The following is a 72,089-nucleotide window of genomic DNA, read 5'->3' as shown; positions in this document are numbered from 1 at the left end:
TAAAAGAATCTCATTTTAGAGGATATTTGAATTTGGGCAAAGTTATGTCCTTACTTAAAAGTTATGGACAACCATATATGTTTATGTTTATGGTTTGTCATCCCTCTTATGCAAAGGAACGAATGCACAATTGGATAAGCAGTAATTGAAATCTGACAGTTAGACCATAATGGGTGTCTCTAATAGAAAGATGGTATTAATTGTCAATGCATTTAATAGTTTTGGTGCACAAGAAAGTATATGCAAATGACATGTTTTAATATATTATAGGTGTGACCGTCTAAGTTCAAGCATCACACAAATGTGTGTCACCATCATTCCTCGAGCACTAAAAAATGTGCAAGTGTATATGTATAAGAGATTTTAATTTTCTAACATATGTCACAATCTATTCCATCCATGATCCAAGGTGTTTGACAAATAGCAAATGCATATTGATGACCAGCTAGCCTTGACAACATGCCATGAATTATCACAACAAACTCTTTGCAAATGCAAACGGGCCCTTAAGGATTTACTAAGTCTTAAGTTTCTTTTGAAATTTAGATTTTATCCAACTCCACAATTTACAAAGACAGATTTTAAAAAATTACAAATTTGGTAAATCCCCAATTAAAAACTAATGGAGGAGATTTGAAATTAATATGTGAATTTCACAAATCCCTACCCCAATTCCATCACCCCAAACAGCCCCAAAAATTAAAAGGGATCTATGGAATTGGGCGGAGATAGAGGGGGCTCGTGAGCGGGCCATTTGAGCATTGCATAAAGTGCCTTCCACCATGAAGACAATCTGTGCAAAAATCAACATGGTCCGCTCAAGAGGTGGGTCATGTTTGCTTGTTGAATGTGGGCTATCATCCAAAAATTTTAAACTATCCATGCTCTCTAACTTGGGTTGTCCACAATCAGCCTAATTTGTTACCGATATCTATCCTTATTGAAATTACAATTTTCTATAAAATTCATGTCTTGGATAGGTTGGTAAATGTGTTGCTTGAGGAGTGGGAGATCAATTTCATTAAGAAATATTCATTGTAGAAGGTAATTTCATTAGACAAATTCCTTTGCCCTTGAACCTTTTCATCCTCTGGGAGGTATTAGATTCTTATTGTTATTATTATTATTATTTCGTCCATCTTAGAAACTAAGGGCTTGTTTGATAAGATCAATAATCCATGAAAAATAAAGGAATTTGTAACCATTATTTCCCAAGGTGCTATTGAGAAATGCATTCCAAGGAATTTCATTTTAAGTTGTGTATTTGATTTGGAAATAAAAATCTCCGCTTCATATCACAAGTGTCACCTTTTATCATACTCATCAGAATAATAAAAGTGGAAAAGTGTATTGACTATATTAGTAATCCATAATTCTCTACGCAAATCAAATAAGAGAAAACATTAATGATTATACTTTTCTTTTCTAATCCCATGGATTTCCACTTACTAAACAGGCCAGAAAACTAAGAGCAGCAATAAGTCAGGTAGCCCGCTCGACCCTAATCCTATATGCTTGGCCTATGGGCTGCAGTTGGGCCTCACATGGATGGTCCGTTCCTATCTATTTTTGGGTTAGGCTTGGGCTGAAGTCAAAGAAGCCTAACTTGGCCTGATTGACTTTGTATGTAAATGTATTAAATCACACAAATATGTCAATGTAACCTCTACCATTTGTTTCATTCCTCCAAAATGTCTATTACTTAAACCCGATAGATGGATAGAATAGGAACATTCAAGTAGTAATAGAGATTTTATCAATTGGAAATAGAGATTTTATCAATTTTCGGGTTGTGTCACACCGGATTTGTAAAGCTGGGCCCAACCATTTTTTTTTTAGAGCTCGGGCTTAGGTCTGTGATGCTAGGCCCATGCCAGGCTTGGCAAACCTGCCCGTTGCCACCCTACCTAAATCAGAAATTTAGAAATCTAATATAATTAATCCAAATTTATGACCATACCTCTATTATAATTAATATGAACATTTCAATTTTTATTTTTTTTTGGCTATTGATTAGATGGTTAAAACCATTCAATTAAGAGGGACGGCGCCAAGTTGGGGGCCACCTTCGATGTGGGTTATCTGTAATGTGGAGCCAATCTTTGATGTCCACCATCAATGTGGCCACCTTTGATGTAGACTGTCCATCATATTGACCATCTATCAAATTGGCCCCACCTTTGATTTGGATCGTCCATCATATGGGGCCTACCTCGGCCTCACCTTTAACATGGACTGTCCATCATGTGATGTCACCTTTAATGTGGACTGTCCACCATTACCGGCCCACCTTCAATGCAGGCCATCTATCATACGCGTCCCAACTTGATTTGGGCCATCCATCATGCAGGACCTTGGAAATGGATCTTCTATTAGGTGGGACCCAACTTTGATGTGGACTGCCCATGATGTAGTTCCCAACTTTGATGCGGGCCATACCTTCAATGTTGGTTGTCCATCATGTGGCACCTACTTTCGATGTTAACTGTCCATCATGTGAGGCCCACCTTCAATGTCTATCACATGGGGCCTACCTTTGATGTGGAACCCACCTCTAATATGGGCCGTCCATCCTATGGAGACCAGTATCTATGTGAGAGGTCCATGTTAGGCCTAACTTTGATATGGACAATTTATCTTGTGCGGCCCACCTTTGATGTGGACTGTTCATTATGTGGGGCCCACCTTCAATGTAAACTGTCCATCATGTAGGGCCACGTTTAATGTGGACAGTCCATCATGTGGGGCGCATATGGGGACCAACTTTGATTAGGCCTTCCAACATGCAGGGACAGTTTTGATATGGGCCATCCATCATGCGGGGCCCACGTATGATGTCCACAGTCCATCGTGTGAGGCTCGCTTTAATGTTGATTGGACCATGCAGTGCCCACCTTTGATGTGGACCATCTATCATGTAGGCCCATCTTAAATGTCCACCTTCCATCATGTGGGGCCTACCATCGATGTGTGCCATCCATCATATCACAACCCACCTTGATGTTGATTGTCTATCATATGGGGCCTACCATCAATGTGTGCCATCCATCATAGCACAACCCACCTTGATGTTGGTTGTCCATCATGTGGGCCCACCTTTGATGTGGTATGTCCATCATGTGGAGCCCTCTTTAGCTATCCATGATCCATCATGTGGAGCCCACCTTTGATGTGGGTCATCCATCCTGTGGGGGCCACCATCGATATGGATCATCTGACATGTTGGGCCCACCTTTGATTTGAACAGTCTATCATGTGTGGCTCACCTAACATGTGGATCGTCCATCATGCTGTACCCACATGGTGCCACCTTGATGTCGACCATCCATACGAGAAACCCCCACGTGATGTCCAATGTCCATCATGGGGCCCACCTTGATGTCGACTATCCATTGTGTAATGCTACCTATTGCCCATCATGTAGGGCCCACCTTTGATGTGGGTTGTCCATCATATGTGTGGGCCCACTTTTAATTTCTACAACCTATCATTTTGGTGTTCAAATATATATATATTTTTTCCATGAAATTAGCCTTGTTGGTGTTTTTTCTTTGGTGAATATAAGGCTATTTTTAAACTTCAACACTGCCCATTTGAATAATTTGCTGGCAAGAGCAACAGGTTTCTCTTAAACTCATTTTCAACCATCTATCAAATAGGATCTGAGGAATTAAAATAGAATTTTATACTTTTACTTTTCTAAGTTTCTAAAGGAAACCTGGTGTATTAAAATAATAATTATAATAATAATTCAAAATTTGAAATTTCCCAAGAAACACTAGGCCCAATATATCATGTTAGCATTATGAGTTTTTTTTTGTACTACACACCGTCGCCTATCCTTTTAAGTTATCGTAAAAAAAGAGTTTCCAAAAACCTGCCTAGCCTTTCCATTGTTAGTCATTTTACCGCTCATTCGTCTGATACAAATACCCATTAGATCTGTATTTTCAAAAAAAGATAACGCATTATTTGCATTATAATTCGTATCTCTGAATCCATGTCAGATTTTGCGAGGAGATGGTCACGGGTCCCACGTATTTTTGTTAAAAATAATGAGCTATTTATCATTTTCCTCCTATGATTTTAGGACTTGAGAAAAAAAAAGAAAAAAGATTAAGATCCCAAGCATAGGTGAGCCATATGGCTGATAACAAGTAACAATGCATGTTGCACAAAGCCCTTCAAACCATCATGGGGCCACAAAATTTTTTAGAGCAAGAGTAAAACCAGTAGTTATGTTCAGCCCACTAGGAATGACCTTCAAAACAGCCAGGATTGTCATTTCAATGGTTTGGATGGCTTAAAAATATCATTTTAGAAAATAAACCATTGATAGTTTCAAAGGTGGTAAGCTAACGACCCACCTTTTCCTGTTGGACCCACTCGTGCAAATGGTGATGAACTGTTTCGATGTGAGCCAAGTATCACAAAAGTGGGACCCACCAAAATTAAGGGCTGCATGATAACATCACATCTCTTTCTTTTGTCGCATCAGATTTCGCAGGGAGATGGTAGCCATGATCGTGGGGTCCACCATGTTCTTAAAAAAAAAAACAGAGAGAGAGAGAGAGCCATCCACCACTTGTTCTGTATGATTAAAAAAAACCAAGTCATCCACCATTTCTTTTGTATGATTTCACGGATTTGGCTAAAAAATGATTCAAATCTGAAGCTCAAGTGGGCCTCACAGCAGGTAATTGTGCATATTGAACACAAGCCCTTTAAATTGTTAGGGGCCACAAAAATTTTAAACCATGAGAAAAAAAAAAAAACCAGTGATTTCTTTAGCCCACTAAGAATGACCTGAAATGCCATTTTAATTGTTTGTACAGCCTAAAATTATATATATAAAAATAGACTACTAATAGTTTCACATGGGGTAAGCCATCAACCCACTTTTTCCTATGGTGGAACTTGTGCATTGGATCCACCTGGATTTTGAGCTTATGACCTGAAATGAGATGGCAAAAACGGTGGACAATTTAAATTTGCAACAAGCATCGCGAAAGAGGTACTACAAAAATTAAGGGGTGCATAATAATGTCACCTGTCCGACTCGGTTTTCTTTATAAAAAAATTCAAGCGGCCCCCAAAAATGATCCAAATTGAAAGCTCATTGGGATAAATGACTGGCAATAATACATATTGAATGCAAGCCCTTCAAACCATCATGTGGGCTATAAAAATTTTAAATAATGAGCAAGAACTACGAATAAGTTCAGCGCACTAGGAATGGCCTTATGAACAGTTAGGAATATCATTTCAATGGTTTAGATAACTTAAAAATATATCATAAAAAAAAAAAATGATCATTGATAGTTTCAACGGTAGCAAGTCAAGATCCACCCACACCTTAAAATGAGATGAATTTGAGATAAGGATTATGAAAGTTGGCTGATCAAAATTCAATGGAAGATAATAACCAGAGTGTTCGAATTATCTCCGATATTATTGAATTATCTCTAATATTATCTTTATCTCCAGCTCAGCGATACCGATAACATTAGTAGCGATACCAATGACGTTGGTAGTATCGAAAATTCCAAGTATTAGCAATGTATAGCTAAGTATTACCAACGTATCAATATCGCTAATGTAATCACCAATATTTTCAACTATGTAAATTCTTAGAGTAACTTGTATAGCTAATGCATTAATATCGCCAATGTATCATCAATATTTTTTACTATGTAAATACTGGGTAATTCTTATATCATAAGTGTATCGACAATATTTCAATAATATCACCAACGTATTAATATTATTAAAGTTTTGTTTATTAGAAAATTTTTTATTTTAATATCTTTTATGGGCACATGGTTGTATGTAGTGTTTAATTTATAATTAATAATATTGATAATATCTCGATATTATTGATATTGCAACATGCACAATATTGAAACCACAATATTTTATTTCCTTTCCAATTATTGATGATTTATTCGTGAGTATCATGTGTTGTTGATATTTTGTAATATCGATGGATGTTTGGATGGAGGGTCGGATGGTTAAATAGGTTGGATGGGATGGTTGGACTGATTTCTTACAACAGCACATGCTTTTAAGGCTCCATTGAATGAAAACTTGTTATGTATACATTCTTTTTTCAACTTTTTTATTTCTAAATATGCAAATATGTACATTTTAACATCTCCTAAAGTTTTGCTAAAAATTCCACCATTTTTCCCATGTTTGTTCGCATTTCCGATTATCAGCGATATTATTAACGATATCGATATTGTTTCCGTATCCTTGGCAAGCAAAACTTGCAGCGATACCGATACTTCGAACATTGATAATAACCACCGACACATCAGTGTCACATCTCACTAGGACTCAGATTGCATACTGTAGAACATAACACTCACATAAGTATTGTGTATACGTGGCAAAGCTCTATAGGTCCTCCTATAATGTGCGTGTTTTATCCATGCTATCCATTCATTTTATTTTTTAAAGATCATACTGTAGAATGAACCCAAAAATAAGGTATATCCAAATCTTAGGGGGAGCCCATAGGAAATAATAAGGATTGAACACATACCATTGAGAACTTCCTGGGAGTCACAGACATTTTACATCATGTTGATATTTGAGTTTTCTCGTAATTCAGGTCTTCATTATATAATCAACAATGGGATGACAAATAAACATGTGCAGTGGGCCTGTACAGATTTTAATGGTAGGTGTTCAATTGCCACCATTTTCCTGTTGTGGGGCCCACCTAAGATTTGAATCTTTTTCATTTTTGGCTCATGCCTTGAAATAATGATCTCCTAAGGATGGATGGTGTGAGTCAAATGCAAACATCATTATGGGACTTCCATCTGTCCACTGTACATGTGGAATATGCATTCATGGGATATAATAGTTGAATTCATTTAAAAAACTAAGGTAAAATGTCTTTTTTTACTGGATAATGGCAGACTTCATTAATCATTCGGCACATCTCGTTAGTCAAGTTCAAACAGGATAGTTTTCCAACCATATTTTGAAAGGCCAGGTGTGTTTCGAAAAGAGTTTAAAAGTAAGCAATGTTTTTTTTTTTTTGTGGCCCAAAGGACAGGCAGTCGTAACTAATTGTCGAATCAAGGGTTGCATTGTCATTACGATGGTAAATGCCCCGTACTAGTTAAACTAGTATTGCCAAAGGTTCCGGTAGTCTGCCTCCAAGATAATCAAGACATAATCTTAAGACTTTCCGTATAATACATGCGGTGTTGTTATAGACTTAAACACTTTTTAGAATGGAAAAAAAAAAAAGAAAAAAAAAAGAAGAAGAGAAGGCTTGAAATAATGAGAGGGAGATTATGAATGAGTAAAATGATTTTTTTATATTTTGTGGTTCTTCCAAACCCAGGTTAGTAAGAGATGTTTGAAAAATATTTTGAAATGGTAAATTGGATACCAAAAATTAAAATTAGAAAATTGATCCAATTAGGTTGAAGCACATATTAGATACGCTGATTTTCCTCCTCTCCTCTCAGATCAGAGATTGCTTACGGATTGCAAGAAAATTGCTCTCAGGATATGACAAGCCTTATTTTGTCCTACATACAACAATTATGAAGGAACCACCATATGAACACGACTAATGCCGTTAGTCTCTGGCAGACTTAGCGAGTTCTAGAACTCAGTTTGTTTCTTACTCATCAAAAGAAAAAAAAAGTTATGTTCTTGTAGAGAATAATTGGTTTGTTGATTTTATGATATTTTGCACCTAGAGGTCCTGTTTATATAGATGGGGTGAGTGGACCATTGATATGAGGCTATCAATGATTAAACCATTGTAAAAAAAATGTTTCTGACCATTGGCTCATTAATTCAGATGTTTCAAATTGTTGGATTAAAGATCCGACTGTTTGGCTGTTTGATTTTGGATTGTTGACATTAATCAGTGTCAGTTTCTAGCTGTTCTCAATAATAGACGATTCAAATTGTTTTCAAAAACCCATATAATTTGGCCCTCTCTTTTCGCACCTCTTGCATTGCCTCGCAACAGTTCATGTAAGATTGCGAGTGAGTGACCACTCGTGACACGATATGCACATATGAAGTTTAAAGTGTGCAGCCAGCACCTCTACAACCACTTAGCTACACTACCCACGCCCTCACCCTTGCCAGTGCGAGCGTGTGTACGTGCATGATCTCTCTCTCTCTCTCTCTCTCTCTCTCTCTCTCTCTCTCTCCATTTCTTCAAGTAAGCCAACTAAAAATAGTTTATAAATCTCAAAATTATCTAAACTCTTAAGCGATGTGGAATAAAAGAAAACCCACCTTTTTCAAGAATTTTTTTCACAATATTTATGAAGGGAATTGAAATTTTAAAATTTTTAATTTTCAAAATTCAAACATTAATTATTTTATTTAACTAACAAAAGAGAAATTCTCAACAATCCCCACTTGGTTAAATCAAATAAGAAAATTTGTTAAAGATAAGATATAATTCTTATGTATAAAGAAAAATATTTTTCGATTTGAATTTTCACTTAGTGTAAGTATTTCAAAGTTATATCAAAATCCCTGATAGTCATATCCTTGAATCAATTATTCGTTAGTGATAGAATCGGATATACCGCACACATAATTGCATCTGCGTTATATGAGTTTCCTTATAATACTAGCACATTTAATGCCCATGTGCTTATCATGTTTTATGAATGATATAAAGAGAAACTCTAACTTCGTGAGTAGCCGTACCATCTTTATGTTCACATAGGTGAAATCCTTCTAATGTCCCCATTACTATTAGAACACTTGTCCTTTAAATTGGATTTCATTAAGAGTTCTAAGACTCAACCTTCTATCTGCAATGACTAACACTATTCATACTAGATGAGGTTATATATAATTTTAGTATTGAAACTTTTCACTTATGAATAATTTGTTCTTACCCATTGAATCTGAACTTAAAGATTTTCTAATGTTGGGTTGGGTTTCCATCATTAGTAGAACATTTAGTGAAGAGTTTCAATAACATCTCTCTAGATAACATCCTTACTACCTCTCCTGTTAGAGGTTTAGTAAAAGGATCGACCAAGTTATTACTTGAATTTACATATAAGATTGTAATGATTTCATTTTAAATCAACTGCCTTATATAGTTATGTTTGAGACTTGTGTACTTAGACTTTCCATGATATGTATCATAATAGGCTCTCGCTAGAGTGTCTTCACTGTTAAAATGAAGTAAAACAGTTAGTCTATCCTTCGCACAAAATGAGATTTCTAATAGAAAATCCTTTAGCCACTTTAGCCTTTTTGTCTGTTGCAGCTAAGGTTAAGAACTCATATTCCATCGTTGAGTGTGTTATGCATGTCTGTTTTTTGGACCCAAGAAACAGTTGCACCTTCGAAAATGAATACCCACCCTGTTGTGGACTTATTATCCCCCCGCACTCGATGTCCAATTCGCATCAGTATATCCTTTCAACATGGTGAGAAATTTCGAGTAAAAGAACCTAAGTTCTTTGATTTCTTTGAGATAATCAAGACCCCTACTAATGGTATTATAGTGTTTTATAGTGAGATTACTAGTAACCTACTCAACTTACTCACTGCGTATGCTATATCCGATCTTATACATTACATAGCATACATAAGACTGCCTATAGCACTAGCATACTCAAGCTATGCAACTGCTCTTCCTTCATTTTCTTTCAACTTAATATTTGGATCAAATGTGGTATTTGCCTATTTGATTTTCAAGTAGTTAAACTTTCTTATTATCTTTTTCAATGTAATGAGACTAATACGGTGCATAACCCCCACTATATTTTTTAACTTTGATACCTAGTACGATATCCACTTGGCCATGATTCTTCATTTTGAAAACAGATAAGAGAAACCTCTTCATTTCAGTTAGACCTTCTATTGTATTACTGATAATTAACATTTCATCAATATATAGACATATAATAATAATGCAGTCAATGCACACCTTCAAGTAAATGCACTTATTAGCTACATTATGCATGAAATCATGAGATAACACCCTTGAAACGAATTTTTCATGCAATTTTTTAGGTGCTTGTTTTAATTCATACAATGACTTGATGACTCTACATACTTTTTTTCATTTCTTGGCAGAACAAACTTCTCAAATTGCTTTATGTATACTTCCTCGTTGAGGTCACTATTTAGGAATAATGTCTTTACATCCATTTGGTAGACATGAAGATGGTGTGTAGATGTCAATGGAAATAAAATCATAATCGATGTTCCAACCATAGGTGAATATGTGTCAAAGTAATCAATTTTTTCTTTTTGATGGATTTTTTTTTACTAATATTTGAGCCTTGAAGGTCTAGATTGTACCATCAGTATAGTTTTTTCTCCTAAATACCCACTTCGCTTGCATCCTATAGATTTGAAACCTAGATGCTAATCTACCAGTTTCCATATTTGGTTTGATATAATTGAGTCAATTTCATCATTAATGGTCTCCTTAAAAAAAGCAGAGACTCTCGAAGACATTACCTCATTAAAAGTTTAAGGGTCATATTTTACAGTTAAAACTATATGTATCTTCCTAATAATATTTTATTTATTACCCTCAACAAGATGAAAAGATAGATGCATAAAAAGAAATATGCTAAAAGTTTATCTGTTTAAGATCAAGATTTTTTTTTCCCTAACCCTCTGACTTCTATGAGGTTCATTAGGAGTTTCAACCTCTTGTTAAATTTTCTCGATAGTATCATCATTAGGAGATTGGATCTTAATATCCTTTGTCTTCATAGATGGTAAGTTCTCAAAGAACTCTATATCTTTAGTTTATATGATCACATTAGACTCTAAATCTAACAGTTTATAAGCTTTGTTGTATTCTACATAACCCACAAATGCACGCTTAACAACTCTAGGTCCCGATTTAGTTCATCTAGGGTTAGGTATTTTGTAATACGTGAGACACCCCCATATTATAAAATAGTCGTAAGTTAGGTTTTCTTCCTTTCCATATCTCATATGGAGAGATCTTAGTCTTCTTATAAGGAATCTTATTCAGAACATGACACGCTACTAGTAGCGCTTCTCCTTATAAACTTAAAATTTCACGTGGTGTAGAATACAACAGCTACACCCAGAAGATTGCCGGAGCTATAAAATGAAGGCTATGTCTTAGATGGGGTGATTAGGACCAAATAAAATTTAAGACTTTTAACACATAATTCCTTACTTAAAATAATATGGTAATTAACTAAGGCCATTAACTCTAAGGCTTCTAAGTCAATAGAGAGTCTAATCATATAGACTACAAAGGATATACCAATCCAAGCAACTAGTTTATAAATATGATAGTATACATGTGTGTGCAGGATGTGCTAATTATTAACTCCTAGCATTCATTTAATCATACATGCATATAATTCACTAATGAATCATATGAGTATAATGAAACAAGTGATCAAATGACAATCCCAAACACAAGCATGTAGAGTGGTTTGATTTTCTTACTCCACTCTTGGTGGATGCACTCAACTCATGAGTGTATCGAATTTTACTATCGGAGGTTTTAAATCAGATTCACCTCTAGCCTTTACAACTCTACATAAGGATCGTGGTCCTATATAAGAATTTATGTAGCGTACATTCTCGTTGGAGTCTCCTACAAGAGACTTTAGTTGATTTTCTATCGGTTAACCAACAATCTCGGTCTTAGTCTTAGGATATACGTTTACTCCCGTCGGAGGCTCCCATGAACACTAACACATACACACTTTTGTCAGGTAAATTCGGCCCTACACAAGAGCCTATGTCCTACACAAGAACCTATCGAGTTTGGACCACAAACTCTTACCCTCAATCCTAAACAAGGAAAGAGAGTATGGACTCATAACTTGACACTTGTCGAATTGAGATCCTTTTATAATGTCTTCTCGGGTTTGCTTGATTGATACTCTCCCGTTCTTCAATTAGCTCACATTTTATTCCCCCGATCATTGAAGTTGATGTATTGTCATTGTTTCAAATTCAAAATCAAACACTTTGCATGCAATACTCAATTGAGGTGACCAAGGTGATAGGAGGTTGGGGGAATCTCGTACAACATATAGGAATGCTGTAATTTCCTAGGAGATTTACCTAGGCGGGTGTTTTATAGGGTTTAGACAAGGATTTGACTGTTGGCTTAAGTCTAATATTTAGAACAATGTGAAAATTAAGTTCATCATCTTCAATGAAGTTGGAATCCTTATATTTTCCTATGGTGCTCACTAATGAAGTTTGAATCCTCAAATTTAAGTATAAAGTACAAGATTAAGGCTGAAATTCTCTGATTTTCAATTTAGCTCAAATGGACCTTATAAGGTCACCTACCTGAGGTATTATGGTCTCTCAAGTCTCTAAGGAGGGATAATGTGATGTAGGTCATTAAGACATGTAAGTGACTAAGATCTTCAACACTAGAGGAGTCTTTTGAATCGGATTCAAACTCTTCCCTATCATCCCATGTTGCCGCCATAGGCTTGCCTTCAGATTTTACTTTGTTAGAACAATTGGTGACAATATGTCAATAACATTCACAGTTGTAACATTACGCCAGAGTGAGTTCTCCAAAATGACAAAGTATAAGGCTTAAAGAACACTGTTGATGATCCTCTCGACAGAGAGATCGACCTCGAGCCAACCTCCTCGAAGATAGGGCTCAGGTGACTGCCATCAGGGTGGAGAGAGGATCTTGGAGAATATCTCGCCCCAAATCAAGGGATCATATCCGACATAATCGAATATCATGCCGACTAAGGCGAGTTTGGTGATAAATTCGAAGGAAGATCCATATCTAAGATACGATCTCAGCGTATCCCTACGTAGCATATCCTCATGAAATTCCATAAGATATGCAATCATAACATGATCCTATGAACTCTATAAATATTCCCGCTAAGGATGAAGGGAGGTAAGGAATAAAATCTTAGCTCGAGCCTGGCTTAAATCTTTTAGTCTACCCACCTGACTTAGGCATCGGAGAGTCCTCGACCGTAATCGGCACCCCCAGTGCCCTCTATACATTTTTCGTGCATGTATACTCGATAGGTCTACTTCTGTGATCTATATTCAAGTAATAACAAATTGGCGTCATCTGTGGGAATGATAGTAAAGCCATAAAGTTTCAATCAACCCTATCATTAATCGCGACTATTCCCTCTTATCCTTCAATGGATAAAAATAAGGGAAAGACACTTACTATGGCCTAGCCTACTCATGGGGAGCAGCCTGAGAATGCTCAGGCTTTACGGTCAGCCCCCCGGTCCCAGCTTACTTTGCAAGTAATGACGCAAAGATTTCGAAACCAGGAAAACCAGCTCATCTCTCTCAAGAATCAAGTGGGAGCCTTGACCGTAAATGTTAACTGCATCATGAGGCTGATAGAAAGGCAGCATGCACTCCTCACTGATTAACAAGAAGAGTTGGAGACAGCGACTAAATAAATCTAGCCGAGCACCTTCGTGCCCTGCGTCGTGCATAGTGAAGGCCCGGTTAGGGGGGAGCATGCTCGCCTCGACACAGACCCCAAAAACCAGTGAACTTGACGAGTCCGACCGCACCATATGCTAGACAAAAAAAAAAAGGCTAGCTCAGGAAAAGGCCCTATAAATCATGCCTAAAATTAAGCTCCCATTGGGATGAAAATTAAAGAAATCTAGGATCAACTCAGTGATATACAACATGCTTGCTGAGCAAAGGCTCCAACCTCCATCGATGCCCTTCTTGAACAAATCGAACCACCATTTACAGATGACATCATGTAAGGCCAGTTGCCATCCAGATTCCAGTTGACGCAAATACTGCACTACTCAAGTTCGGGGGATTCAAATGAACACCTGAAATCCTTCAGAGTATGGATAGAACTTCATGGTGCCTCCTGACCTATAATGTGCAGGGCGTTCTCCCCGACGCTGATTAAAGCGACTAGAGAGTGATACTGGCACTTGAAGCTGAAATCCATAGTTCGTTCGCCTAGCTCAGCAGGGCTTTTACCACCTAATTAATTGGGGGTAAAGACATAAGAAAACCTTCAACCCACCTCCTTAAGATAACACAAAGGGAGGATGAGCTGCTGACAGATTACATCATTGATTTAACGCTAATGTTGTCCAGGTAAATGCTATTATAATCAAATGGCTCTCACAACCATGATGGTCGGCCTCAAGTAAGGAAAGTTCATTTCTCGATTGGAAAGAATCCCCCAATAACTCTTACCAATCTCCTCAACTAGGCTGAGGAGTTATTCAGCGCATGCAAAACTATTCAAGGTGAGAGCAACTCGATAAAAGATAGGAAAAGGAAGGTAAGGAGGCACCCAACGTGAGCTCCAAAAGGAGAAAGGGCGACAACTAGAGCAATATCCCCAGACCTAATTGGCCCCCGGAGAGTCAATTTCACTGGTACACCTATTAAATACTATGTCAGAACAAGTACTTATGAAGGTCAGAGATAAGAGGATTCTGAGATGGCCAAATAAAAAGAGGGTTGACATGAAAAAGAGGGATAAGAAATATTGTCACTTTTACCGGGATCATGGTCATAATACGACTGAATTTTTTACCTCAAGGAGGAGATCAAGTCCCTCGTCAGAAAGGGTACTTGTGCGGTTTGTCACTAGGAACAGGGAAGATCAACTAGCCAGGTAACAAGAACGACATGACGATCATACCGATAATGAAAGCCATAGGAGAAATTTGCACCATTTTTCGTGGACCCACTAGAGGCGGCGATTCAAACTGCATGCGCCGAGCCCATACTTAAAGTGTGAACGTCACCTTTACCGAAGAGGATGTGCGAGAAATTCAGTACCCTCACGATGACGCATTAGTGGTCGCTATGACCATTCACAACCACATAGTGCATCGGATATTAATTGATACTAGAAGCTCGGCGTACATTCTATTTGTAGCCACCTTTAACAAAATGGGAGTTGGAAGGTCGAGATTGCGACTTCTACGAACCCCCTGCTTCGGTTTACAAGGGTAAAGGTGACCTTAGAAGGGAGTGTTCTTCTGCCAATAACAGCCAGAGAGGGTATCAATCAAGTAACCACCATGGTCGACTACCTAATAGTAAACTATCCTTCAATGTGCAACGTGATCCTGAGAAGGTCGTCCTTAAATGTCATGTGAGCTATAGTCTCCACCTATCACCTCACTATGAAATTTCCAACTGAGCATGGGACTAGCAAGGTCCAGGGTGACTAGCTTCAAGCCTGACAATGTTATTCAACAACCTTTTAAGGGAGGACATAGAAACAACAAATAATGCAAATTACCTCCCTGAATCCTTAAGAAGACATTGTCGAGAGAGGATCACCGGTGGAAGATCCCTCCACGTGGCAACACAAGGTTAGCCCAGGTGAAGTAATGATGACTCGGGCGACAACTGTTTTTTTGCAATTCGCCCGAGGACTGAGTAGTGCTTGGCAAATAATGGGCGCCCCCTCATATCTCACAATCGCCATTATGTTTTTTTCGAATCTCGCATTAAGCGCTGTCTTTTTTGCTCCCCCCTCATCATTAAAAAAAAAAAAAGAACAAGCTACTCACGATTTAAAATTTAGTTCATATGCTTCCAAACCAGTTTAGGCTTCTACTTCCCAAGCTCTCGCATGACGAACTTAAAGGGGAGGGAGCAACTGTTGTGGAGAAAACTGAACTAGTCTGCCTGGTGGAAAAGGAAACTGACCATAGGAAGAGCACCTGAGTGAGTTATCCAAAACAACAAAGCATAAAGCTCGGAGAGCACTATCAATGATCCTCCTGATGGAGAGATCGACCTCGAGCCAAGCTCTTCGAAGACAGGGCTCAGGTGACTGCCATCAGGGTGGAATGAGGATATCAGAGAATATAGAGAATATCCCGCCCTGAATCAATGGATTAGATCTGACATAGCCGAAGATCATGCCGACTGAGGCGAGCTTAGCTATAAATTCGAAGGAATATCCATATCCAAGATAAAATCTCAGTGTATCCCTACGTAATGTATCCTTATGAAATTTCAGAAGATATGCGATCCCAACACGATCCTATGAACTCTATAAATATTCATATTGCGGATGGAGGTAAGGATTAAAAACCTTAGCTCAAGCTTGGCTTAAATCTTTTAGTATACCCGCCTGACTTAGGCATCGAAGGGTCATCGGCCGTAATCGGCACCCCGCATCCCTCTATACATTGTCCGTGCAAGTACACTCGATAGGTCTACTTCTGTAGGTAAGTACACATATCCATCTTAAATTCAAGTGATAACACATGAAATTGCAAATAATATTAAGTTTAGAATAATATTCCATGAATGTTTCAGACTCTTTTATTTTAATATTTTCGAATTTGGTCATTAAGAACTAAAACTTTGATCTTTTCACTGTGCTAGTTCTCTTGTGGGAGACTTAAAATAAGTCTTATGCTTCCTTACCTATTTCACGAGTGCAAATACGTTTAAATTCATTAAGAAAAACTGCATTGTAAATAGCACTGAGTGCTTTGGCATCATATGTATCTCGTTCTCTCTTATCAACACTCCATTTGAATTTATCTTTGCAAGCATTAATAGTTATACCATCAACAGCTACTTGTTCTACGGGCATAGTCTATACTTGTTCGACAATAGCCCAAACCATAGGGTCAAGGGATCTTAGAAAGACATTCATCATAGCCTTCCAATGGGCATAACTAAACCAGTTAAAATAAGGTGGTCATGTGACAGCACACCCCTCTTGGGTAGACATCCTTCTTAAACCACTTAGATTAACTCAAGGTAGTTAAGCCCTTCAAGAGCTACCTACTCTGATACCAATTGAAATTGCACAAGGCGTAGGATACCACAGCTACACGTGGAAGCTTGGTGGAGCTATTAAATGAAAGTTATGTCCTAGATGGGGTGTTTAAGATCAATTAATTTTTTTGTCAATTAAACATACAATTAGTTAACTTAATATGTCAATTTAAACTAACTAAGTCAATTAACTCTAAGGCTTCCAAGCTAATAGAAGGTTCAAGCAACCCTACATCACCCACCCCATATGTGCACATGCTTGTAACTCGAACCCTTGATGTTGCAAAAGCTTATTCCCTCTCCTCCGAACATCAATGCTTTAAACCTTTTTTCCTTAAAAAAATAATTTTAAAACGTAAAAGAAATTACTTTTTTCAAAAAAATAATTATTGCCAGGGATTTTCACATAAAAATTTATTATAAATCTCAAATTTACCAATGAATCCCCCACAAATCAAAATACTTAAGTAGCGTTTTTTTTTAAAAACCCACATGGTATGTGTATGACATCAAACTTGTCAAACATATGCATCCAACCACAATAATAACAATAACCAAAGATCTTTTTGGTCGAATCATCAAATGGGTTACACGGGCATTTTGATGGTTTTAAGTGGTGAATATTATTATTTATGGCGTGGCTCATATTATGTTTAGATTGACCAAATATTTTTTGTTCTTTTGAACATCATGATAGAATATCGTATCACAAAAATATCACGCCAGCCCAATGTTGTCAAAATTGTTATCGTATCACAAATCGTAATATAAGTTGAATTGTATTGAATCGCAAATCGTATCATAAATTGTAAGATTTTTTTTCTTAAAAATATGAAAATTTTAAATAAAAATTAAAAAATTTAACACTATCATAACATGATATTACTTCAAAATTAAATAATTCTTATCTTTTATATATATATATATATATAAAACCATCATTCCACAATATATGTAAGTCACCATAACCATCTATAAAAACATTCTATGTAAGTCATACATCAATTTGGTGTTTCAACACTTTAAGAAGCAAGAAATCATTAAAAAATTTAAAAAAAATTAAAAATAAAAGAGCTCTTAGACTTAACATTGAAGAGAATATATGTCATTTAATCTCTTATAAAGAATAAAATAAAATAATTTACTTTTTTAAATGATTCTTTTATAAAAATTTAATGATTCTTAAAGCCCTCATCAATTTAAAAACATAAAATGAAAGCCAAGTGAAGCTGAAAATTAAAGAAAACATTTATAATTTGAATTATAAATTCTAGCATTCAAATCATAAAACTGTAGGATTTATATAAAAATGAATTCAAATGTGAGATTCAAACCATTTTGCTTAAAACTCGACTTAAATCTTAAATCATAAGATTTTAACGACACTGTGGGACCCACAACTATCCACTTTACTCATTTTTAAAAGAAAAGGCATAGAGTATGCGTATCGTGGTAACTCCATAGCTCAAAAAGCACTTTCCAGTCATTAATGTTTGATAAAATCCTAATTTGGGAGAAATTGTGGTAAAATCCCTTTTTGTTATTATTATTATCATTATTGTTATTATTATTCTTAGTACCACTACTACTTGGTGAAAAATTAAAACACCCACAAATAATTGAAAATATCAGGACGTTTTATGGCTCATAAAACATAAAATAAATTGAGTGAAACTCCCCAACAAACAATCAAGCATTTTCATTCACAAGAGAACAGAAGGCCTGAAATGAACTTAAAATAAGTGCCAACTGAACTTTGACCAACTCACACCTGACCATCCTCTTCAAATCCCAACCTGAACCCATAGTCAGCAAAATGGCAAGCGGCAAAAATAAAGGGGTATGGGAAATGTTCCGCATTTAATTCAGTCTTAGTTTTTTTAAAGCCAGACAAAAAAATTCAGAAAATGAGAAGTTCAAGTTTAATCAGGTTTGGACTAAAAAACATGGAGTGACAAAAAAATAAAATTAAAACATAAAAAACAGCTACACGTGCATATATTGTTGGCATAGTATACATAAATATGGTTAAAATAGAAAAAATTTATTAAATTTTTTTAATGTTTATATGTACCAACAATAATGTAGTGGATAATATAGTGTTCTTTGCCTCTCAAATCCTTCCTTTCCAGGTGGTCCCCAAATTAATCCATCTCTATTAAAAGATTTCACCTTGTCAAATTTTACAATGAGGGGCCACCAATTTCTATTTTAGATTGCTCCCAAAAAGAATTTTTTCAAATAAAACGTGTTTTAATGCAAAGAAAAAAAAAAATTTGCTTAATTCAGTTTGCCCAGCAACATGAGTTACTTGGCTCATCCTTTGTAATATACTGAGTTCGATCAATTATACAGGATTTTATCCCAAAAAATACATTGTTCTGCTAAATAGGGTCCCAAGAAGCAATGGATTAAGGTGAAAATGGAGTTCAAAACGGGAGTTTGAAACTGAGTTTCGTTTTGCTAACTAGGTCCCAACAACCAATCATACAAGGTTGAAATCTAAAACCCAATCATTAATTGGGTTAGAAATAGAATTCCCCTCAACACAACCAGCCCATTTGCGCTCCTATGGTTGAGAGCCAAGAGCCCAATATCTGTTTTACAGCGTCCATTATTTTGGTCCACTGGCTTTTATACTGCTAATTATTAAATTGTTTAATTAATTAACCTTAAAATAAGAACGAAATATAGTAGTACATTACAAGATAAAACCTCAAAAGTTCCAGCTAAGCATTTCGGCCACCCACAGGGAAAGGTTGAAAAACTTGTAACCTCATCTTACCAAAGATATTTCACTGTTTCCCAATGCACAGTTTGTAAGTGATTGTGTGCATCCACAGGGAATAGTCTCATCTCAAAATGGGGCGGGACACCCTTGTTGAGCTTATTCAAGAACATAAAAAATGAAATTTTGAGGGGAATCAAAACAGCATTTTCAGGAAATTTTAATAATAATAATAATAAAGAGAAATGTCATTATCATGGAAACACTGAGATTTGAGGAGAATGGAAACAGCACTTTCGGCTTCTTCTTTTTTCAAAAAAAAAAAATGCTATTATCATGGAAACACTGTTTCATCTCATGGAAAAATAAAAGGAAATGATTGCTTGCAAACAAAATTTCAAATACCTGATTCCATGAGATGATCAAAATATGTGCATCTAAAAAAAGGGTTAATTAACATTGGCAAAACTATTTACATTTGAGAAAGGGGCAGTAAGAGTGTCAAAACAATTTTATCAAGCAATTATGAATAGTGCAAGCAATCCTAACGGAAGAACTATGCCACAGGAGGCCTAAGCGTGTGATCTTGGGATGTATCACGGGCAGCTGGGGGTATCCATTGCCACATGGGAAACCCGCCGTAGCCGGGGAAGGCCAACATCTTGTTTACTCCAGCAGGGTAGGCTGCTGCTGGATGCGGTGGCACAAACCCAACAGGTAGAACACTCATCGACTTCACCTGCTGCACCATTTTTTCTTTGTCCACCTTCAGTTGGAGTTTCTCTTCACGAAGCTCGTTCTTCTCGGCCTGCATTAAAAAAGAAGAAAAAAGAAAAGATTTATACAACACACACACAGCTTATACTTACTGCACATGCAAAGCAATGGAAACCATACACAGGATTGATCACATTCTACAACCAATTTTTCTACTGACTACAATAGAATCTTGGTTATATCTTGAGAGCCGAGGAAGAAATCTCAGGACTTCACTAATGTTTAGAAAATAAGTATCAAAGTTTAGGACTCTATACAAAGGAAACTAATCATGTGTATTCATTTTTTTTTTTTCTGGTCTTTTGAGTTCTAAGTGGGTAACGATGTCACTTTTCAAGGGAGGAAAAGTGCGTAATAATGTCTTTTTTAACATCCCCTTAAATTTCACTGAAAAATGCAATCAATTTCTGAATGTTTCCCAAAAACAGTGATACATTCTGCAGTACATGCTATATTTCCCATGCTATACCGATATGTTTTTGTATCCCAAGGGTGTGACATGCGCACCAATACCAACATTTAAATCACTGATCTTAACATCATTCCTCATTTCAGCTACACTCATCCTGCGAACATGTTGTCCCTTGACTGCCCAACATTTGTCACGTAAAGCATGGCTGGTCTTATAGCTATACTATGAAATTTCTCTTCAGTTTGAATACACGACAATCACATAAAACTCCAGAGACACATCTCCATTTCTTCCACCCAGCTTGAATTTTATGAGCAAAATCCTTCTCAATCTCTCCACAATCATAAATTATTGATGCAAGGTATCAAAAATGGTCATTTTAGGAAACATCTTGGTCAGCAATCTTAACTAATTAATTGCACAAGCCAGGTCACTAAATACCAGGGTCACATGTGTGTCACTCGTCTTCTTGACAAGATGTTACCTGGTAGAACTCAAACCAACACCTATGGGTCTGTTTTGGGTGGCGACTCTCATTTGGTCTATTTTTTTTTATTGGTATAATGTTGCCAGTTGCCACAAACCGGATTGGACTTGACTGAGTCCAAGTCAACTCAAGTGAGTCGCAATCCTTGCCAACACTTTCCCTTAGGATAGATGCCCCAAATGCTGTGCCAGAGCACTTTGCTTGTTTATTCCTTTTATTTTATCATTTTTATTCAGTAACCGTATGAGGTCAGGCAGGTTGGACCAGGTTGAGCAGAGTTCCGGGTCAGATGGGTCAAACTGGTTGGACCAATCGTTGAACCGAACTGCCCACGAATATGGGTCAGGGTCAAGCCGGATTTTGAAGTTTGACTCATAGCATTGAAAGTCAGGCTGGGACAAGGCCACAGGCCAAATACTCAATCGAGTAGTATTACTATGTAGGACAAGATTGTGCTGCACCAGCCTGTTGGACATTAAGGCAGATTAAAACCCAGGCTTTATTGGCAGTACAACCTAGGCCACCAATTCCAGTTGCTTGCTAATATGCAAACAGGACGCACTAACCTTTAGAACTTGTATTTCTTCCTGAAGCTTTTCATTTGCCTCCTTGAGCTCCTGAGCTTCACTTCTTAGCTGGTTCAAAATGCGGATAGCATCGCCGATTATGGCCGACTTATCAGTCTTCGCAGGCTTTCCAGGCTCCAAAACAGAGCACAAATCTGAAAATCTAGGGAAAAGCACAGGTATTTCATCAATAAAGGAACTTTCAAAATTACCTTCAATTTCTCAGAAGAAACTTTAAAAAGGAAGGTGCCATGTTTCCCAAAACAAACACTATTATCTATATGACTGATTTGAAGCAGTCTAATGACCACTGCGGATTTTAGCAATGGTGTTTCTTAAAGTGTTAGTAACATTCCAACATGTAACCATGAGTGTAGTGAACGTAACTAATACTGGATATTTTCGCAAAAAAAGTAAAATCAGAGGAGAAGAAAAGTACAGGAAGAAACATTCTATGCTCTCGTGCAAACAGAAAATGTTTTTTTATGGACCTAGCAGATTTTTGTCAGCAAATGCTTGTCGCTTTAGAAAATCAAAACTCAACTACATTGGCAGAAAAATGAAAAGCAAGAAGCTTGCCATTTTGGCCCAAACTTCACAGGAGAGAGAAAACATAAGCACCCAAGAAAATTATAACAATTTACACAAAACAATACCTGTCGTTCATCTTGTCCCTACGCATTTTCTCGCGGCAAGCTTTTGATCCTGGCCCAGCACAGGATTCGCTGCGCCCCCTGCAAATTAGCAAAGTCTGATTGTCAGGGAAAAAACATTATATACATAGGGATAATCTTTGAATTTTTAATCAAAAAACGGAAAAAAGGAGAAACAAAAAGGAAAAGAGATGACAGTACAACTACAACATGGGGAGCACACTACAAAGACCCAGATAATACAATAGACGGCCGAGACCAAAAACAAAAGAAGAATGGCAGCTGGTCCTACAAAGGAGAGGAAAAGAAAAGAAAAGAAACACACAACCGCAGGACAAGACCACAAACTTGCTGTTGGTAATGCCTACACAGAACAAGAAATATAATGTTGCTAAGGTATTCAATAACAGTAACGGTGGCCATAACAGCCACCGCCATTACCGTATAACAGTCATTGATGCCTTTTTTTTTCTTTTTTCTTTTTTTAAAGAAACCTATATTGGCCCCGTAACGGCTATTACAGCCCCATAACGCGTAACAGTTCCCACTGTTACCATTATGTAATGGCCATTACATAACCGTTTTTTAAAAACCTTGCTAACCACATAACATTACTGACAAGTGACAACAGATCTCTGCCATGCCGTGACCATTTCTAATGGCTAATGAAAAAATTTTGCAAACAGAAATTACAAAAGAGAATATCAGTTTCCAATACAAATACCCATGCACCAAGCACCATCAAGAGAGACTGCTTCAACAGTGGCACGAGGAGAAAAGGGAGTGTTTATCCCAGATAAAAGCCTCCTGAGTTTGTCAAGAATAAAAATCATCTCCACAAGCTCCTCAATATCATACCTAATCCAATGGAACAAGATCTTACAGTGACCTTCAACTATTAGAGGCCCTTAATGATCCTAACCCTTGGAAGGACTCTTCTTATTAAGATAGCAGACATCATCCATCACAAGTTTCCAATCCTCGTGAAAGGCTCCAGAGTGGGTGAAAAAGAACACCAAAATTCAGTCTTTACAACATCTTTATAGCATAAAACAAGCAAGCCTCCAATCTACCCACAGCCGGACTGAAAGACCATCTGCAGTACCTTTCCAAAAAAAAAAAAAAAAGAGACCATCTGCAGTCACTTTACTCATAATTCTGTGATCCAAGATTCATGGATGGAATATTTGACAACAGGGTCAAGAAGCTGTCAGTTCTTCATCTTGACAGTCTGTCTAAAAATCCTCACTTCTCCACCAATTAATGTTCCCTGAGAAAGTCTTCACAAATAATAAGGTCACTTGATTTCTCGATTTAGACCTCTTTCCTCTGCCTCCAGCTCGCTACCATCCAAACTTCTCAAGTACAGATTAGCAACCTATCTGCTGCATTTGCAAGGAGTCAATCAGCATCAAACCTTCCCTATTATATCTAGAATCCAACTTATCAAAAAGTTCCAAATTGAATTTTCTGCCTTTATACGTCACCTGCCAAGCTTCCCCACTACTAGAAACTCTTCAATCAATTGTTATTCTGTTCTTAGGAATGATGTACTTTCAACATTCTTGTTTTGGTTCTGCACCATAGAATCTGGACTTGCATCCAGATCAAAAACAAGTTCGAACTTTTACCTGTCCTCTGAATTCCATGGACTGACCTCATGGAATGTTGATCCATTGGTGCCAGAGCTTGGTCTTGAAGTGTCGAGGACCAGATTTAGGTTCCACTCCCTGCAACCTCTGATATTCCAGAATCTTTGATTGCTCCAGCCCTTTCCCACTTTGTCCTCTTGTTTGTATGTCCGAATAGTTCAATGAGCCCTGAATCACAACTCCCTGTGAATAACTTCCTGAATTGAATTTTCCTACGACCAGTTGTATTTTGCTCTGACTGCTCTGGAGCTCTCTCCTGCATGTATGCAGGGCTGCAATTATCCTGTCAGTCGCCACCTTCCTCAATTCGTTACATGGCTGTTGACCTCACACAAGTCCTTTCAAAAGGGACCTACTGATTTGGAAATCTATAAACCTAATTAGCATGTCGGTAGGAATCGATAGAAAAAATCACCACCGATCAGAGCAAAACATCGCCGTCCTCTAATTCTCTACCAATATCTCACACACCTAACACCCCAAAAGACTTATCATTAATAGTCCCAAAAACTTCAATGACATCTAGTGTCATATTCTTATCATTATCACCACATAAGGACGATACATATCAGATGTAAGCATGGTATTCAAAATTGATTACGTAACGGCCGTTACGTAACGGTAACGGTCATAACCGTTACACGTTACGGGGTCGAAATGGCCGTAACGGCCCCGTAACGGTCCAGTAACAACAATTTTCAAAAAATAAAAAATGGCCGTAACAGCCGATACAGGGCTATAACGGCCGTTATGGCCCATATCATAATGGTAACGGTGGTGGCCATTATGGCCACCGTTACTGTTTTGGAACACCTTGGATGTAAGTCAATGGCCCACAGCGAAAGATGGGTACACCAAAGAAACCATTAAACCCCCAAGATACAATAGATTAGGGTAATTCCACTCATCACTTGTAATCAGAACTCAACATTAAGCTCAATAGCTTTCAGCCACCTCATTTGCATCTCTCAGAACATGGGTTGTGAACTTTACAATATCCAAAACGGAAGGTTCAGGACGCCATCAAATCTTCTGAAAAGGGCACTGTTTCCTTCATGAAGAAAACTAGAAGTAAACCCCACTTGTGTAATGATCATGTCAACCATGCATAAAGGGACACCCCAGTCCTCCTTTCACCCCTAGCAGCCCCACCCACAGGATTTGGAAATTGCCTACTGTTGCAGACAATTTATATTGAGAATTTTTTTGAAGAAGATGGCAAAGAAAGAAGGCCTATATCATACAACAACGGTGTGTTGTAACGGCTGTTGTGTAACAATAATGGTGGCAATCATTACACGTTACAAGGTCGTAACAGGAGGCCAATACATGTTTTTTTTGGTTTTTTTTTTTTAGAGGACTGGAATTACCATTACAGCCCATATCATAACAGTAATGGTAGAGGCCATTACAGCCACTGTTACTGTTAGAAAATACCTTGCATACAACCCAATCTGTGAATAGTCTTGCATAATATATTCTAGAGAGATTATCCTTTTGGTCACACAGATGTAACCTCCAACGTTCAAACAAGAGTCTCTGATAACAATGTCACCCCTCCAAACAAGGGGCATGCCCCAGTGGTAGTAGCAATTAGAGGTGGGCATCGAGTAGAGTCGGACCGAGTTAGGTCGAACCCGACTCGATCCAATTTTGAAAAATGCTTGACCCAAACTCGATCCAACTCGTTACCGAGTCCAGCATGCCTGACTCGATCTGAGTCCAGGTTTGGGCTGATCCGAACCGAGTCCGACCTGGTCAGAAATACTGAGTTGGATCGAGTTGGCACCGATTCGGATCGGGTCATCAGGCTAGACGAAGGGGATAAAATGGATGGACAGAGGGGATAAAATACATAAATCATGGTGGACCTCATAGAGTTTACTCAATCCGCAACCCGATTCCTTCCATCTCCATCCTCTTAACATTTATAAAAAAAAAAAAAAGAAACGCACCTGATGGGCCGCTGGTTGCCGCCTGCCAAATGAGAGAGGAGAGAAGAGAGAGAGAGAGAGAGAGAGAGAGAGAGAGAGAGAGAGAGAGAGAGAGAGGAGGAGGAGGAGGAGGAGAAATGGGTTTTGTTTTTCGGATCGGGGCGTGCAGGTAGGGTAGAGTGGATTAGAAATTAGGGTTTAGTGTATATATATATACCATACCCATGTCGAGTAGGGTTTCGGATCGGTCAGGTCGAGTCAGGGTCGAGTTACTAGGTAACTCGAACTCAACTTGATTTGAGTTCGGATTGGGCAAAGCCGACTCGGTTTGGACCGACTCACCCATTCGGTTCGGTTCGAGTCGAGTCGAGTTAGTCGGATCGAGTTGGTTCGTGCCCAGCTCTAGTAGCAATACCACCATAGCCTTATGGTGATACCAGCCAGATGTGGGGCCCACATGATGCATTCACAACATCCAACCCACCCATCAGTTGTGTCACATCAAGAAACCTTAAGACCCAAAATGATACCACAACAAAGGAAGCAAGCTTGGCGGGATCACCCACCCTTGAATATAACAGGGGGACCCCTGAAGCATAAAACAACCTGATTTTTGGCATGAACCTTCATCTGGCCTAGATGAAAGGTTTGAATGGACAGGATTCTATATATACAGCATGCTAGTTCCCCTACTCTAATCAACAGTGGGCATTCCTTCTCAACACATTCCATGTGCTATGGCCCACCTGAGTTCTGGATCAATCTCATTTTGGGGGCCTTTTTTGGTGTTTTGAGGTAACGCATCATGAGGCTTCACATTTGGCCAGTACCAACTTAAGGTTATGGTGGCAATGGTACCGCTGGAGAGCACCACTCCAAAAAATAGCTTCCACTTCTTCCAACCCCAGCACCCAACAACAGCATACCACTGTTACCATTACAATATGGACCATAATAGTCGTTACGGTCTTTAAATAATAATATTTTTTAAAAAAAGTTGCATCTGCCCCACAATATGTGAGCAGTAACGGCCGTTACAGGTAATTTTTTCCATAACGGCTGTTAGGACCCCATAATGAGCAATGGTTGCCACCGTTACCATCATGTAACAGCCATTACGGCACACCTTGCTGCTGAAACACATATCAAAACACTCAAGAAACACATAGTATTAGCTGAACCTTATCTCTCCCTTTTTCTTTTAATGTGGCTAGCCTGATTAGAAATGTGAAAAAGCGTACCAACTATGAATAGGAACCAAGGTGTCCCATATCGGTATCGGTTGGCGTAACGGTGCCCTCCGAAACCGATATGGATATGGGGGCGTAACGGCGCAAAATTATTTTTTTTGCCAAAAAAATATGAAAAAATATGGATTAAATCCGGAATATTCTAAGCATTCCAAATATGCATTCATTTATAAATTGGAACATGTTTATGATGGTGTAACGGTCCACTCTTTGGTGAGAAGTTGTATCGGACTGTCTGATTAATTTTTTAACCAGGTAACTTGAATTTGACTACAAAATTCATATATTTAATTTTTTAAAATATGTAATTTATATACTTAACAACTTAATATCATTTCTTCCCATAGTTCTTTTAAAAAAATGAAATTAAATTCAGGTAGATGGTGTTGCCAATTTGGGGCTGACTTGGAGGACCAATCTATTCTCCAAATCAGCCTCAAATTCATGTCATTTATTGTCATTATCCCACTTATAAATTGGTGGACATTTATTGGATAATGAATCATAAAAAAAATAAAATCAAAAGGCCCTATTTTAAAAAATAAAAGCTCACAAATTAACAATTAAAACTATTCAAATAATTTGATTTTGGCATTGTGAGTTAGCAATTGCAGTCCATAATTTAATTGTCAAATTTTAAGTTAATATATGTCTCGTGTACAATTTTTTAAAGCTTGAATGAGGGACTCAGATGTAAAGTGCAGCACACACGTGTCAAAGTTTTTTGGGCCCCACCCGTGATGAATGTGTTATATCCACACCGTCCATCCATTTTGCCAAATAATTTTAGGGCATGAGCCCAAAAATGAGGCACATCCAAAGCTCAGGTGGATTGCACCATAAAAAACAACAATAATTAAATGTTCACCGTTAAAAATTTATTGGGGCTAGAAAAGTTTTAGATCAAGCTGACATGTGTGTTTTCCCTTCATCCACGTCAATGTGACCCAATTAATAGGTTAGATTGATAATAAACATTACAATGGACTTTAAGAAAATTTTAATGGTGAGCATTCTATAACCACTATTTCCTATGGTGTGGTCCACCTGAGATTTGAATATTATTAGTTTTTTGAATCCTGACCTAAAATGACGTGGCAAAATGGATGGACGATATAGATAAAAAAATATACATCATAGTGGGGCCCACTCGGATCTGATCAGATTGGATGGAAAATAAACATTACCGTGCGCCCTACAAATTATTTAACCGTGAAAATCATTATCTCTGTTGCTATTTTTGTTGTGGTCCAGATGATCTCTGGATATAATTCATTTTTTGGGTGGTGTTCTAAAATGATCTCTGAAAATAGATGAACGGTGTAGATGTAATAAATACATCACTGTGGAGCCCAAATAACGTTGATCTCCTTTGAACCGTTCATACAACTCGGAGCTCGAGGACTATCAGCGCTCGTCTTTGCGTGACACGTACCTACAGCAGTAGCCGCTAACTGCTGCAAATTAAAAAAAATGGAGAGAGAGGGAAACGAAAAGAAAAAAAGAGGGAAAGAAGAGAAAAGAAAAAAAGAGGGAAAGGGGGAAAGAAGAGATTGAGAGAGAGAGAGTGAGTGAGAGAGAGAGAGGAAGAAGAAGAAGAAGAAGAGGAAGAAGCCGCAGCACTCAGCAGGGCGCAGCCGCAGCCGCAGCCGCAGCTGCTCGAGAAGAAGAAGAAGAAGAAGAAGAAGAAGAAAAGAAAGGAAAAAAAGGTATGTTTTTTTTTTGTTTTTTGTTTTTTGTTTTTTTTAGGGCCCGTCACAGCCGTTACGGGTCCGTAACGGCCGTTATGGCCCGTAACGGCCGTTACGGTCACAGAATTCCGTAACGGCCGTTTCGACCCCGTATCGCGTAACGGGTCCCACCGTTACCGTTACGTATCGGCCGTTACGGCCGATACGTAACCGATTTGGGATACCTTGACAGGAACACAATAGAAAACAGTTAAGAATGTGTTTTGAATGTATCATATATTCAATACTAGCAAATCGCAATGGAGATTAATTAGTGTGCATATAAATTGATCAACCACTATAAAACAATCAGGAGTAACAATTAGACTATCCAGACACCATACTCTGATATGCGAGGAAGAAAGAGATCAACTCCAAGACAAAGCATACCATGCATTCTCAATAGAATAGCTAAAAAAAGCATACCACATATTCTCAAGACAATGGCAAAAACAAGCATACCATGTATTCACAAGAGAATAGTAAAAAACCTAAGAAAGATAATGATGATATACCTTTTCCGTGAACATACTTTTTCCTCAGAAACAGCACTCGTAAATGAAGCATCAAATACCATGCCAGTACTGCGAGCAGAGAAGTGTCAACAGTCAACAGCAAAAAGATGAATAAAAGAAGTTAAGAAAATTTTCATGGTTGTAATTGTCAGCATGTGAATCGAAAGCTTTTTTTCTTTTTGTACTAAATCAGGAAGACAATTCTCCCACTATGTAGAATTGACTACAAATAATACTGCATGAACATTTTGATACCAATCCACCCTTCTAAAGACAATATTCTCTTTCCTAGTAGGTTCAGCAGACAGTTCCTATCATTTTCTGCTGACAAAAGAATAACATACCATTCCTCTTCCTTGATTAATGGCCTCGACCTCTGAGCTTAAGGGTTCGAGGAATAGTTATCACCATCATCAAAACAAACTTATATGTTAATTAACCATCCCGATCAGAACCATGAATTCCTTTCCAATAGACAACAAATCAAGTTTCCCTTAGGGCCTGTTTGATTTTCCAAGCACATGGTAAATACACTGTAAGTGAGTAATAATTACTCCACTGGGTAATTACAGCATTGTTATATAACAACGCTTGATTTGACAATTACTTTTCTCAGCTCTAAACCCGAGGAGACTGAAACATGTGGGGCCCACCATGATGTGTGTGTCTTATCCACACTGTCCATCTGTTATGCCAGCTGAATTTAGGTCTTGACAAAAAAAATGAGGCTGATACAAAGTTCAAGTGGGCCACACCACAAGATTTAGGGAATCGAATATCTACCGTTAAAAATGTATCGCTGCCGCTGTTTCCTTTAGTGTGGGCAACCTGAGTGTTGGATCAGGCTCATTTTTTGGCTCATGCCTTAAAATGTTACGCTAAAACTGATGGACGGCTCAAGTATATCATATATATCATGGCAGGGCCCAGAAATTTAAACCAGTCTTTTTGACTCGGTTTTCAAGACAAACAAATGCAAGTGCATTTTCAAACAGGTGAAGTAGTAATAATTTACTATTTCCCATTGCATTTACATGCGATTTGGAAAATCAAACAGGCCATTAATTTTCAACAAGCAACACACTTATGCAGAGATCACAAAGAAGGAGAAAAATCTCGACAAATGAAATGGAAAGAGAGACAACAAAAACAGAAAGAAATAATCTAAGTGATATGCCAACAGAGCATATACCACTCGATCAGAATGAAAAGAACTAGTTGCTACAGTTTGGGATTGAGTCTATGGATAGGGTCTCCCACTTCACCCTATATAGATTGATAACACAGTTACACCACAATAGGTTAGGTGCAAACAGTATCCTCTTCTTAATGCAAGCTCCCGGAGTTCTATGCTGAGAAGAACAATATGCAAAGGCTAAGCCTCTTCTTTCAAATTTTTATTTTTATTTTTTTAAAAGACCCTGTTTGCAGGGGTTAAAAGCCATTGAACAAGGGAGCTTGCAAATCTGCCTAACTCACCTTGTGATTGACTAAAAGAGGACATTATTGTGAAGCTATGTTACCTGGATAGGGGCACAGACATCATTTACAGGAAGGATCAAGCATAGCAGTACTCCAAACTCCGAAATTCCATCAAGTAACCAATCTGGGCGTTGGAGAGAGGTTTTTTGTAATTTTTTTAAAAAAATACAACTATACAAATAAGGTATACATTTGTAACATCAACAAATATAGGTCATGGTTGTACAATCAATCCAATATCAAGGATATGCTTCACGTTTTTTTTTTTTTTGTTTTTTCTATCGTTATCGAGGATATGCTTCGTGGAACAGGATTCTTGTAGACAATCGCAATTAATTGGGATAATGTTTAGATGATGTTGATGATAATAATCAAGGAGATGATTCATTACAGTCGGAACAATGATAGTTTGTATTTTAGCATGTGCCACAAGTATAGTGGCAGTGTACATGCACATGAATTGTACTTCTAAATATTATTTACATCAATCTGGCGCTAAATTGAATTTTAATGAGGAATGAGATTATGTCGAAGATAAGCCGGATTGTGTGCCAATGGAAAGAAAGTATGAGGCATGATTAGATTACAAAGAACATGTATATGACGATAGGGCACCGCCAATAGAAGATATGGTGGATGCATATGGCGATAGGAGGGAAGAAACTATCATCCATTGTATGTTGTTATCGACACTTATCTGGTGGGCAGATTTGCATAATTCCGGTACATGAGGAGACACTCAGAACATGGTCTTACAAGAAATGGTGGATAAGGTTAAACATGAAAGAACTTAAGAATTATATATACGTTTTTTTAAAAAGAGGAAGAAGAAGAAGAAGAAGAAAAACTAAAGAATTATATACATTACAAATTAGTTGGTGCGAAGAAGGGGGTGATGTCTTTGTTTTCTTCTTCTTTTTCAAAGATAACAGTTCTTATTCAAAGAGAAACGCAGAATATGTCAACTAGGGGAATTGAATTCCCAACTACAAGAGTGGGGAGAAAGTTGATCCCTCTTAGCTTTATCTATCTATAACCAAATTCTCCTCTCTACCAAAATGAGCAAATGAAATGTTTAGCCTCAAGGCAAATAAGCAAACAGCCACAAAAATAATGGATGACTTCCACAGGCTGGCTTGATCCGGATTGCTCAACATAATGGCAGTAAGAGAGTCACCTTCCAAAACTTCTAGAAAAAGCTAAGCGCTCACCAAGCGGAGTAGAAATGTTTTCTACACGATTTTTACCTATTATATCACAAAATAGGAAGTTAAACTAAGGTGCAGCTAGTTTGAGCAGGGAGGTTTTGTTGGAGATAATTACCATTAAGGTTGTAAGATTCAAAGTATTGAAAGAAAGACCTCATTTTCAGCAACGTGCTTGACACATTCAAGGACGACCAAGTGTGAATTCATTTCAAAAGATGGATATTTATTCAAAGGTCCATGCTTATGCATTCTTGAAGGGTCGTTACTAAAAAGATCCCAACTGAGCTAAACAGAGTATAGGGTGAATGTTTCATAACAGATGTTGATACGTCTGTTGAACATATTTACAATCTACAAGCCCAAATAAAGATGACTGAAGAATGTGAAGCCATGTTTGAAGAAAGAGTTGACAGATGACTTAGATATCTCGCTATTTTACAGTGTCATTGATTTGTTCAAGTACCATGGCGAGGTATTTGATGCATATGAATTATGAAGTTGTTGCCAATATGGACAAGCAACTCCCCAGGAAGAAGGAAGAAGTTAAACAAGTGTTACTCATGAAGATCACAACCAGATGAGGCTATCATAGGCAGCACTTGATGAACTGGAAAAATGAGCGATATTAACACACGTGGATCACAGGCAATGAAGTTAAAAGCTAGACGAGGACCACTACTACTTGAATGAAGTATTAAGCTCACTACAGTCAATCTCTCTCCATCTAAGGGGAATTGATGTGGGTCCAAGACCTACCATCTGTTGAATTTTTGGATCCTTTGTTGCTGATTTTTGGGGTTGAACTTTTGGGACTATATTCTGATTCTGTTGTTTCTCTAATGATTTTGGCAGCTGGATTTCTAGATCTACATGTGCTATTTTTATGCTGGTTCTCTAATGATTTCGGGGGCCGATATTTTTCACACTGATGATTTCCTAGATCTGGACATGTTATTTTTAGGCTATTACAACTAGAATAAATCTCTGTAGATACAATTGCAGCTACTTAGTATCCTATTACTAATAGAGTAGTGGAATCAATCCAACCATAGAAAATTTTTGGTTAAAGATTTAGCTGGGAATCTAGGAAATGTATGCACAGGGTCTATTAAAAGAGATTGTTCTGGGACACAAAAGGCACACTACAAACTTCTCTGAAATTTCTATGTTTGTGTTTAAGCATGTATAACTAGTGCAAAGATTTCAATTTCAAAAAGCTGCTTATCACTCTCTATTCCAGTATTGTCTGTTGCGCACAACCACCTTCATGTTAGGCACGGAAGTAACCTTAGAGCAAATCAAACAAGCAAATAGAGAAACAAAAAAGACAAGCGATCACAGAGAACACAACGATTTACATGGAAAAACCCTTTTGGGAAAAAAAAACCACGACACAACGAGGCAGAATCTACTACGAAAACAAAGTTACAAGAGATGAAAGCAACTTACAGATTCAAACCCTACCTCCCCTTCCTCCGAACCCTATAAACGTTTTTGTTCTCTTAGAATTACTCTAATTGCGTATTAACAAGCCCTTAAATAGATTTATACACAAATTAGGAAACAAGTTGCGCAAAATCGCAAACTTATGCATTCTATCGATAGGACCTTCCATAGGATCGACAAGCATCGACAGCTTGTCGATAGGATCGAAGCCAACCTCGATAGGATCGAAGAACGCTAAAAAACTGTCCAACGAGTAAATCAGGATTTCAAGGATTTTCTCGATAGGGATCTAGCCAGGGTTCGATTCAATTGAAGAACCTTGTTTTGGCATATAGATTAAAGGCACTTGTTTTCAACAATCTCCATTGTGGCTTTAATCTCCATGCTCCAACTCCAAAATGTATCCTCCATCTCTAATCGTCTCTACCATAGTAACACTAATGTCGCTTTTCATGCACACTCCATCTTCATTCAAGTCTTGGTCAAGCCTAAAGAAGTTGAGCAAAACCTGAACTTCTCTATGCGGGAACCGCTTTTTTAAGCATGTCAACCAGATTTTCACTAGTGTGAATCTTTTTAAGAGCAACACCGTCTTTCTCTATCATATGCCAAATAAAGTGATAACGTACATTAATGTTCTTGGTTCATGAATGATAAACTGAGTTCTTTGCCAAGTTGATAAAGCTCTCGCCATCACAGTACACTGGCACAGCTTACTACTAAAGCCCCAACTCACTTATCATTCCTCTCAATCAAACCACTTCTTTGAATGCTTCTATCACCACCGTGCACACAGCTTTGATGGTGGAAAGAACAACCATAGACTGAAGCTTCGACATCCAACCGATTGGTCCATCTAATAACACGAATGAGTAACCAGAAGTCGACCTTTTATTATTCATGTTACCAGCATAATCGGCATCAACATAGCCTACTAGCTTCTCCTTAGATTTACTGAACGTCAAAATGTAGTCAGTGGTACCTCATATGTAACAAAGTAGCTATTTCACAACCTCCCAGTGTTGCTTACCAAGGTTTGACATATACTTGCTCACAACACCCACCGCATGTGAAATGTCAGGTCTAGTACAGACCATGACGTACATCAAACTGTCACCTGCGCTCAAGTAGGGCACACAAGACATGTTGTTTTTCTTCATCTGCAATAGGATATTGTTCTGAAGAAAGCCGAAAGTGAGCAGAATGGGGAGTGTTAACCGATTTAGCCTTATCAAGTCCATACTTGACTAAGATTTTCTCAAGGTATTCTGCCTAAGACAACAATAGCTTGCCCCTTTCCCTGTCTCTGTGTAGATCGATTCCAAAAATCTTCTTTGCAACCCCAAATCTTTCATCTCGAATGTCCTTGATAAATGAGCCTCCAATACGATGATTTAAGGCACGCTATGACTAACAATAAGCATATCATCAACATACAATATTAGGATAATGAATTCTCCATCACTCAGTGATCTAAAATAGATGTAGTGATCGATTTCGCTTATGGTAAACCGTTGACTCACCATGAAAGAATCAAACTTTTTGTACCACTGTCTAGGCGATTATTTAAGGTCATATAACAACCTCTTCAACCAACAAACCTTATTCTTTGCTCGCTTTACCAAAAACCCTTCAGGTTGCTTCATGTAAATCTACTCTTCCAATTCCTTATATAGGAAAGCAGTCTTTAGATCCAATTGTTTCAGTTCAAGATTGTATTGGGCAACTAGTTCCAAAACGAATCTGATAGATACCTGCTTGACCACAGGCGTGAAAATCTCGCTGAAATCAACACCCTCCTTATGCGCATAACCCTTCGCTACCAATCTGGCCTTATATCTATCATATTTCTTCCTGAAGATCCACTTGGACCCAATCGCTTTCCAACCAACAGGAAGCTCCACTAGCTCCCACATCTCGTTCTTGTACAAGGAGTCCATCTCATCATACATAGTTGTAATCTACTTCTCAGCATTAGTGTCGTCTAATACTTCCTGGAAGGTAGATGGATCCCCCTCATCCGTAATGAGGACAAAAACAATGTTTAAGTCATCCCTATATTGCAACGGCATTCTGCAATTTCTTGGTGGATTTCTTCTAATAGGTGGTTGCTCCACCTACACCCGTACCTCTTCCAATGGCTCGGCTTCTACCTGTGTCTCACCCTTTTCGATTTCAATATCAATTATTGTTGACTTTTCCATTTCCTTATGTTCATCCTTACAGAAAAGGAAACTCTCATCAAACTTAACGTCACGGCTAATTGTGATCTTACGTGTGACTTGGTCATACAACCCATTTCCCTTCACACCATCACCATAGCCAACAAAGGCACACTTTTTAGCCCTTTGGTCTAAGTTTATCTCTCTCAAATGACGGTACATGAAAGTAAGCGTCACAACCAAATACACGCAGCCTTGAGTAATCAACTTCATGACCACTCCACACTTCTTTAAGAATTTTGCAAGCGATCAGCGTAGGAGACCGATTCACTAAGTAGCAAGTCGTGTTAACAGCCTCAGTCCATAACTCCTTGCCTGTAACAGCCTGAGATTTCTAGTAAGTGTAAATTATTCTACACAGCAGGAAAGTTAACCTAAGCATGGGGAATATATGAGAGCCCCAAAATAGCAATTTAAATGGGAATCTCCTTCCCAAACTCTAGAATCACATTTCTACGTTCAACAACTATCCTGAAATTTTAGGGAAAAACCTAAATGTGGGTTTCTATGTTCAAGCAACACATGCAACAAAATTTAGGAACATACCTAAGTGTATTTGCCATTGGTTTAAAGATCTAAAACCTATGGTGAGCTCATTATGCAAAAGGTTAGGCTTACACCCAGAGGTCCCGTATTTAGTTCTGATACCATCTGTAACAGCCCAATATTTCGACTCTCATGGACAACAAGAAAAACTGAATTTCAAGGTAATAATATGAGTATGTCAAAGTATAAATACTCCGCATATTCTTTACAATCTTATAATTTCGTGTTTTCATGGCAATCACGGTATAAATTAAATCACATTCCATTACATATTGCATTCCATTACGTAACTACTCTAAGTTTTATTCATCATCATTACATCAATATATTACATGCTCGGTCCTTCCATAGGACATGTTACAATTTCAAATTTTAAGCAACTACTTCTAAGAAACAAAAATAACTAAAGGAAAGAATCTTGTCCAAACCGTGTTGGCTTCATTATCCGCCATTTGTCGCCATGAGCATCATAATTCTCACCTTGAAGCTCTGGCCCATTCCTTGGATCGTCACCTGGACAGTCTACAATTGTTTTTTCACATGAGAAATGAGTTACCTAAGTTCAACTCAGTGACATCCCCCTGAGATTATCACAATAACAGCATATTCTTCATGTGAAAAATTCATCATTCCTCGTGTGATAATCTTGCGGGGATGCCCTCACTAACTTGAACCTAAGTAACTCATTCCTCATGTGAAAAAACAACTGTAGACTGTGCAGGGGACGACCCAAGGAATGAGCCAGGGCTTCAAGGTGAGAATTATGATGGTCCATGGCGACGAATGGTAGATAATGAAGCCAAGACGGCTTGGACAAGATTCTCTTTCCTTTATTTATTTATTTTTTCTTAGAAGTAGTTGCTTAAAATTTGAAATTGTAATAAGTCTTATAGAAGGACCGAGCATGTAATATATTGATGTAATGATGATGAATGGAACTTAGAGTAGTTATGTAATACAATGGGATTTAATTTCTCCCGTCATTAATGCCGTAATTGCCATGAAAACATGAAATTATAATATTATACATGCGGAGTATTTATACTCTAACATACTCATATTATTACCCTCGAATTCAGTTGTTCGTGTTATATGCGAGAGCCGAAATCTCAGACTGTTACATTACCTTTAACTCAGCATTGCTTAACATATTTCAGACTCTCTACAAGAGAGTCCGATTCATATGCTCCGTCACACCATTCTTCTCCAATGTATGCCTAACTATGTTATGCCGTATGATCCTCTCATTTTTACAAAACTGATTAAATTCTGTAAAAGTGAACTCTCCTTCATTATTGGTCCCAAGTACTTTCAGTTTCCGCCCTATCTGTTTTTCTACCATAACATTCCATTACTTAAAAGTGGCGAAAACATTGGATTTACATTTTAAAAAATAAACCCACACCTTTATAGAGTAGTCATCTATGGATGTGACAAAAAACGATGACTCCCTCCAGAAACAACAGGCTATGGCCTCTACACATCAGAATGCACGTAGTCAAGCAATCCTTTACTATTATGTTTCCTGGTTTTAAAAGACAATTTTGAATGTTTACCATATATATAGTACTCACATACATTTAGGGGTGTACACAAGTCGATTTCTCCTCTTTCTGAGTTTTAAGGTTTATGCAGTCCTTCTTCATGTGACTCATTCTTCCATAATTCCAGTACTTCAAATTCCCTTTGCCCTTCAACTTCAGATGCTCTTCCCCTAACAACCAATGCGCGTGTTGATTTATCTTCCCCACCATTTTTCTTTCTCAATTGCTTCAATTGAAGTGATGAGATAATAGTGTCTACGTTCAAGGTATCTCTACCATGGCACAAAGTATCCACCGGGTTCTCACAGGAATCCGGAAGGGACATTAACAAGATCATGGCTTGATCTTCTTCATCGATCTTCACCTACACGTCCATCAGTTTGCAAATTAATTGGTTGAAGACGCCGATGTGTTCATTAAGATCCGATCCTTCTATCATCTTTAGAGTATACATAAGTTTTTTCAAATATAGGCGATTTGAGAGAAATTTCATCATATAGATGTACACCAACTTCCCCCATAAGCCTAAATCTCATTGATCACATTGTATAAGACATTATCGGCTAAGCACAATTAAATTGCACTCATTGCCTTTTAATCTAAGTTTATCCAATCATCCTCCTTCATAGTTTCAGGACGTCTCGCTTTGTTAAGGAGTGTCTGTTGCAAATCTTTCTGAATCAGGAGGGCTTTCATCTTCAACCTACATAATTCAAAGTTATTATTTGTTGTAAATTTCTCTGTCTCATATTTAACATTTGATCCTTTAGAAGTCATATCTCAGATTCAATCTAAAAACCCCAACGTAATAGCCTACGCTCCAATACCAGTTTTTGCGTGCAGCTGCCTTCACGTTTGCGTGGAAGCAACCTTGGAGCAAATCAAACAAGCAAATAGAGAAACGAAAAAGACGAGCAATGACTGAGAATACAACAATTTCCATGGAAAACCCCATTCAGGAAAAAAAAAAAAAAAACCACCACAGAAAGCGACAGAATCCACTATGAAAATGGAGTTATGAGAGATGAAAGCAACGTACAAATTCAAACCCTATAATAGAAACCCTGGTGCCCATTCCTCCAAACCCTAAAAACATTTTAATTCTCTTAGAATTACCCTAATCGCGTATTAACAAGCCCTTATATAGAGTTACATGCGACTTAGGAAACAGATCACACGAAATCGCAAACTTACGCATTCTGTCGATAGGATCAACAACCTATCGATAGGATCGAAGCCTCCTTCAATAGGATCGAAGAACGCCAAAAAACTGTCCAACGAGTAAATCAAAATTTCGATGCGATTGAGCCAAGGTTCAATTCAATGGAAGACCCCTGTTTCAGCATAGATTAAAGGCACCTGTTTTCAACATTCTCAAGTGGTGACACTACATCTATTCCAGCTAATCGGGCATTGAATTCTCATCGATTCTATAACTAGATTCCCTCCCTCCCGCTCGAGCAACATTACCACCATGGTAGGCAACTTACAAATAGACAGTGGAAAAAGAATACTGAAAACAATCAGCATCGGATGGTTAATGCTGTCTACTTCAGACAGGTCGGATCATGCAACACCAGGGATTTGCAGCGAGCAGTCCAGTCAAGCTGGGGCACAACCGATGAATGGTCCAGATCAGACACCATAAAGCGACATCTCCAATTGACTTCAGCGCACCAGATATAGAAATCGGTGAGCTGCGCTTGGTAGATGTACCAATAGCCTTTTCAATTAAAACACTAAAACGACGATTTCCAGTCTACATCTAATAACTTCAAAGATTGCTAATAAATCGCGAAAAAAAAACCTAGAAATCTTGAATTTACATAACCAGAACGCATCTGAAGGGGTAAAAAGCAAGCGCATACACAAACAGAGAGAGAGAGTGAATCCGGACCTTTGATTGTTGTTCCAGTAGAGATCCGAGGAGGGATTGTTGTCTTGAATGATGTTGTTGTAATCGAGAATATCCCAACCGTCGTCTTGAAATGGGTCCATCTCTCTCTCTCTCTCTCTCTCTCTCTGAAGAAAAAATAAAGAAAAACAGAAAACCCAATCTTCAAGGATTTCGAAGGAGAGAAATCTGAAACGTTTATTTCCTTTCTTTTATTTTTCTTCTCCCCCCTTTCTAGGAACTCGCTTGATTGCATATATGGGTCTGTTTTAGGATACAATAACGAGGATGCCATATGACTTAGTTGAATGACGAAAGTACCCCCTACCAGCTAACGAAGCGAAATGCCGCTGAAATTGCAGAAGCGGTTCGCGCGCATGCGAGTACGGGCCACTCGTCAGGCGGACCCCCGGTAAGTAAACTCAACGTGTACGTTCGTAGTGGCCCGCACAACATGGATGGAAACGGACTGGCTACTCCCCTGACACCAGCCCCGTGGCTGATGGTCGGTGCTCTGTGGGCCCCACCATAATGTATGCGTCTCATCCGTTCCATTCATCATTTTTTAAGATCATTTTAGGGATTGTCGTGAGAAAGAGAGGTATATAAATCTGGTCCTTACTCTTGGTCTGGTGGTAGGCTCATAGGAGTTTCAACACTTGGTCAAGGGTTCGTGAGCCCATCAGGTGGTGAAATTCCACTATGGCGTGAGTGTGTAAGGGGGTTTGTGTGCTTACGTAAAATAATAATAATTAAATTTTTTAAAAAAGAAAGAGAAAAAGTAGTATATAAATCTCAGGTGGACCACATCACATGAAAACAATAGTGACTGGATATCCACCATTAAAATCCTCCTGAGGGCCACTTTACTATTTATTTGACATCTAATCTGTTGATTACGTCGTATAGGCTCAGATGAAGGGAAAAAATGAAAATCAGCTTGATCCAAAACTTTCATGGCCCCCAAAAAGTTTTTAATGGTCTAGACTCATTCAAAACTGTTTCTTCTAATGTGGTCCACTTAAGATTGGGATATACCTCATTTTTGGTCTCATGTCACAAAATGATTTAAAAAAATAAATGAACGATATGGATGAAACACATACTTCATGATGGGGCCCACGGAGCACCAACCACCGGCCATTGGCTGGTGGCGGGGGAGTAGCCAATCCGTTTCCAACATGGATGGCCTCGCTATATTGCACGTGTAATACGTGTAATTGTGCAGCTCCCCATGCCCCTCTTCCGGAGGAGGACGCGGTGTGCATCCTTCGGGGGATTGCGCCGTCCCTTCCTCGGCGGCGGCGGGGTGAGCGTACGAAGTGGATTGGCCGGTGTACCAGACACTGGCAATATAGTTGGCGTATCATAGTTAGTAAGTTGTGTGGGTCAAATCATGATGTATGTATTATATCCAAACCGTTCATTCATATTTTGAACTCGTCTCGAGGATTGATCCGAAAAATAAGACATGTTTAAAGATCAACCGGACCACGCTGCAAAAAACAATGGGGAATTGAATGTCTGCCATTGAAACCCTTTTGAGGTCACTGAAATTTCGGATCAATATGAAATTTTGTTTGCTCTTCATCTATGTATTTTTAACCTTATTAACAGATTGGATGGAAAATAAAAGTTATGGTGAGCCCTACGAATTTTTTAACGGTGAAAATTATTATACTCACTTCTATTTTTAGTGTGGTCCATTCGTGCTTTGGATATGATTCATTTTTTGTCTAATGTTCTAAAATCATCTGAAAAATGGATTAACGGTATGGATATAATAAATACGTCGTTGTGGGACATGTAACTTTGATCTCATTTGAACCGTTGGTACAACTCGGAGCTAGAGGAGCGTCTTCGCACGACGCGTATACCCCAGCTATATACCGTGTCGTACGCAGATTGCGTCCTACCCCGCCCAGACGGTAATCCGTCCGGGTAGGGCTCTGTGGGGCCCACCGTGATGTAAGTATTTTATCCAAGCCGTTAATCACTTTTCTCATATCATTTTAAATTATAAATATAAAATCGAAGAAGGTCAACAGCTCCAGTAGACCACACCGGCGGAAGCTGCAGTGATAATGACACCCACCGTCAAAACCTTTCTAAGGGCTACCGTGATGTTTTTTTATCATCCAACCTAATAATAAGGTCATGTAGACGTGGATGAAGTGAAACAACAAATATTAGCTTGATCCGAAACCTCTCCAGCTCCCCAGAATTTTTAATGGTGAAAATTAAATCCCCACTTTGTGGTCCAGTTAAGCCCTTTACTTTCTCAGTGTTTGGCTTATACCTTAAAATGATCTGAGAAAAGCGATTAACGGCTTGGATAAAAAACTTACATCAAGGTGAGCCCCACACCGGGTAGGACGCAATCCGCGTCCATACTGTGTGGTACACCAGCCAATCGGCTTCCGTGAGGGGACTAGCTGCTGACTGGTTCAGAAGCCAAAGTTACGTCACCAGGTTATTGGCCCCACCATGATCCCCACCGTCCATTCATTTGGAGAGGCTATTTTAGGGCTTGAGCCAAAGAATTAGGCAGATCCAAACCTAAAGAAAACCCCACCACAGAAAACAGTGGGGACGGTGACACCTACTGTTGAAATCTTACTAGCGCCCGCCATGATGTTTATTTAATCTGGGAAAACACAAATATCAACTGAACGAGTCCGCGTCCGGCGGCGGAGCGCATTAGGTGAGACCCTGTCCGTTAGAGCTAATGGGCGATCTTGAATTATGCATGGTATATGGTAGGAAGTCTTTAATGGTGGGAATTCAACGACCACTGTTTCTCAGGGTGGTACACTTAAGGTTTAGATCTCTTTTTTTTTTTTTTTTTCTGGCTCATGCCCGAAAATAATGTTTCCAAAACGGATGAACGGTGTGGATACACACTACATAAATCAAGTGGGCCCCACCGTCAGGGCCGCACCTAATTCGTTTCCCTTTGGCCGGACCGTGTTTTGGGATGGTCGCAGGTCAAGCGGTCACTGGCACTATGCCACGTGTAACACGTAAATTTATCGTATTGTGAGCACGTTTTGGGCTGATCACGTGTCAAGGAAGAGTTCCCCGGCAACGGAAACGGATTGGCTACTCCCCCTGACACCAGCCCCGTGGCTGGTGGTCGGTGCTCTGTGGACCCCATCATGATGTATGTGTTTCATCCATTCCGTTCATCCATTTTTAAAGATCATGTTAGGGCTTGATATCAAAAATGAGAGGGATATAGATGTCCGATGGACCACACCACGTGAAAACAATAGAGATTAGATATCCACCATTAAAATCCTCCTAAGGCCTAATGTACTGTTTATTTGACATCCAATCTGTTGATTAGGTCATACAGGCCCAGATGAAGGGAAAAAACAAAAATCAGCTTGATTCAAAACTTTTATGGCCCCCAAAATGTTTTTAATGGTCAACGCTCATTCAACACTGTTTCCTGTCATGTGGTCCACTTGAGATTTCAATATAACTCATTTTTGGTCTCATACCGTAAAATGATCTGTAGAAATAGATGGACGGCATGGATGAAAAATATACATCATGGTGGGGCCCACATAGCACCGACCACCAGCCATTGGCCGGTGTCGTGGGGGAGTAGCCAATCCGTTTCCGGCAACCTCACGTTTAACATATGGATTCATCACATATTCATTCATATGGGAGCGCGGATTGCATACTGACCCTGCCGGCAGTGACCTGTGCCGGAAAATCTGTGTGAGCCCACCATGATGAATGTGTTCTATCCTTGCCGTCTATTTTTCAGATCTATTTGGGGCGTGAGCCGAATGCAGATCCAAATCTCAGGTGGACCCCACCACAGGAAACAGTTGAGATTAACCGTGGGGCCACAAAAGTTTTAGATCAAGCTGATATTTGTGTTTTCCAGGACGCCTGTCATGGAGCACATGTGTGCGAGATCCGGGCCGTTCATCAGATTGGGAACTCTTTGAACATGCCTTGGAGAGAAGAATGGGGCCAAGCCACTTATCAGGTGGGCCAAACACGTATGAAGGAAATCGACTGATAGGAATAAGGAAACAAATGGGAACATATGTGGGCCATCAAATGAGCGGATAAGCTTGATTTCTCACGCCACGGCACGTTCGCGTGCTCGATGCCTGGTGAATTTCCCACGTCATATCTCTCTGTAAGTTTGCACATGTGCTAGAAAATCTTCATTTTTAATTTGATACATATACTTCAATACAAGCTCAGGTGGCCCACCATGTACAAAAAGTAAAGTGATGATTAAAATTTCTATTCCAGTCGTCCACTTACTTTGGTACGATGGTATGATGTAACTCAGCTGAGGTTTGAAATGACCTGGCTTCTAGGCCAGTAGTTCTGGACGTGGATTCGGCCAGCGGACGCCGACTGCCGGCCCACGTTGGTCTCTTTGTTGGTATTGCCAGCTTATTTTAGGCCATGGACCCAACAAGCAGATCTAAATCTCAGGTGGACCACCTCAGAGTGGACGCGGATTAGCTACTGACAGGTTGAGTAGCCAGACTCCCTACTGAAGTGACGTCACCAAGTTATGTGGCCTCCTCCATGATGTATGTGTTGTATCCACACCGTCCATCCATTTGGAGAGTTCATTTTAGGGAATTATCCGAAGGATGAGGCATGTCCAAACATGTAGTGGGCCCCACCACAGAAAACAGTGAGGAGAGTGACGCACATTGTTCAAATCTTTCTAAGGTCCACCGTGATGTTTATTTGAGATCCAACTTGTTCATTTGTTAACGTAGACACGAAAGAAGAGAAAACACAAATATCAGCTTGATCTAAATTTTTTGTGGCCCTTAGAAGTTTTTAATGGTGGGCATAACTCTCCCCACTGTTCTGTGATGGGTCCACTGGAGCTTTGGATCTGACTCATTCTTTGGCTCATGCCTTAATCTCTCTAAATGGATGGACGGTGTGGATACAAAACATATATCATGGTGGCCCACAAAACTTGGTGACGTCACTTCAATAGTAACCTGTTAGCAGCTAATCTGCGTCCCCAGAGTAAATAATGGTGATTGAACACCCACCATTTGAAACTTCCTATGGCCCACCGTTATGTTTATTTCCCATCCAACCTGTTGATAAGGTCACACAGACCTGGATGAAAGGAAAACACAAATATCAACTTGATCCAAAACTTTCGTAGCCCACATGAAGCTTTTAATAGTGGGCATTCAATCACCACTGTTTCCTGCAGTGTGGTCCACCGGAGATTTCGATCACCTTCATTTTTGTGTCCATGTCTTAAAGTGAGCTGGAAAAATTGATGAACGGCATGGATATGCAAAACATACATCAAGGTGGGCCCATGATCACAGCCTCCCGAAATGGGTGCTTCCCTTCCGAATCCGCGTACAGTATATCTAAACAGTTTAAAAGCACGGATTCTACACGTGTACTTGCGTGTGGATATGCAGTGCTACCACACCCTACTTGTGCTAACTATAGTCGGCCTTAATTCCTGCCATCATGCCACATACACAGCGGATTCTAGCCATGAAAAAGGTTCGGGCCATAGATTTAAATTATTGGATCCTTTAATCATGACCGTTCTTGAGGAATCCATCATCAGCATTGTATTTTGTCAGATTAATTAATGGTGTGGATCACTGAATAATATCCAAGATCCAGAGGCATTTTGGGTGGACAATAGCCCCGGCGAGGTAGCCATGGTGCGGGTCCTACACTCTTATCAACCCCACCATGATGCGAGAGCGTATATCTTTCACAGATCGTTAGGAAAGGAGGTACAGTCTCACAGAAGATAGCTGATTCCAGGAGCATGTGCTAATAGGGACCACCTGTAAAAGATTAGAGCTTTCCATCTCAAGAGAATTTTCTGGCCATCCATTTGTTGCTGTGCAGTGGCCCACCTATGTTGTACAATCATTTTCAGGCTAGAAGATCTAAAAGATGTAGCCACCTCATGTAAAGTTCAAAATCCCATAGATAGGAAAATCCTGACCCTCCAATTGCTTGGCCAAAAATCAACTGTTCAAAAAAAAAAAAGGGAAGATGCGAATACCACTAAAAAGAAGGCCAAACATTCACTAGAACCATTCATCACATGCTTGGAATTCGAGACATCAAAAAATGTCACCAAGATGAAGATCTACGAGTTTGAAGTCACGGGTACCAAACTAGTTTTTTGGATCATATCATTGACTGTTGCCTCACCTGATCTTCCAGTCAATTGATCTTCTTGATGAGGCCCCACCTTTGGCACGGCTTGGATGTGCTGGACATATAACAAGTTGGTGGAAATAAGGACATTGTACGGTAATCATGCCTTATGTGGGTCTGGCGTGTGAAAGCCTACGATTTTCTACACAAGTGGTAAGCTAACGTGTGGAGGCCTGCATACCATCAACGAAGCTAAAAAAAAGAAAAAAAAGAAAAGGCATTGTTTGGGCAAGCAAAAAAGCAATCATATCCAGCTTAAGGTGGAAATGGAATACAAATTACAATACACTTTGCTGCCAAACAGCACATCATGTCGGCCTGCATTGTGAACGTGATGATGTTATTCCACATCCTGTCCAATTGAAGACATCCGCCATCAATAGTACTATCCCATCAATCTTATTTTTTAAGCTGTCCACCATCAATTGGTCGGTCCTGATTGCCATGCATGCTTACCATGTGTTGCAGTAAGATGAGTTTCCATAATTCAGCCAGCTAGGTCAAACACACATTGAAGTCTGACCCAAGAAATGGACTTATTTTTTGTTATTCCTGATAAGCAAATGAAACCAGAGTTACAAATTTGGCTTCCATCTTGATGTTGTTATCCATTATAAAATCAAAATGAAACACCCAAATATGAAATGCAGTATTTTTGGATCATATGCAGGGAATAAGAAAAACAGGAGATGAGGTCAACCAACCTGAGGAAAGAAGGATCTGAAACGAATTCGGCAAAAGAGTAGGCATCAAAGGACATGGGCTTCATTTTTAAGCTTATCGATGAGCTCATCAACAGAGGAAACAATCACGCCAGCTTTCCTCTTGGGTGGTTCATTGACTTCAACAACCTCCAAATCAGACTTGATTTCCACGTTTAGCTCTTCAGGAGTAACCTTCTTGATCACCTTTGATTTAGCTTTCATTATGTTGGGAAGTGTTGCATAACGTGGCTGGTTTAATCTCAAGTCCGTGCTGCAACAAAGGTCATACAAAATGACAAACCCAAGTGATGAAGCAATAGAAAAATACATCTGATACAAATCATTTTGGGATTGATTAAAGGCCAGATTACTTTAGGGAAGGAAAAAAGAAGAAGAAGAAGAAGACCATGTAATGTGTGGCTTTCGGAAGTGCCTAATCCGTATGAAAGAGCAGTTTCTTTAATGAGACTTATCATTAAATTCAATTAACTACAGAAATAATGGTTTCATATATTAAACCAAGAGCTAGAGTATTATGTTAGTTTTGCACCACTTTAAAAATGGTAGCATGATGGGGACATCACGCTCACATGCACCCTCACGCCGTCCCCCTTACGCACGTACACCAGAAGAAGGAGGGCCCCACCGTCGATCTGGAGACCGCCGATCTGGATGGATGACGACGTCTAGGAAGGGCCTCCTAGTTAGAAGACGGAGTTTTGGTTTAAGAGAATGGACCCGATAGCGAATAAAAGCCCATCATGGAATCTCATGATCTAAAAACTAACCCAATCTGACCTCAAGAGGACCCAACCTGGTGCGCAACCCTCCCTTCATCGAAGGGTTCCCAAGCCACATCTATCCCGATTCGCCCCCATCCATCGTCATCTCTACTACCCAACTTCTACCATCCATTTTTCTCATCTCACCCCATCATCTACACTTCGACTTAATCATCTATTGCAACAATTCTCATCTTGGTCATTGTTGTTGTCCATGCGTGTGGTACTTCTCTGTTTCATCTCTCTCCTCTCTTTCACTCCGCTTTCACCCAAAATCCCTAAACCTAACCCTAAATTACTCAAATTTCCAATTTGATGCCCCTTTTCTTACCCTAGATTATTTCTTATCTTTGAATATCGTTTGGTTCATAATTTTTATTGATCTAGCCCTAATATGTTTTGGACTTTCAAGTGGGATATGGAATTTGTGTAATTCCCACCTGAGGTGCCCAACCCAAATTCCTCAGTATTCAACCCAACCGACTCAAATACATGTGATTATTCCCAAACCAAACTAACCCTAACTGAATTTGGACCAAACCCATCCTGATTTCAAATCGGGTTAGTGTTTTCCAACCCGAACTGGACCAAGGACCTTGACAACCTGATCCAACCAGGCCCAAAGTCGAGTTGACCCAAACCTAAGTTACAGCCCTAACAACAATCCAGACTGTCCAAATCACCAACCCAACTTTGGATGGAGAATAATCAAAGAATTGCGCGGAGAAGAGAACATTAATCATCTCATTTTCACTGGGAATTTGTACCACTCACTATTTTAGTTTTAATCATCCATTTGATAACGATTATTGGATGGTTAAGATTGCTTGATCAGTGCGTATTTTGGGTATATGCTACATCCACAGTGGGACCCACAATTTGGATCAGTGTTTTAAATAGCGGTAGCGTGTTGCGTAGCGATCAATGATTGCTTGTTATATTAGTGCATGTGCACCATCCTTCATGTTCCTACAGAACTCTGTACCTTTATTGTAATAAGAGTGTTGGTGTTAGGCCAAGAGACACATGATACTCATCCTCCCAAACTCTCTCTCTCTCTTCTCTTCTTCTCTTCTACTCATCTTCTCTTCCCTTCACCAATATTTCTTTCTTTTAATCTCCTACTTGGATCAGAGTGGATTTCCGGCATCAAACCTTGTTTTTGTGAACAATATACTGTTGATGTCAGCAGCCGTACGGATGTATGGCGTGGTTTGAAGATATTTCTTTTGGATTCTGGGAGAACATGATGTGAGAAGATTTTGGTGATTTTTCGGGATTTTTTTTTTAATCCCTCTTTCCTTGAGTTTTTCCTAAAATAGTGTTTTTTTTTTCGGAAAACAGGCCCCAATCCTCCATTTTTTTAAATTTCTCTCAATCGGTAAGCTTTTTTTCAAATCCCCCCAACATGAATGGTCGAAATACCTCCCTCAATCTTTCCATAGAGGGTTTTCTAAGAAAAAAAATCATCTTTGAGTGATGTTTTCCCCCAAAAATGTGGCTGGTTGTGCACTTTTTTGGGATTTACTATTTTGAACATACACCTAGCTGCTGTGAATGGCCCCTTTAACTGTTTAATCCTATTTCTAGCTGTTGTTCTTCTCTAATTGGTTGTTTGGTGGCTGCCTTGTAGCTTTGGGCTGCCATTTTCCTCTTTTGGTCTGTGTGTGGGCCATTTTTCCTCTCTTCTCGTGAGTTTCTGGTTTGGGTCATCTATGGAAGACAAAGGAGCTTTGTCTTCCTCTGTTCCATCTCTTGAATCCAGCCCTGGTGATTACGTCAGTTAAGTTGAATGGCAGCAACTATCTTCAACGGCTCAATCCGTCAAAGTATTTTTGGGGGCCCGTGAGAAGTTATCTTACATATTGGATGACCCTCCAAGCGCTTCGGATGCCAGTTACAAGACTTGGACAAGGGAAAATTATCAAGTTATAGCTTGGTTGTTAAATAGCATGGAGCCTTCTGTGAATAACTTTGTTATGTTTCTATCTATGGCTAAGAGCATTTGGTACACTCTTCATGATATGTTATGAGGCTCAAAACTTCTCAAGAGTGTTACAACTTATTTTAGATATTGGCCGCTTTCAACAAGAGTCTAAAACGTTGAAGGATTATTTTTCGACCATATGGGGCATGTGGGATGAACTTGATATCTATCAACCTCTTCCCTCCAAGTGTAAAGACGATCACGAACATGCCCGGAAGTAGCGCAACGACACTTGCATCATGCAATTCTTAGCCGGTTGAAATTCCGACTATCACAGTGTTCAGAGTCAGGTTGTAGTGATGGATCCTCTCCCACTGTTGACGACTGTCTAGGCCATGTGTCAGCGGGCTTTCACTTTTGCGTTTTCCTCTTATTCCCCCGTGCCCCCAAAGCAGTCGGTTTAAGTTGTTGTGGATCATCATCCTGCTCTTCGTAGATCACGAGCACCATCTCCTAGTTGGGGGCGTGAATTTGAATCAGGTGGTCATGGTAGGGGTCGAGATGGTGACCGTGGTTGTTCCCCTCCCTGATTGCAGAGGACGTGGCTGAGGATGTGATGGTTCACACTCATGCTCTCACTGCGGTGGAACCAGTCATAATGTTGATTATTGTTGGCAGCTGCATGACCGTCCTCCTTATGTCGCCGCCTCTTTTATTGCTACAGATATTATCGAGGGACAGCCTCCTTCCTCTATTATTTAGCAGACATCTCCTGGGGATTCTCTTGTTATTTCTCGAGTTGCCTATGATACCTTAATGCGACTTCATGTTCGTGATATTCCTGAGCCTTCTCATGCAACTTCCGCTTAGTCAGGTACAGCTCTCATTGCATCTTCATCCCCTACCTCACGGGTCATCGACTCTGGGGCATCATCTCACATGACTGGTAACTCTCAGCTCTTTTCTTCTTACTCCTCCTTACCAATCTCAATTTGTTACTGTTACCAATGGAAATCAAACTCCTATCTCAGGAGTTGGGTCCATTTCTCTCTCTCCCACCTTATCTTTGTCCTCTGTTTTACATGTACCTTGTTTTCCACTCAATTTATTGTCTATCAGTTCTCTCACTAAAACCTTGAATTGTTCTGTGACCTTCTTTCCCTCTCATTGTGTTTTCCAAGACCTTCAGACAAAGAGGGTGATTGATGGGGGCCATGAGCAAGGAGGCGTTTACCTCCTTGATGATACACCTGTTGCAGCTTCCAGTACTCTTTTCCCTGATTGCGAGTCTGTGTCACAATGGCATTGCCGTTTAGGGCAACCATCTTTAGGTAGATTAAGCCTTTCGTTCCCATCTATGTCCGGTTCTAAAACTGTGTTGTGAGATCTACAAACTATCTAAGCACCATCATCCCACTTTTCCTCCTAGTTCATCTTGGAGGAAATCTCAACATTTTGAAATTGTCTATTCAGATGTTTAGGGCCATGCCCCCGTTCTCTCTAATTTTGGATTCCGATATTTTATTTCCTTTATTGATGACTACTCTCGTATGACTTGGGTTTACCTATTGAAATCTAAAAGTGAAGCGTTTGATACGTTTAAGGTGTTTTATAATGAAGTGCTTACTTAGTTTCAATGCTCCATCAAAACCCTCCACTCTAATAATGATGTCTACTGCCTTTTTATCTTTTTTTGCAGGAGCATGGTATCTTGTCTTGGAAATGTTGTGCGTGAACTCCTTTAATATATTGCTAAATGAAAGAACTATCACCTTCTTGAAGTATCTCGAACTCTTCTTCTTGGTATGCACCTACCGGAACATTTTCGGGGTGATGCTCTTCTTACTGCCACATTTTTCATTAACCGCATACCATCTCGCACCTTATCTTATAAATCTTCCTTTGGTATTTTGTATCCCCATGACAATCCATTTCACCTCTCCCTTAAAGTGTTTGGTTGCACATGTTTTGTTCAAATTTTATATGGTAGTAACACTAAACTTAGTCCCCGTGCCACTAAATGTGTTTTCATTAGGTACTCTCATAGTCAAAAAAGGGTATAAGTGTTATGACCCCTTGACTCACAAGAAGTATATATTGGCTGATGTAACCTTTTTTAGGACATTCCTTACTTCTTGGATCATGGTAGGTCTCTTGGTGACCCTTTTGGGACTCAGGGAGAGCATTCATCCTATCATTCTCTTCCTATTTCTACTGATTCTGAGGAGACTATTGTCTCCCCTATTCCTCCATCTGCTAGTGAGTCAGGTACTCTAAAGCCTCTTCAAGTGTATCAGCGATGGGCTAAACCTTCTACTACTCCACCATCCACCACTCTGCTCACTTCAGATGATTGTTCAAGTGATCAATCCCTTCCCAATCAAGGTCTCCCTATTGCCTTGTGCAAAGGGACTTGATTTTGCAGTAAGCACCCTATTAGCAATTTTGTTTCATATGGTCGTCTTCCTGGGAGTTGGTCTCTCTTCCTGAGGGACATAAGCCTATTGGATGTTGTTGGTTTATACCATCAAGTTTCTTTCCGATGGTTCCATTGATTGTCATAAAGTTCGGCTTGTTGCTAAAGGCTACACTAAGGCACACGGCATGGACTATTTTGAGACACTCTCTCATGGCCAAGCTTAACTCCATTCGGGTGCTCGTTTCCTTGGCTTTCAACTTGTCTTGGCCCATCTTCTAGCTTGATGTGAAGAATGCATTTCTTCATGTGGATCTCACAGAAGAAGTCTATATGCATCAGCCGCCTAGTTTTGTGGCCTCTAACAACCCTCACCTTGTATGCCGATTGAAGAAAGCGATTTATGGCCTTAAACAATCTCTGCGTGCATGGTTTGATAAAATTTAGCCATGCTCTCCTTGAGTTTGGCTTTGTGGGGTAGTCACGCGGATCATTCTCTCTTCATGTCTCCGATCAACAAGAATTATTGTGCTCATTGTGTATGTGGATGATATTGTGTTATCCGGGAGTGACATTGTTGGTATGGAAGCTGTCAAAGCCTTCCTGAAGACTCGTTTTGAAATCAAGGATCTCAGCCCTCTTCACTATTTCTCAGGCATTGAAGTAGCTCACTCAAATCAGCAGTGGTTCTGTCTCAACATAAATATGTCCTTGATCTTCTCACGGAAATTGGTATGTTATGGTGCAAACCTGCAGTTACTCCCATGGATCCCTCTCAAAAACTTCGACCGAATGATGGTGCTCTTCTATCTGATCCAGAGATGTATCGGCGCCTTGTTGGTCGGCTTATCTACTTAACTATTACCCGACCAGATCTATCCTATGCGGTTGGTGTTGTTAGCCAATTTGTGGATGCCCCTCGTTCGTCGCATCTTATTGTTGTCTACCGCATTCTCCGATATCTTAAATCAGCTCCAGGTCTTGGGCTCCACTTTCGGTTCCATGGCCATCTTCACCTCTATGGATACTCTAATGCCAATTGTGCCAGTAGTGTCTATAATTGTCACTCTACGTCTGGCCATTGTACCTTTTTTGTAGGAATCTTGTCTCGTGGAAGAGTAAGAAACAATCCGTGGTTGCGCTCTCCTCAGCTGAGGCAGAATATTGGGTCATGGCTCATACAACATATGAACTTGTGTGGCTTCACACACTTCTTAAAGAACTGGGATATCCTCCTTCAGGTCCTATCCCTCTCCATTGTGACAACCAAGCAATCATACATATTGTAAGTAATCTAGTTTTTCATGAGCACACCAAGCACATTGAAGTTGATTGTCACTTTATTTGGGAGAAAGTTGCCTCCAAAGACATTGTCACCCCTTTTGTTCACTCCGAGGATCAAGCGACCGACATTCTTACTAAGTCTTTGACTCAAGATACTCTTCATCAGATTTGTGGCAAGTTTGGCATGATCAATATCTATGCTCCAACTTGAGGGGGAGTGTAGAGATTATATATTGTATATATATATATATATATATATATATATATATATATATATATATATATATATATATATATTGTATTAGTGCATGTGCATCATCGTTCATGTTCCTACAGAACTCTACACCTTTATTGTAATAAGAGAGTTGGTGTTAGGGCAAGAGACACATAACACTCGTTCTCCCAAACTTACTCTCTCCTCTTCTTTTGTTCCCTTCACCATTATTTCTTTCTTTTAATCTCCTACTTCTACATCCATGCCACACTTGAGGAGGATGAGTCACCACCATTTTTTTAAATGGTGCAAAATTAACATAGGTGTAGTGTCTGGTCATAAAACCATTTTAACGAGCTTTACCAAGCACACAGGCGTGCAACAAAGCTTGTATGCACGCCACTAGTGCTAGTATGGCACATACGTGCAAGATCTAATCCATCCATCAGTTGGCCCAACCTTGTACATGTTTTCCCAAAAATAAAATCTGGTCCAATCAGCATGTGGCCCCAATATTGGACACGGGAGCCCAATCTTGTACATGTTTTCTCAGAGCCGTGCATTTGTTTTGCAAACTGTGGCCCACCTAAGCAGTGGATCAACCTGATTCTTGGGTAGTGCATCCATATAGTGGTAGATCTTGGACTTACCATGCCATGATGGCACGTGTGGTGTGTACATGTGCTTTATTGCACACGTGTGCGGGCTTAGCAAATCTCCAACTTAACAATTCTATAATAACAGTAATAATTTTGCAGTGCCATATTATTTTTTGTAGCACGATTATAATATTACAGCAAACTGTGCATAGCAAGATGACATGGAATGAGGAAAAGAGTAGTCTTATTCATAATGATAGAACACTATTTAGAAAGAACTAAAATCTCATCACATGTGAATTGAGTTGTGTTAGCATAATGACATGATACATGTATTTTCACAAGGTATCGTACCCCTGCTCAGCAAAGCTGGATGGATTTTGTCACAGTAGCACACATGATGTAAACAATTCACCGAATCGCCCTCATGAGTGGGGCATGCCTATCAAACTCTCTGGTCAGACTATTTTAACTGTCCAATCCGGTTTATCCTGTTGAATGTGAACTGCTGGTAATCCTGTTGACTCTTGGACGGATGGTTAGTATAGTCTTGACAAGGAGATATTTTGGGGCACAACCATCCATGGTGGGGTCCATCAGGAGAATGATCTGGATCATGGAACGGTGAGTGCCACCTGTACAGATGTCGGACTCAGTGTTCTGCTCGGGCCAACCATTATATAATACCTCTAGGCTTTTTACTGTTCAACTTGAAAGTGAAAAATATGCCAACGAAAAGTGAAATGTGGTTTCCCCATGATGAGAAACTGCCTTCGAAACTTCAGAACGTTTTCCTTTGTAACAAGAACCCACCATGTGAGAAACAAGAACCACTTCTGCGAAGCTTCCAGTAGATATTTCTTAGAAATACAATCAACTTCTCCATTTTAGAGTTTTAGGGGAAGCATCTTTGCTGATTCAAGCTAGCTATGTGAAAACCATGCCAAATGTAGAAAATGAAAAGTAAAAAAACATGAAGAGAAACGTGATATTTACGTTATGACGGCTGGTAGATCTAAAGATAGAGTCTCAAGACCTCCGTCCACCTCCCTCTCCACTGTTGCCACTTGTTTTTCTTTGTCCAACAAAACCTACTAGAAGGCAGCAAAACATCAATATCAATAAATAAGGTACCTGTATAGAACTGAACATGAGTTTTCAGACGCAGTGGTCACTACAAAGCAAATGGCAAGATTTAACCTGAAGGTTCATGAACAACGGGGGAAATGGGAACAATACAAAAGATGAATCTATTAATATGTATGTGGGGAATAAACACCTAAAACCAACCTGGTTGATGGATACACCCTTTTGCTCCTACTTTTGGTAATACAACCTTCTCAATACCCAAAGTATAAAAGAGAGGGTGTATCTATCAGTAAGGGTGGATGTGACTAGTGGCTCTGCTGCAGAGCAAGAGTGGACCCCACCAAAAAACCCAGGAGTTAACCACACAATCAGTCCAATCGGAGTTGTGCTCAACAATCTGTTGGATAGTTCCTTCAGTCCCTGATGGTGGCCCAATAGATACATGGGCTAATATGGTGATTTCACCAGTTAGGGAACCCCACACATGTAGTCGGTCATTAACTTGCTAGGAATTTCCCTTTAGTAAGGCGGGAGTCATGGGACCAATTTCGGGCCTTTTGCACATTGTTTGGTACTAGAAAACTGGCCCACAATTAAATTATAGAATACTAAAGGGAAACCTGTACAGCAAACCATTAACCAAACTCTACCAACCAATCAAATACTAAACTTAATAGATGAGGACTCGAAAACTAAATCCTAAGGATATGTGGGCCACGATTTGGCTGCGCAACATGTGTGAGGTCCACTAACTGATCGGACCACTCTGTTGGCCACACCCATTAGAGGTCCATAAAAAATCTAGACAGATCATGGAGCTCAACTCTAATCAGACACTGTGTTCATTCCTGCACTTCCCGGGCGGGGGGGGGGGGTGGGGTGGTGGGGAGGGCGGCCACCTTGGGCTGCAATAGGCTCCTATTGTGTTTCTGCGAGTAAAACCATACCGAGGGAGGGAGGGAGACTGGTAAGGTTGACAAACTAGTTGGAATGGACTATTTACTACATGAGAAGACATCCCATATATTGTCAACAAGTTTTTATTTTTATTTTTGGAGGATGTCAACAGCTAACATGATAACTATGAAAAAGGTGATGACATCCAAAGACCTATGAAACAAAATGTAATTTATCCATGTAAGCAAAGCTAAACTTGAACATGAGACAAAATTTTGAGGTCTTATCAGATTGGTTAGTAACTCGACTTGAGGGCATATAAATATTTGGGGTCCACAAAAATTAGTGAAGTATTCACAGGTAGGCATACCACACAAACTTTTAAAGGGGAGAGAGGACAATCATAATCCATCCAGTGAGGGTTAGGGCACAAACCAACTCTTGCCTCCATCTCTTGAGCCACTTAAGAAGTACGTGAAATCTTTATAGTGACCAAATCATTGCTTTTGGCCTCCAACGTCAACGAATAAAGTATAGCATAGCCATTTAAGATATCTACCAAGCTAAGCGTCAGAAAGTTGATAGATCTATTATCAATTCTGTTTGGGCCTGCAAAAGCTCTGATTGGATAGCCTTCGATGCTGACGGATCCTCAGGTGGTGTCCTCGTCATGTGGGAACTCTTGGTTTGGAAGAAGGTCGATAGTTGGGTTGGATCCTTCTCCGTAAATGTTGCTTTCAAGGAAGTTTCCTCCAGCTTTCAGTGGCTGTTCTTGGAGCTTATGGTCTGAATCATCCCACCTTGTGAGAATCCTTCTAGGGAGAGCTGTCCCAAGCTTTTGACAAGTGGAACCTGCCCCGGTGAATAGGGGGAGATTTCAATGTTGTTCGCTCTATTCATGAGAAATCCTCGGGTTCCAAGATAACCTCTAGTATGCGGGGATTTTCGTCTTGGATGAGCAAGCATGAGTTACTGGATCTTCCCTTGGGGGACATTAAATTCTCCTGGTCTAATGGTCACAATCCTCCAGCAATGTCTTTACTAGACAAATCTGTGGTCTCCCCCTATTGGATCCAGCAATTCAAATATGTTCATCAAAGGGGCCTCCCCAATCCCATCTCCAATCATTGGCCTATTCTTCTCAAGCTGGACGAGTTAAACTGGGGCCCCAGACCTTTTAGGTTTGAACCTGCATGGCTGCAAGTGGAAGGATTCCATAACCTTATTTCCGATTGGTCTTCCTTTCTTGTCAAGGGTTGTCTGAGATTCAAGCTGTTCAAAAAGCTTCAAATGCTCATACTTAAACTGAAGATTTGGCATAAGGAGGTGTTCAGTCTTAGGGAATCCCAGATGGTGACTTTGCTCAATGCCATCTAGGCCCTAGACTTGAAGGAGCAAAAGGGCCCCCTCTCGGAGGAAGAATCTGTTCCAAGATATAAGTTATCCCTTGACTACTATTCCCACCTTAAAGAGGAAGAAATCAAATGGTGTCAGTGTTCCCAAGCAATGTGGCTTAAGGAAAGAGATAAAACACGAAATTTTTCCATAGTGAAGCCAATGCTCGGGCTAGAACTAATTGCATTTCTTCCCTGATGTTAAATGGTTAAGGGGTAACTAATAAAGATAAAATTTGTGATGTTGTTGTTAACTTTTATTCGCATCTATTAAGCAGTGGGCGTCTTGATCATCCCTTTGTCAATAATCTCTTTTTTGGTCACATTTCTTCGGATAAGGCTAACTCGTTGGAAAAGCCTCTCCTCCTTGACAAGATTAAGTTTGCCGTCTTAAACCTAGAAAGTGATAAAGCCCCTGGGCCGATGGTTTCCCTATTGCATTTTTTTGCGTCCTTTTGGGACATGGTTAAGGGTGATCTATTGAGTTTCATGGAGGACTTCTTCTCTTGTAATCGTCTCCCCTCTAAAATGTAAGTGCATTTTATAGCCTTGATTTCGATATTGGAGGGTGCTAAGAATCTCAAGGATTTTCGACCGATCAGCTTACTCAGTAGCCACTACAAATCCTAGCAAAAGTGCTTAGTTAGGGACAGAAGATTGTGCTTCCCTCAATCATCTCCCCCATTCCAAAGCGCTTTTGTAATCGGCAGGCAAATCCTAGATAGTGTTTTAATAGCTAACGAATGCCTGGATTCTTACTCCAGATCGGGGAGTGTCAGGGTTATGTGCAAGCTAGATCTGGAGAAGACCTGTGACCATGTTGAATGGCCCTTCCTGGACAATATGACAGTTAGGATGGGATTTGAGGAGAGATGAAGAGCCTAGATAAGAGCTTGCGTCTCCTCTGCCGAGTTCTTTATGCTCACTAATGGCTCACTCTAATTTCGGAAGATCTTAGTTGTATGCTCTCAAAGGGTCAAGAGGAGGGTTGTTCCAAGGTTTCAGACTGGAGAATTTTCCAATCAAGATTAACCATCTTCAATTTGCAGATGATACGTTGCTTTTTCTGCGAGGCTAAGCATCCCATGGTGGATTTCTTAAGCATGGTTGTTTGTTGGTTTCAAGTAGTCTCAGGTCTCAAGTTAAATTTTGCTAAATTAGAGTTTTTCGGGACCAATCTATCTAGAGAAGAGACTCTTTCTTTTGTTGAACCTTTCCGGTGTAGCATAGGCTCTCTCCCTACGACTTATCTAGGGCTCCCTCTTTGCATTGGTAAGCCTACTACTCACATTTGGGACAGTTATTGAAAGGTTTGAGAGTAAGCTCTCCCCCTGGAATGCGAACTCCTGTCCTTGGGTGCCAGAATTACTCTCATTAAATCCTCCCTCTCTAATTTTCCGTAATATTATGCCCCTTTACTCTTGCCCCAAGTCAATTATTGCTAAGATTGACAGGTTGTGGAGGTCGTTTTTGTGGCAAGGGGGCTCTTCTTCAAAGAATTCCCTCGCCTTAATTGGAAAGAAATTTGTTCTCGCTACTCAGAGGGGGGAGCCGGAATCAAACGTCTAGGATTAGTCAATGAAGCTTTGTTGGCAAACTGGATATGGAGATTTGTTTCTGAAAGCTCTAGTCTCTAAAGATCCATTATTGTTGTGGAAAATGGCCTCCAAGCAGGGGGCTGGAGAACCAAACCTTCTTTTTATCGTTCTTCATTCTTATGGAAAAGTATTGTTAAACTATCTTCCAAAGTGTTCTCTGGTATCTCTTTTGTTCCTGGGAAGGGTGACCAAATTAGATTCTAGGAAGACCCATGGTGTGGGCCTTTCCTCCTTACGGAGGCTTCCCTTTCCCTTGCACTCATTAACCCAGTCAAGGACATTCTTGTGGCGCAATGCTTCTCCATGTTTGGATCCTTGAGAGTTTGGTCTCCTCTGTTAAGGAGGAACGTCAACAATGATGAATCCATGGACCTCACTTCCCTTCTTTCCCGTCTGCATGGATTGTCTCTCTTTGAGGATAAGGATTCCAACTCCTGGAGCAGGGCAAGCTCAGGTGTCTTTTCTATGAAATCATTCTATAACCATCTTGATTTGGTGTCCCTTTCAGGCCCCTCTACCCACACTAGTAAAATTTGGTCGTATGGTGCACGTCTTAAGGTGGTGGATTTCGGTTAGCTTCTGGGGAGAAATCATATTCTAACAATTGATAATCTCCAGAAAAGGGGCATGATTTTGCCCAATGCCCGCAGCCTCTGCCCCAACCATGACGAATCAGTTCATCACCTATTCATCCACTATGAGTTTTCTTTAAAATTTTGGTCCCGGGTGCTTCAGCTGGCTAGGATATCCAGGGTCATGCCAGAAGACATTGGTGTCCTATTCTATTAGTGGCATGGTGAAGACAGGGGCCAGTTGGGGAGAAAGAAATGGTGTATCTTGTTGTTGGTTGTCCTTTGGGCAATCTAGTTAGAGAGAAACAATTGTTGCTTCAAGAATTCTGGCATTTATGAAGCCGGTGTCTTCAGCAAAATCCTATGCTTGCTTAGCAATTGGGCTCCATAGTTGGGTTTTCTTCTTTCTTTTTTTTCCCTTTTTTTTTCTTCTTCTTTTTTTTTGGTTCTTGGGATCTTGGTCTCGGCCGTGGGATTGTTGGTTGTATAGTTTTGGGCTTTCTTTTTTCTTCTTCCTTGTATAGTTATGTCTTTTGTTTCTCACCTTTTGGCCCTAATAAAATCTTCATCTTTTAACCCCCCCCCCAAAAAAAAGACCCATCTCCGTTTCCATGTTGTCCTCCATTGATTCAAAGAAAAAAGAAAGAGAAACTGTTCACAAATGCATTACTAAATTATACACCGAGTCCATAAAAGTCTACCTTCTTGTCTAAGAAACCATTACTAAGAGGAACATTTCATCATTTCATAAGTGATTTACAGCTGATTGTCGTCTACTCCTAATTTATATGATTGAGTCACTGTACATTTCATGTTTGACTGTTTACAGGTTATTTTAGGATCCTAATTTTTGTTATTTCATACGGTTTCTTTTCAGCAAAGATAAAATTGGGTTCCTAATTGGGTTAGGTTTCAGAAACTTTTGAGGGTCTTGACGAGTTATAAATATTTGTTTTGGGTGGAAATCCTTGAAGGAGCTTTGTGTTTCCTCCATAAAAACCTTTGTAGAAGAGATTTGGACCTTACACTTCTATGTTCAAGTACAGAAATCGATATGATTGGATTAAAGTGCACTACCCCTAATTAAAGTCAACAAAAGGTCATTTTCATTTTAAAACCATTATTTGATCTCCTTTTTTTCCTTCTTTTTTCTTAGGAAAGATGAGTCTTTGTTATTATTATTAGTAGCTTAAGAAAAGGAGAAGAAGAATGTATTACAATAATGGGAAAGAATCCCCAATTGTCAAGGCTCCCTTGTAGACTTTGCCCAGGCTAGAAAACCTTCTACAGTTTCATAACCTCCAAGCTGGGACTCACACTGCCCTCTAATCCCTTTTTCTACGTCTACATAGATTAGGCATGCAATAAACTTCAAGTTCTTTTATAGCAAACAGAAAGAGGGAATTGAAGTGTAGAAGGGGACAAATGACTTGCACATACACACTATGTTGATGAGAGATTAGATATGGGTTCGAGTATCATCTATGGACAGGTATTCCCTCCAGTTGTGTTTGATTTCTCACACTTGATGCTGCAAAAGTGAGAATTTGAGAGAAACAACAACAATTGGCATTTCTAAAAGTGCATAGAATGGCATGTTTTGCATGTATAAATTTGTGTAAAATGGCTGACCTTCGAAGCAAAGGTTCCCTGAGGCCATCTGAGTAGCCCAGCTACCATTTGCCCGGTTTGATTGCAATCATCATCAATTGCCTGCAAAAGAACCAGATACGAAACAACAGTAAACTATATCAGTATTCAGTAGTTAAGGCAGTGTGCCTTTCAACAAAAGCAGGAGCTAAAACAAAAGTCGAGTAATTAGCAAAAGCCCATTAAGATGAATCCCAGTAATGCTAAGGGGTCACTTGGGAGTGTGTATTGGATATGCATTGGCAATTACCATGGAATTCATGTGAACTGGAATCACCAGTTGTGCTTGACAGCCTGCAATCAGAATCCATTGGAATCTGACAATCCGGTAATCGGAATCACGAAATTGCATTTGGAAGAGAAAGAGATGACTCTAACTTGCAAATCGGTGGTAATCAGAATCCATGTGAAATGAAATCACATGGTTTTGCTGTGATTTCAAAAAAGCGCCTTTTGGTGTATTTTATGAGATAGGAGTGTTTTGCATCCTTTCTAGAAAACTAGGGCCATCTTTGCAGAAGGAATATAAGGATCTCAAATGGTTGCATTATGTCCCCTAAGTGCTAAGTCCATGGATCACCTCTTACTCCATTGTTAGTTTGATTCCAGGTTTGGCATAGATTCTTGGCTTTGTTTGATATGAAGTCAGTATGCCTACCAATCACGGAATTGTGAATACAAGTTAAAAGAAAGAAGCTCCTTTGGTATCCAACCTTGGTAGCGGTGTTGTGGTCAACATGGAAAAGCGCAACAATAGGGTCAAGTCTCTTGATGAGGTGTTCCAAAGGGCAAAGCCCAGAGTTATTTCTTGTGCTTTGGACCCCTTGACTAGGGTGTTGTATAATTTTTGGTGGTTGATACGGATGAAGGGATGATTTAGCCACGATCAGAAGATGCAGAAGCCTAGAAACTTTCTTTTTTAAAAAAGATAAAATAAGATAAAATAGTACAGAGGCCTAGAACTGGTACGAATCGCAACCCCCTCCCCAATGGTCCAAGTCCACCAAATCCACCCTAACTCATCTGAATCATGACATGTCACATAATGCAAAACACAGAAAGGTGGCTTTCTTTCGAAGCCCCCATTTTCACACCATTTCTCTATTTGCAAGCTTGGGAAGGAGAGAAATTCCATGTGGTATTGTCTGCTTAATCTTGTCAAAACTACAAGGGAAAGTATCATCCAAGTCAATATATGGCCTATGAGCTTTGTTGAGCCCACATGCATGTGCAGTAAAGCTCATTTACAAGCAACACATATGCCAACATGGCACAATACGGCCAAGATACAATCCATCCATCAGAAGGACGCCACTAAATTGATGCCCTAGCCCAAGAATCAGGTCAATCGACTAGTCAGGCAGGCCACAAATTTGCAAAACAAATGTACAGCTCCAGAAAACTTGGCTGAAGTTTTCAAATCCACCCTATAGTTTGCAATATTGGGGGCCACATGATGAGTGGACCAGAATTTATTTTGGGGAAAACACGTACAAGGTCAGAGCAACCTGATCAATGGATTAGATCTCACACCTATGGGTGATGCTGGCACATGTGTGGCATATACACAAGCTTTATCGCACACGCATGTGCGCTTAGCAAAACTTGTGCACTATAACTGATTTTATGCAGACTATGCTAACCAACATTGTGTTAATTTTGCATCCTTCCATGTGTTTGTTAGCTAATATGTGTGAATTTGGGACTGATGTTATTTACTAAGCTGATTGAACATGGGTTTAAATTTGTGGGTTTTTTTTTTTTTTTTTTTTCAATTTTCTAATTTTTTTTAATTTATCCTATTGTCATTCCATTCTCATTAGCAGATGGAAGCATTTGGCACATCTCACAAAGTGCATTCCGCATTTTGTGGGATGCGCGAAATGGCTCCACTTCCTCAAGATGCTCATGGGTTGATGAGCATTCACTTCCATTCTAATTTTGACTTACACCCAAACAGATCCTAGACTTCAGAAGTTTTACAAAATATTTCACTGATAAGCTCCACTATCAACTAATCCATTGAAAAAAGAGGGAAAAAAAAATTACAACCATATAGGATAAGAGCATCTAAGTTCATCTCAGAGCATTTTGCACTTAGATGAACTTAGATGCACTTTCATCATGTACTTCCATGCACTTGGATGCACTTAGATGCATCTTGTACATTACGCTTAGCATATAAATATTAACCATTTGATCGACAGCCTTTAACATGGATGGTTGAGATTGATCCATCGATGTGTTAGAGCCCATCATGGATTGCTTGTGATTCTAAAGAGACTTCTTTTAGGCAATTGTAGCCATCCCATCCATGGATTGGAAAACAGATAGCTACAGAAAATAAGGCCAAATCAAAGATGGACTGGATCATCTGATTCGTGAGATTTTGTTGAGGTAGCCTACGAAATGTGTTGTAGACTTAATAGACAGTTCAGATAGATCAATTCAACTGTCCAATTGAGCAGATGCAACTAAAAGCACCATAACTTCTGCTCTGATAGCACTTGAACATTTCTCTTCTTCGAATTCTAGAACCAAAACAAAACCCCAAATACCAAAGGGGTGCACTCGAGCGGTACCGTACCAGGCAGAAGTGGGGCCCACCTGATGCATTCGCGACATCAGGCCCATCCATCGTATGAATCGCCAACACTACCTCCAGGGCTTAGAATCAACCCAAACAGAAACATTGGTGGGCCACAGCACCGGAGACAGTTTGAGAGGGTACATCCAACCTTGATTTGCATTGGGGCCCACCACGATGTGTATGTGGAATCGAGGCCGACACTTCATCTTTCATGGATGAAGTGTCAGGGGAAAAAATGCTGTTATACAACTAAGATGCTCCTCCGTAAGAATCAAGGGTAAGCGTCCCATCCCACCTTGCTCCCTGTTGTGTGGCCCACCAGTCTTAAACCGAGCTAATTTTCAACCTTTGGGTATAACCCGAGGAAATGGATCCGATGGACGGCTTGGATGCTACAAAATCTCACCGGAAGAAAGGAGGAGGACGAAGAAAAAGCAATCAGGTCACCTGTTTCCCGAGTATGATGAGCCCAGGCTTCTCGATCTCGACAAGCGCCTTGAGTAGCTTGGCGACGGAGAGCGGATAAAGGACAGCATCGGAAGCGACGTGAACCGCCCGATCAGCGCCCATCGCGAGACCGGTCCGCAGGGTCTCCGTACACTGGGTGGGGCCCATGCTGACGGCGATGACCTCAGAAGCAAGACCAGATTCCCTGATGCGAAGGGCTTCTTCGAGGGCGATCTCGCAGAAGGGATTCATCGACATTTTCACGTTGCTCGTCTCGACTCCGGTCTGAGACCATGGAAGAGGTTATGGTGGTGGTGGTGGTGGTGAAGGCAATGGCAATTATTGTAATTTTGTGAAATACCTTGTCGGATTTTACTCTGATCTTGACTGCGTAGTCCACGACTCTCTTCAGCGCCACCAATATCTTCATCTTTTCCCTGGCTTCTCTCGAGTCCGACCTCCGCAAGAAATGAAATGGAAGGAGGTTTACGGACTTCTATGATACTCTGCTTGCGTGTGGCTGTTGATACACATGCAGTCAAAAAATTGTCCACGTAGCATATATTAAACTCAAATAAAACCGATTAGATTTCGCGTGGCACTGTCGCATAATCAAAACTCGTTTGGGAAAATATGACCTTTGGAATTTTTATTTTTATTTTTTCATATTTAACTGTTCAATAGATGTCCATCGATCCGAGAGTCAGATAATAACATAAGCTTAATTTTTTGGCTGGTGCCACTAGTTTACATGATGTGGACGGTTTATGGTGGCTATTATTCCGCGAGCGCATTTTCCTTGTAATTTCTAAGTGACTTCGTATCATCTAACGTGATGTATCAAAGGTTTTTTTATTATTATTATCGTGCAGATGCCAATTTCGTGATAGTAGAATTCATCCAATGATGGCATATGTATTGACAGGCAACAAATGTAGAGAGTGTATCAATAAATTAAAGTCAGTCTTAATTAAGTAATTAAGTAGCTGTTTTAAATGATGAAAATGTCCTTGTTATCTATCATTCTTCTTTTTCTTCTTTTCTTTTTTCTAAAAATATAAAAATAAATTAATTATAAAATAATCTTCAATATCTTATCCTTCTTCTTTTTTTTAGAAATTAAAAAGATAACGAAAATAAAAACATGAAATAAATAAAATAACTTAGCTTCTTATTTTCATTATTTTTCAGTTTCTTCTTCCTTCTTTTTCTATAAAAAAACATTAATTGCAAAATTAATTAATGAATAGAAGAATAATAAAATATTCTTAATCTTCTTAAATAAAAAAGAGAAACAAAAAATAATAATAATAATAATAATTAAAAAATATCAAGTAAAACAACATACATTCGCTTTCTCATTCTCTTTCTCTCTTTTTTTAAATCATTTTTCTAGAAACTGAGACCTTAACAATCAATAGAAAATTGAGACCTTAACAATCAATAGAGAACTTAGACTCTGACAGTCAATAGAGAACAGAGACGCTATCCTTACAAGAACAACTTTGAACTACGATTCTAGCAATTAACAGAGAACGAAGACTCATATCCTTACAAGGGTGACTATGAACAATTAGGTCCTTAGCATACAAACACAACCAAATATGGTATAATACAATTTGATCATAGGACCCATTCCAATAATTTTCATTTGCAATAACATCACATCTATACAATGCAATGAGACATAAATGGTAGAGATCATACATGCAAGTGATATGCACAAAAGAAATGTCTGTGATGTTGCTTTGTCGATGTTAATCTCCCAAACCAATGAGTTAGCCCAACGTTCAATCCTATGGTAGGTGTCGAGGAAGACATATAGTATCCACACAAGTGGAGCACACATGAGGACAATCAAAGAAGATGGATTGGATCTCCACTCTCTCACGTAATTTCTCTTTTCCTTATGTTCACACATCCCATAGGGTAGGAACGTCTAGGGTTAACTCTACCTCTCCTCTAGGATAGAATCATATAAATAACGAGGGTTAGAGTTTCAAGGGTGCACCCAGTATGGTGCTCCACTACCTGTGGACTTTAGTGTAACCTACTTTGATAGAATCTCGTCGATCCGCCTCATCCATGCATTTACTCATAATTCAATCCCTTCACTGCCATGACATATCCACTAATGATCATATCATATGACAATCATAAGTGGAAAATCAGATATAAACTATTAGGTTATCATTAAGTGTGTTCAAAATAGTTTTAACAGTAAAAATAAAACCTTAATGGTTAAAAGCATTTGAAAATCCGATTATAACAATCAGAGTGTTGGGCCCAATGAAAAAACCCCTTAATGAGTCATTGATTAATCCATATTAAAGTCATAAACATGTGCTTAGGCAAACTAGTGGATCCATTGTTAGTCCGTGCAAGAATCAACTACTCTTTTTGAAAGTATCCAATTAATTCCACTTTATTGTCCCCTGCATGGACATCGCAGGAAAAGCCAAAACCGACCAATCAATATCATGACCCTTACGCATCCTCGAGTCTAATGATTAAATCATCTCTCATGCATCATCAAGTCTTAATCTCATGATTATAGTCTAAGCTAACGGGTCCCTAGACTGTTGACTTGATATCGATCTACCAATGCGAGAGACTAAATATTTAAACCTAAATCCTTTGTTCATGGCACATTCATACTCTTAAGCAGGGTAAGGGCAAGGCATAAATCGACACCAAGTTGACTCATGACGATGGATAATGTACCATGACCCAAGTTAGTCCTCTCACATAAGATGATTATACATCTCATGAACTGATGTCCACAGGTGTGTACCACGCACTTGTGACGGTTATGGTTTAATAGCGTACCGAGGTCAATAGACCATGACTCTCTCAGTCAATGATTGTCATGTCCAACCTTAAGTTTCCAAGGACTATTAAATGAATCACTCCCCAACAAATCCAATGACGAGAGCAATACTAAACCCATATAAGGCATATCACATGTTCGATTTATGACCCATGGTCACTACGATCAATGGTTGAGATCCACTCAATCACATATATTGGCTAGTGGATAAGGGCACATACAGTTTTTATATGGCACTAACTCCAACAATCTCCCACTTTCCCTAAAATTAACACGTGCTCACACCAAACACGCATACATGACGAACATGACTTCTCAGCCAAAGGATTAAGGAGTCATATTAATCCTCTATAAAGTCCATTAAGTCTCTCTAATGGTAGTTCCCAATGTCCGGCACACAATAAAGTGCATCAGGTTCTCATGGTTATTAATCTACATTTTTTGTCATTTACCTTTGCGATCGGAGTTTAGATCACCTGACAACTATAGTGTAATATACCAGCAATTTTGATTGGTAATTTTATTTTTTCTTTCTAATTATTTAATCATAACCAATAATCAAGTTGGTCATTTTTACTATTTTAACATCCGTTGGATCACTAATCCAAACCATGAATCATCAATCCAAACGATATAAATTGAATAGTAACTGATTAATTTTCAAATCTGCGGTTAAAATTATCATCTGACGGATGTGTCATTAAGATATTGATAATTTCTCATTGGACCAGTTGATCTTTCTATAAACTACTATTCAATATGTTCTTTGACACAACATCAACAATGCCATATAAAAATCTTAACTCGAACAAGGATTTTTAAAAAAAATCTTAGATGTAAGTCAAAGAATTCTTGAACCGTCAATTTTAGCACGTTTTGTGGATCATAGCAGAGTATATTATCTTCTTATTTCATAAATCTAGTATATCTCCAAGACCATGATTTTAAATTATTTTAATATATTAAAATAATAAAAATTATCCATATGTATTATAACCATATATTTGATCATGACCCATAGTATTATACACTTTTATATATATATATTAATTTTTTTTCTTATGATATTTGTAATAAAAACTTCATTTTGATATAATGATTAGATATAAAATCTTTTAGTGTGGCCCACACGATCGTGGAATGTACACACTCGATTAATACACCCAACTTCATATGAACGCTCGTATACAGTAATTGGTGCACTGCTGCTTGTACAAACACTTGTAATTTTCCTACACTACAATTAACTATGGTAATTTTGATCAATAAATATTTTTACAAAAAGGCATAAGGTATAAACAATCTAATCATGCACCTAGGTCAAGGAGATTGTACTTGTGAGATCCACATCTCCTTGGCACATATGCACATACTGTTTGTACCATCATCTACCCTAAAATCTCCCCTCATTACTTCACACCCTTATATGTGAGTTACATGTGTACCATGTGTTTATCATGCATGTGTATTAATGTAAGAAGGCTTTGACTTATCTATATAAGACATGCCAAACCACTTTCAGTAAGCACTCATAGACAGACAAGGTGGGAGACATAAATAGATTAAAATATAAGTTTCATGAGCTTACTTTTTGATCTAAACCATTTATCAAGTGAGTGCTCTAATACTATATCTCTTAAATTTTTTAGATTAAAATTAAGTGGACCCCACAGAGTGTAAAACCGAGATGAACCATGTGCTAACCATGAGGTCAGCATGTGCGGACCCCACACATTGTCATGTAAGCAACAGTGTGGTTCAGTGGGCAAATGCATGGGCCTTATGTGTAGACATAATGAATGGTAAGGATGAGCCCCACCCTTCTATAAAATTTTATACATGTTGATTTTTTTATATAGATTTAAAATTTTATTTATTTAATTTTTTATTTATTTTCTAAAATATAAATAAATTAGTTGGTTGCAGGATCTCATCATTAGAATTATGGTGGACCAGCATAAAAGAAATTTGACTTCTCTCTAAGACTATTCCACCATAAGATCACAATGATTCGTAGTAAAACTATATGTAACTAAGCTTAAATAAAAAACGTAATTTTGGAATATTGTTGTGATGTGAAACCTTTATCTTAAGATGTGGTTGTGGACCCCACATAGATTGAACACATTCCATATATGGGCCCCACCACCAACCTTAATATACAGGGTGAATCATTTTATGGTAATTTTTTGCATACTACTAGCTAATCAGGATAAAATCATCACCCGATCATATGTTGAGCCACATATGTTAAGAAAACTTATAAAATGAACCTCACTACACTATCATAGCCGATTGATCTCAACTTTGATACTGAATAATTGGTTAGATTGTTTAAAATAAATAAATATCGGTTTAACCAAAATACATGTCTATTAAATTAAATCATTTGTGTTTCACATATCTTATATTATGTTATAAACCTGTAAGTAATAAATCTATCATATGCACTTAGTGTGAAGGTGGACCCCACATAAAATTAACTGCATCATTATAAATCTTATTCACCAAGTATAAATATGGATTGAAGATCTTATAAATCTAAATACATACTATTGAAATTATAGAAAAGATCATAATAATGATTTGGACATTAAATCGATAATTGAGTCTAATCCAACTGTTGATTAAAAGTTTAATAGACCAATTAAGGGATAATATTTAAGAAAATTAAAAATATACTTAATTTAATATTAGATTGGATCATCTAGTCAAATATCAATCAGGACCATTGGACTAAAATCGTGAAAAATAAAGAAATAAATGGTCGGATCGGATGGATCTTAACATTCAATTATCTTTAAGATAGATCTTGATCCTAATTCAAACTTAACAAAGATTAATACATTTAATCTCTGTTAGAAACATGGTAAATGGACTATCTACGGCTCAAGTTTAAGAAATTAAGGAATTGATTGATCGATTTAGTGGAGTAATATAACGATTTTAGAATCTTACTCATATTTACAAGTGTTATAAGAAAATATACACTAATTAAAGGAAAAAATTAACTTGATGCTTGTATTCTACTTATAACTAAAAAAATGAAAACTTTATATAGATCGTAGACCCGAGTGCACTATAAGATTCACGAAGAAATGATCAAAATGTCAAAATAGTCGAATAAGAAAATGGACATTATAGATAAGTATTCACTATTACTGATGGATTTTCCTGCATGCACTGCATAACATCACATGCTTACTTTTTCTTAAATTTTGTAATATGTTGATATTTGTTTAGGTATGCAACTACCTTGTATTTAATGTGTCATTTTGAAAACACCAGACGACTCAGTGATCGAGTTATCCATTAAATTCTTAGGCAGAGTTCTCAATTGAACCTAAGTTAGCACCAATAGGGAATCTTCATTGGACTATGGCCGGGGCCATGGGAATGAGTTTGACTATCTCTAGGGTGGGCCGCTCATTGCCAGATTATACAGTTACACGGTATGTGAGATACCTTAAGCCAACGTTCACACAGGATGTGAGTAAACTCCTACACATGTTGGGTTTGTATGGATCTTGATTGGATGGGTGTTGGCAAGCTAGTCGATGTGCGCAGCTATGACCCTAATTATTAACTAAAGAAAATATTTATGTGGTAATGTAGCATATTATGATTCGTGATATGCACTTGTATCATGATTATATTGTGAATTCATGCCTACAACTACTTGTTAGGATGTTAGCTCATTTCGTTGATTGGATAACATGCAAGACAGAAATAAACTGTTGTCTCCGCATATGGAGTGATAACTTTGAGAGGTGTACTCTTGAAATTTTAATGTAAGAATAATTTTTTTTTCATTTTAGATTTATTGCTTCAAATAATGATGTGTGAACTTAGGCAGGATATTAGCCAATAAATAATTGATATTTTTGATTGGATACATAATGATTAATTAAGTTTACTATTTGTGATGATTATTATGATTACATATATAATATTACCCCCTCCTTATTGAGCCACACCCTCAACTCAACGACTGAGTCAAGCAAACTCGGGTTTCTAGAGCTGTGGTGTGACACATAATTTACTCAAGAACTAAATTGATAATGTTCATAAACAATAGATACAATGCACATTGAACACTAGAATCATCATGGAACCATAGGCGTATCATGTATCAAACTGACTGTGAGACCATGAGAGTGATATAATACACACGATATCAAAGATACAATTACGAGAAGTACAATTATTCACAAGAATAGATATCAACTATCATACAAGAGTCCATCATTATGTTTATTTCCTCCCACTGACCAAGACACATGTTTAAAGTCACAACATGCTCATAATGGATAACTAAGGGAGTCTAATGAGCAGATAAAAAGAAACCTAATGGTCCATATTCCTTAATTATATTCTTAATTTGAATGATCTAAGTCACACCTTAGATCCAATCATACAGGTAGGAAACATATTAGTGTTATAAAATTTGGTGATACACTTAATAATCTCATCACATAGTGCTCATATTATACTAGATAGAATATGTTGTACATTTATTGACTACAAGCATGCCAGACAAACATGGAAGCCATCTCAAAACCCGTGAATCATCATGCATCAACCAATTACGCATCTAGAGAAACAACCCTCATTACCACCAGTCAGTTGATGAGTGGTGAAAAACTGGATAGTGCCGTATACTCGATTGACAACATATTGTGCCCGTCCTGAATTCCAACTGGTCAGGCATCTCATGAGGTTATAATATTAATAAATATGTCTATGCCTTTAATGAAATTCTAGTGACACTTGCACAGCATCTCTCTTAAGTTTTTGATGGAATTCAATACTAATTTTTCCTTAACAGAGGATACCTTAAAGTGTGGAGATATCAACAATAAATCACACATACCCACATGGTTCACAAGAGAACAATGATAATCACAAAGTAAAACTAATAAGGAGGAATCATGCATATATCAGATGAATAATCATTAATTATCCACTCACATAAAGTGGATGGACAGTCCATAAAATAAGTTTATAAAAACCAAGTAAACCGCCAAAGTCCAAGACCCAAGACCAAGTCCTCCTCAAGTGCTACTC

The 72,089-nt window shown here is 38.9% G+C and overlaps 2 protein-coding genes across 2 annotated transcripts; both read right to left on the bottom strand.

The window, feature by feature from the left end:
* Nucleotides 1-19,928: 19,928 nt before the first annotated feature.
* Nucleotides 19,929-40,069, bottom strand: LOC131230972 (transcription factor bHLH104-like). The gene is made up of 5 exons (XM_058227005.1): nt 39,820-40,069; nt 29,475-29,543; nt 22,397-22,474; nt 21,741-21,903; nt 19,929-20,306 (listed from the first exon to the last, which is right to left on the bottom strand). Exons 1-5 carry the CDS (start codon nt 39,918-39,920, stop codon nt 20,055-20,057), a joined length of 663 nt encoding a protein of 220 aa, XP_058082988.1. The 5' UTR covers nt 39,921-40,069; the 3' UTR covers nt 19,929-20,054.
* Nucleotides 40,070-46,242: 6,173 nt separating this feature from the next.
* On the bottom strand, nt 46,243-64,706 carry LOC131230731 (electron transfer flavoprotein subunit beta, mitochondrial). Its single transcript, XM_058226679.1, has 6 exons — nt 64,554-64,706; nt 64,193-64,477; nt 61,138-61,218; nt 54,952-55,046; nt 46,734-47,004; nt 46,243-46,581 (listed from the first exon to the last, which is right to left on the bottom strand). Exons 1-5 carry the CDS (start codon nt 64,620-64,622, stop codon nt 46,779-46,781), a joined length of 756 nt encoding a protein of 251 aa, XP_058082662.1. The 5' UTR covers nt 64,623-64,706; the 3' UTR covers nt 46,243-46,581; nt 46,734-46,778.
* Between the last annotated feature and the right edge of the window lie 7,383 nt (nt 64,707-72,089).

This window comes from Magnolia sinica, chromosome 17, assembly GCF_029962835.1.
Source record: "Magnolia sinica isolate HGM2019 chromosome 17, MsV1, whole genome shotgun sequence".
NCBI classification, from domain to species: Eukaryota; Viridiplantae; Streptophyta; class Magnoliopsida; order Magnoliales; family Magnoliaceae; genus Magnolia; species Magnolia sinica.
This window is presented reverse-complemented; position numbering and strand designations above follow the sequence as displayed.

Coding starts and splice junctions, on each gene's coding strand:
- LOC131230972 (XM_058227005.1), bottom strand. CDS start 39,920: ATGGACCCATTTCAAGACGACGGTTGGGATATTCTCGATTACAACAAC. Junction 22,475..29,474: donor AAAGTATGTTCACGGAAAAG/GTATATCATCAT, acceptor GCTAATTTGCAG/GGGGCGCAGCGAATCCTGTG. Junction 20,307..21,740: donor AAGAAATACAAGTTCTAAAG/GTTAGTGCGTCC, acceptor TTTTTAATGCAG/GCCGAGAAGAACGAGCTTCG.
- LOC131230731 (XM_058226679.1), bottom strand. CDS start 64,622: ATGAAGATATTGGTGGCGCTGAAGAGAGTCGTGGACTACGCAGTCAAG. Junction 64,478..64,553: donor TCAGAGTAAAATCCGACAAG/GTATTTCACAAA, acceptor CCATGGTCTCAG/ACCGGAGTCGAGACGAGCAA. Junction 47,005..54,951: donor GATCTACCAGCCGTCATAAC/GTAAATATCACG, acceptor CCTTTGTTGCAG/CACGGACTTGAGATTAAACC.